Genomic DNA, 71,917 nt, shown 5'->3' with positions numbered 1-71,917 from the left:
GCCCCAGCTTCAGCCACACGTTCCTCGAGAACCTTTTGGATGCCGTAGAGACCTGCCAGGATGTCCTCTACGCCCGCTGTGGCCGCAGGATGGACAGCAACAGCAACAGGTGCTGAAGGTGGATAAAGGATCAGATACTTTAACAGTTTTATGGCTGCATCTCTATGATATGACCCTGATCACAAAGAACAAGTGAGCTGCCCTCGGCCAGACAGGAGTCAGACATTCTTAGAGGCTGTGTGAAGATTTATGGAGTGTGCGCAGTGCATGGTCATCATCATCTTCCTGCAATTGAGTGACTATTAGGGCCTCCCCTGCGTCTCCATGACAGGAGCATTCTCACATTCTGCCATAAGCCAGACGGGAGTCAAACGTTCACAAGTGTGATGTGAGGGTCTATGGTGTCTCCTCACTGCATGTCGTCATCATCCTCCACAAATCTAGCAACTATGAGGGCCTCCCGAGCGTGCCTGCCTCGTCTAGCCTGTGCGAGGTCTTCATCCCCGTCATCATCGCCTCCGAGGACCTCCTCAGCCTCATCCCCTTCAGCGTCCTCCTCATCGGAGGAGATCTGCAGCTCCTCCAGCTCCTCCTCAGTCAGCTCGTCTCCCTGTTGGAGCGCCAGGTTGTAAAGGGCACAGCAAACGATGACGATGTGTGACATCCTCTGTGGACTGTATTGCAGCGCTCCACCAGACCACTCCAGGCTCCGGAGCCTCACCTTCAGCATCCCGATGGTTACCTCCAGCAAGTTGCGAGCTGCAGCATGAGCCTCATTATACTGTCGCTCTGCTGCAGTCTGAGGCTGCCGCTCGGCATCATCAGCCATGGACTCTGCGGGGAGCCCTTGTCCCCGAGGAGCATCCCTGCAGCCTCAGTGGATCCTGGAAGTCTCCAGGGATCTGTGACCGACTGAGGATGTAGGCATCGTGCACACTCCCTGGAAACCGAGCACACACCTGCAGGATGTGTTTCTGGTGGTCGCACACCAGCTGCACATTCAGCGAATGGAACCCCTTGCGGTTGATGTAGTCCACCATGTGTTGTGACGGATATCTGAGCACCACGAGTGCAGTCGATCGCATCCTGCACCAGTGGGAAACCCGAGGTCTGGGCAAATCCAATCACTCTTGCATCCTGGCTTTCCTGGTCCCGGGCAAAATGCACAAAGTTGTGTGCCCTCGAAAAGATGGCATCCGTGACCTCATGGATGCATTTATGGGTGGAGGCTTGTGATGTCCCACAGAGGTCACCTGTGCAGCTCTTAAAGGAGCCACTGGCGTCGAAATTGAGCGCTGTGGTCACTTTCATGGCCACTGGCAGTGGGTGCCCTCCATGTCCCCGTGGTGCCAAATCCTGCAGTAGCTGGCAGATGTGACCAACCAGTTCCCTAGAAATGCACAGTCTGCGGAGACATTGGTTCTTGGTCATCTGCAGGAATGAAAGGCGGCGTCTATAGACCCTGGGTGTCACTAGGCGCCAACCAGCCAGGGCTCGCTCTGGCTCTTGGGCTGCGTGTGCGGGAGCCACAGCCCCACTTCTTCCTGAGGTTGCTGGTCCTGCCTCTGCGCAGCCAGGAGCCTCAGTCACTCTCTCCTCCGTCGTCTTCGCTCTCTGTAGGCCATCAGGCATACAGCTAGTTCACCAGGCTCCATGATCCTAATGTACTCCTCCTGCTGGGTTAAAGAGAGAGACACCTGGTTAGCATGGGTGTACTAAGAACCTGTCCTGCTTAAGTGTGACGGCCCCTTGACATTTCCCGGAGAGAGCTGATCCCCACTTGGATGGCCAGAGATTAGTGCGCTGCATGGCTGCCCTGTTAGCTTGAACCATGGGGGAGGCTGGTCCAAACCGGGATGTTTACATTGCAAGAGGCTGTGAACACCTCCAGCAGTGACTGCTCCATGGCCAGCTTTAGCGAGGAGATTGTACAACGTGTGCAGTCCAACTGCTCTGCAGTCCACTAAAGTGCTCCTGAATGTGCAGTCTGTGCTGGGGGGAGCTCTGGAGAACTTGGTGGCTCTTTGATGCCTCTGCGTTGCTTGAGTGGGCAGATAAGCTCGGAGCCCGACCCCAATCATATCAATGTGGCTGTGCCTGAACTGTCTGAATTTCAGAGGAATGGTCACTTCATACAGGTTTCCCTAATACGAGGTATTCAACTCCGAATTCCCCTCAAAGTGCAGCCGCCAAGTGCAGGTCGATTCTGTGCTGTTGTGAAACACGTCGGCGTGCTTTCCCACCGACCTGGACGCACAATCCAGCGGGAGAGGTGTTGGGGGGAGGGTGATTCCGGCGGCTTAGCCGGAAAATGATGGGCTGATGTATGACAATGAGGTTCCCGATGTCCGATGGCGGGAAACACGGCCGCTGTCGGCAGGCTGAGCGGACAATCGAGAACTGGTTTCCCGCCATCGTGGCCATATTGTCCGCTCATGCCACCGATCACGCCCAATGCCAGCGGGCATGGAAAATTCCACCCCATGGGCGGCTGACCATTGACTAGAAATTGAACAGGACCAGCCAAAAACATACTGTGGCTACAAGAACAGGTCAGGGGCTCGGAATTCTGCAGTGAGTAACTCACCACCTGATTCCCCAAAGCCTGTACCATCCACAAAGCACAAGTGCGGCGTGTGATGGAATACTCTGCACTTCCCGAGGTGAGTGCAGCTCCAACAACACTCAAGAAGCTGGACACCATCCAGGACAAAGCAGCCGGCTTGATTGGCACCCCATTCACCACCGTCAACATCCACTCCCCCCACCACCAACGCACAGTGCCCGCAGTGTGTACCATCTACAGGATGCACTGCACAAACTCACCAAGGCTCCTTCGACAGCACCTTCCAAACCCACAGTCACTAACACCTTGACGGACAAGGGCAGTAGATGCATAGAAACACCACCATCTTCAAGTTCCCCTCTAAGCTACACACAATTCTGATTTGGAACTATATTGCTGTTCCTTCACTATTGCTGGGTCAAAATCCTGGAACTCCCTTCCTTGTAGTACAGTGGGTGAAGCTACACCACATGGACTGCAGCGGTTCAAGAAGGCAGCTCAACACCACCTTCTCAAGGACAATTAGGGAAGGGCAATAAATGGTGGTCCAGCCAGTGATGCCCACATCCCATGAAAGAATAAATGACTAACACTGAAAGAAACTACAATTTTCTGTTACGCTTAAGTTAAACATAATATGCAAACTCAACTAGATTTTAGAAAGGAATCAATCCTTAAAATTCTTTCACTTCCCAAATTCCCGGAGCTAAACACTTAAACTCGCTGCACTCAGACAAAGCTTAATGCTGTGGACTCCTTGTGTGGCTCCAGTGTCACCTTTTGTTTTATAATGCTCCTGTTAAGAGTCTTGGAATGTTTTAATACACTGAAAGTGCTGTGTAAAGATGTTATTGTTGTTGAAATAGTCAGCATGGCTGGAAGAATCTATGGAGCGAGAAACAGAGCTAATGTTTCCGGTCCATGGATCTACATCATTACTGGGGGCACTTGGGGAATTTTAATTATTTTAGCCAGACATTGAAAGGCTGGAGAGGAGCATTTGGATCAACACTGACATCATCAACAATTTCAGTATCATCCTTTTAGCATTTAATCTGTCCTGCCTTCCATCATATCATAGACCTTCCCTTTGAAAGAACATTTGTTCTTTCAGGTACAATCATTTCAATGAAATGACAGCAAAATGCTGCAGATGCTGGAAATCTGAAATAAAAACAAAAACTGCTGGAAAAGCTCCGCAGACCCAGCAGCGCCTGTGGAGCAAGGAGCAGAGTTAACGTTTCGAGTCCGTGTGACTCTTCTTCAGAGCTGCTTTTTTTGTGAGGACTAAAGGAGGTGCTGATAGCGGCAGAATGTGTTAATAGCAGAACAAGGGTCAGCGCTCTGTGAAAGCACAACATAGAAACAAGTGACAGAAAGCCCTGTGGGAGCAGGGGTGGGGGGAAAAATCAATGAATAAATAAAAATAAATAAATAAAAATAAATAAATAAAAATAAAGAAGAAGAAAAATTGAAATTAAAATTGAAATAAAACAAGTGGGATTAATAAAGGATTAGAGATGGTTGAGAGAGTTTATGGTCTGAAGTTGTTGAACTCAATGTTCAGTCCGGAAGGCTGTAAAGTGCCTAATCAGAAGATGAGGTGATTTTCCTCCAGTTTGCGTTGAGCTTTACTGGAACATTGCAGCAGGCTAAGGAGAGACATGTGGGCATGAGAGCTGGATGGTGTGTTGAAATGGCAAGCGACAGGAAGGTCTGGGTCATAGAAACATTGAAAATAGGAGCAGGAGTAGGCCATTCGGCCCTTCGAGCCTGCCCCACCATTCATTATGATCATGGCTGATCATCCAACCCTGCTCCCGCTTTCTCCCCATATGCTTTGATCCCTTTCTCCCCAAGAGATAGATCTAACTCCTTCTTGAAAACATACAATATTTTGGCCTGAACTACTTTCTGTAGTAGCAAATTTCACAGGCTCACCAGTCTCTGGGTGAAGAAATTTCTCCTCGCCTCAGTCCTAAATGGTCCACCCCGTATCTTCAGACTGTGACCCCTGGTTCTGGACTCCCCCACCATCGGGAACATCCTTCCTGCATCCACCCTATCTAGCCCTGTTAGAATTTTATAGGTTTCTATGAGATCCTCCCTCATTCTTCTGAACCCCAGCGAATATAATCTTAATCAACTCAATCTCTCCTCATATGTCAGTCCCGCCATCCCAGGAATCAATCTGGTAAACCTTCACTGCACTCCCTCTATAGCAAGAACATCCTTCCACAGATAAGGAGACCAAAACTGCACACAATATTCCGGGTATGGTCTCACAGAGGCCCAGTATAATTGCAGCAAGACATCCCTGCTCCTGTATTCGAATCCTCTCACTATGAAGGCCAACATACCATTTGCCTTCTTTACCGCCTGCTGCACCTGCATGCTTACCTTCAGCGACTGGTGTACAAGAACACCCAGGTCTCGTTGCACATTCCCCTCTCAGAATAAATAAAATTTATTAACTCATTCAACAGATTTATCTTTAAATCTGTCGCTAGGTTAAAATCCGGGTAGGGGGAGGGAAAGAGGATCTGATTCTCCCACTCGAACAACCTCCTATCCACCAGTCCTCCAATAGCCCAGCGTCCATCATGCTCCTCATCCTCCAGTCAATTTATCACCATTCAGGTAATAATCTTCCTTCCTGTTTTTGCTACCAAAGTGGATAACCTCTCATTCATCCGCATGATACTGCATCTGCCATGTATCTGCCCACTCACTCAGCTTGTCCAAATCACACTGAAGCATCTCTGCATCCTCCTCACAGCTCACCCTCCCACCCAGCTTTGTGTCACCTGCAAATTTGGAGATATTACATTTAATTCCCTCATCTAAATCATTAATATATATAGTGAATAGCTGGGGTCCCAGCACCGATCCCTGCGATATCCCACTAGTCACTGCCTGCCATTCGGAAAAAGACCCGTTTATTCTTACTCTTTGTTTCTGCCAACCAGTTTTCGATCCATCTCAATACACTACCCCCAATCCCACGCGCTTTCATTTTTCACGCTAATCTCTTATGTGGGACTTTGTCGAAAGCCTTCTGAAAGCCCAAATAAACCACATCCACTGGCTTCCCCTCATCAGCTCTGCTAGTTACATCCTCGAAAAATTCCAGTAGATTTGTCAAGCATGATTTCCCTTTCGTAAATCCATGCTGACTCTGTCCGATGCTTGCGGACAGGCCGAAGGTGTTCCGCAAAGCGGTCACCCAGTCTGCGTTTGGTGTCCCCAATGTAGAGGAGACCGCGTTAGCAGCAGCGAATGCAGTCGACCAAATTGAAGGAGGTGCAAGTGAAGCACTGTTTCACCTGAAAGGAGTGTTTAGGCCCTTGGACGGTGAGGAGGGAGGAGGTAAAAGGGCAGGTGTTGCACCTTCTGTGATTGCATGGGAAGGTGCCGTGGGAAGGGGATGGAGGAGTGGATCAGGGTGTAGGGAGGGAATGGTCCCTACGGAATGCTGATAGGGGGGGTGGGTGAGGGGAAGATATGTTTTGTGTTGGCATCATGTTGGAGTTGGCGGTAATGGTGGAGGATGATCCTTTGAATGCGGAGGCTTGTGGAGTGAAAAGTGAGGACAAAGGGGACACGATCATGGTTCTGGGAGGGAGAGGAAGCGGTGAGGGCAGAGGTGTGGGAGAGGGGTCGGACATGGTTGAGGGCCGTGTCAAGGAAGGGAAGGGAAGTGTCAGAATGGACCATGTGAAGGTGAGAGAGGGGTGGAAATTGGATGCAAAATCGATAAATTTTCCAGGTACCGATGAGAGTACAAACCGACACCGATACAGTCATCAATGCATCGAAAATAGTGATGTGGGAGGGGGCCTGAGTAGGACTGGAACAAGGAACGTTCCACATATCCCACAAAAAGACAGGCATAACTGGGGCCCATGCGGGTACCCACAGTATCACAGTATCTTTACAGTGTAGAAGGAGGACATTCGGCCCATCAAGTCTGCACTGGCTCTCTGAAAGAACATTCTACCTCTTCCCTCTCCCCTGCATTATCCCCATAACCTTGTACATTCTCTCTTTTCCGTTAGCAATCCAATTGCCTTTTGAATACCTTGATCGAACCTGCCTCCACCACCCTCTGGGTGAAAAAAATTTTCCTCACATCACTTCTACTCCTCTTGCCCATTATTTTGAATCTGTGCCCTTTGGGTCTTGATGTTTTCTTGAGTGGGAAAGGTTTCTCACTATTTACCCTGTCCATATCCCTCAGGATCTTGAATACCTCTATCAAGTCTCCTCTCAGCCCTCTTTCTTCCAAGGAAAAGTGTCCCAACCACTCCAGTCTATCCTCATAGCTGCAGTTGTTCATCCCTGGAATCATTCTCATTAATCTCCTTTGTACTCTTTCCAATGCCTTTACATCCTTCCTCAAGTATGGTGTCCAGAATTGGACCCAGTACTCCAGATGAGGCCTAACTAGTGTCTTATGCAAGTTCAGCATGATCACCTGTACTCAATGTCCCTATTAATAAAGCCCAAGATACTATATGCTTTATTAACTGCTTTCTCAACATGCCCTGCCATCTTCAATGACCTATGTACGCATACACCGAGGTCCCTCTGTTCCTGCAGCTCCTTTAGGTGCTCTCCATCTTTTTCCTGCCACTTCTCTCTTCTCTGCATTGAACTTCATCTGCCACTTGTCTGCCCAATCCACCAACATGTCTATGTCCTTTTGAAGTTCAAGACTATCCCCATCACAGTTGACAACATTTCCAATCTTCGTATCATCTGCAAATTTGGAAATCATGCCCTGCACACCACAGTCTAGGTCCTTAATATATATCATGAAGGACAAGTGTCCCAACTCTGATCCTGGGAGACTTCACTACAAACCTTTCACAATCAGAAAAACCACCATTTAACACTACTCTCTGTTTCCCGTCACTCAGCCAATTTCTTATCCAAGTGCCTACTTTCCCTTTTATTCCATGACCTAGAATTTTTCTCACAAGTCTGTTGTGTGGCACTGTATCAAAAGCCTTTTTTAAAAATCCATATACACCACATCAACAGTGTTTCCCTTATCAACCTTCTCTGTTACTTCCTCAAAAAATTCTAGCAAGTTAGTTAAACATGATTTTCCCTTAATGAATCCATGCTGGCTTTCCCTCATTATCATGTACTTGTCTAAGTGACTATTGATTTTACCCCATACTGTAGTTTCCAGAAGTTTCCCTACCACTGAGGTCATTCTGACTGCTCTGTAGTTGCCGGCTTTATCCTTGCACCCCTTTTTGAACAAGGGTGTAACATTTGCAATTCTCCAGTTGTGTGGCACATCCCCTGTGTCTAAGGAAGACTGGAAGATTATCATTATTTCCTCTGCAATTTCCACTCACTTCTCTCTGTACTCTTGGATGCATCTCATCCGGTTCTGGTACCTTATCTATTTTAAGTAAAGGTAGTCTTTCCAACACCTCCTTCCTCTTGATTGTAAGTTTTTCTAGTGTACCAGTTACCTCCTCTCTCACCTTGGCCTGGGTAGGATCCTCTTCCTTTGTAGAGACAGATGCAGAGTACTCGGACAACACCTGCACTCTTTCTCCAGCCTCCATATGCAAGTCCCTTTTTTGACCCTAATCAACCCTACTCTTTCTTTTACCACCCTTTTATTATTTACATGCTTGTAGAAGACCTTGGGATTTCCTTTTCTGTTCGCTGCCGGCCTCTTTTCATGCTCTCTCTTTGCTTTTCTTATTGGTTTTTAAATTTCCCCCCGGTCCTGCTATATTGAGGCTGATTTTACATTGTATTTTCGACCTGACATCTGTTGTGTGCGCACTTTCTCCTTTTCATCTTCTATCTCTCTCATCATCCATGGTTCTCTGGATTTATTTGTCCTAACTTTCCCCTTCAGGGAATATCCCTTGACATTTGCTGCAATACTTTTTCTTTAAAGGTGGCCCATTGTCGGCCACCGTCTTTTCTGCCAACATTTGATTCCCACTCACTCATCTCTGATGCCTTCTCATCCCACCGAACTTGGCTTTCCCACAATTAATTATCCCCGCTCTGGATTGTTCCCTGTCCTTTTCCATGATTAACCTAAACCTTATGATACAATGGTCACTGTCCCCTAGAGGCTCTCCCACTGATATTTGATCCACTTGGGCCAACTCATTCCCCAGAACCAGGTCCAAAAGTACATGTCCTCTAGTTGGACTGGAAACATACAGATGCAGAAAATTATCTTGAACACATTCCAGGAACTCTTGCCTACTTTTCCCTTTGTACTATTCCTATCCCAGTCCATATTCGGATAATTGAAGTCTCCCATTCTGATTACTCTATAACTCTTGCACCTCTCCATAATTCCTTTGCAAATTTGTTTCCCCATATCCCTTCCACTAGTTTGTGGTCTGTGTCGTATATAATCAATGTTACTGCACCTGTTTCATTCCTTACCTCCAGCCAGAGAGATTCTGTCCTTGACCCCTCTGGAACATCTTCTCTCTCCAATCCTGTAATGCCATCTTTAACCAGAATTGCCACTTCCCACTGCCACCCTAACCCCCACCACCACATTTTCTTCCTTTCCTGTCTCTCCTGAACACCTTGTACCAGGAATATTTAACCCAGTCCTGCCTTTCTTTGAGCCAGGTCTCTGTTATAACAATAGTATCATAATTCCATTTGTTAACCTGTGCCTGCAGTTCACCAATCTTATTAACCACACTCCGTGCTTTCACACACATGCACAATAGTCCTGATTTAGGCTTTTTATCCTCTCCCCCTCATTCTGGCCCCATCTAATGACTTGCTGTTGCCTACTCTAGTTCTAACAAACTCTCCAAGGTTCTATTAACCTTGATACAACTGGCTGATATATCCTTGGTATCAGTTGATGCTTCCCTACTCCCCACTGCCAGTTTTTCTCCTCTCCACTCTGAATTTACCCTCAGGGTCCCATCCCCATACCAATCTAGTTTAAACCCTCCCCAATAGCACTAGCAAAGCTCCCCGCGAGGACATTCGTCTCAGTCCTATTCAGGTGTAGATCGTCCAGCTTGTACAGGTCCCACCTCCCCCAGAACCTGACCCAATGCCTCAGAAATCTAAAGCCCTCCCTTCTCCTCCATTTCTCCAGCCACGTGTTGAACTGCTCGATCTTCCTATTCTTGTGCTCGTTGGCACGTGGCACTGGGAATAATCCTGTCATTACTGTTCTTGAGGTCCTGCTTTTTAATTATTTTCTTAACTCCCTAAAATCTGGTTTCAGGACCTCATCCCTTTTCCTACCTATATCATTGGTACCAATGGGGACCACAACCTCTGGCTGTTCACCCTCCCCCAAAAGCATGTTCTGCAGCTGCCCTGTGACATCCTTGACCCTGGCACCAGAGAGGCAACGTACCATCCTGGAGTCATGTCTATGGCCACAGAAATGCCTGTTTGCTCCTCTAACTATGGAATCCCCTACTACTTTAGCTCTCCCGCCCTTCCTCCTCCCCTCCTGTGCAGCTGAGCCACCTGTGGTGCCATGAACTTGGCTCTTGATATCGTCCTCCGAGGAACCATCTCGCTCACCAGTATCCAAAATGGAAAAGCAGTTAGAGAGTGAGGTAGCCTCAGCAGATTCCTGCACTACCTGCCTGCTTCTCCTAGATACTCTGCCGGTCACCCATTCCCTCTCTGTGTTCTTCGAACCTGCTGTGTGACTACCTCTCTAAAAGTGCTATCCACGTAATCCTCGGCCTTGTGGATGTACTGCAGTGACTCCAGCAGCCACTCAAGCTCCGCAAATCAGAGCTCAACTTTCTGCCACTAGTGACGCTTCCTGCAGATATGATCATTGAGTCCACTCTGTGCCTGCACGACTTCCCACATCCCACAGGATGTACATTCCACATGGCCGAGCTGCGCTGACATACCTTAAACTTTGTATGAAGCATTTACTACGGTATTTATTTCATAATTTATTCTAAATTACTCATTTAAAACAATTATTTTCTTAATTAATTTGGAATATTTCCCACGTATAGTACAGTACTGTGTTTATTAAAGGCTAGCATCACCCACAATTACAACTAAAAGTTACACATTCCTTAATTACACGGGAATGTGTTTTAAGTATTTATTTTAATTATTTTATTTTAGCTATTTTATTTTACTTATTTTGCTGTATATATATTTTTTATTTTAAAGTTTTACTTCTTGTTATTTACAAGACCTACTTTAACTCCTGCATTCTAAGCTGGCTTTTAACACACTAACCCTTACACCAAGCTCTTACCAGCCAATCAGCTTACTGGTTTCATGTGATGTCACAGTTGCTTTTACCACTCAGCTTCTACAGAAGCTGAAATTCTCCTGGTTCCAGACTTGCCTCTGCTCCGCTCTCAGGCAGGAAAGGCTGTGCTCTGAGCAGAAGTATCTATTTATGCTGATCCTGGTTCCTGACCGGCCTCTGTTCCGCTCCTATAGCCACACCTTTTAGTTGGAGGAAGTGAGACAAGTTAAAGGAAAAGTTATTCAGTGGGAGAACAAGTTCAGCCAGACAGAGGAGAGTGGTGGTGGATGAGGATTGTTTGGCCCTTGTTTCAATATATGACTGAATTCAATAACAAATGTTAAAACCTTAATAAGTTCTCAATCAAGCTAGCAACATTGCTCTCAACCTGATGTATTTTACCCCACTTTATTTTCCTTCTTCACAGTTAACTTAATGGCGATTCGAATACTGTCTCAGCAAAAGTGTGGTCTCTCCAAATGTGTTACTTGCTACCTGGTGGCCATGGCAGTGGCAGATCTACTGGTCATTATCCTGGACCTGATATTAAGACACATACCAATTGTTTATGGGGAGCAGTTCCGGTTCCTGTTTTCCATTCCCGTGTGTAACATACACGCTGTTTTCCTTTATGCAGCCACTGACTGTTCTGTCTGGTTCACTGTCACTTTCACCATTGACCGATTTGTGGCCATTTGTGGCCAGAAGCTGAAAAGTAAATATTGCACTGAAAAAACAGCGACTGTGGTTCTGGGAACAGTGACTGTGCTGAGCTGTTTAAAGAACATTTTCTGGTATTTTATGTTCATAGGTGAATATTTGCTGTTGAACGTCCCCTGGTTTTGTGATGTAACAGGGGGTATTCAGTATTCTCAAGTCTGGGGATCAATCGAGTTCCTCCATAATATTCTAAACCCAGCGGTCCCATTTGTTGTGATTTTGCTGCTCAATGTTTTCACTGTCAGACACATTTTAGTGAGCAGCAGAGCCCGCAGGAGACTCCGGGCTGACAGCAGTGGGGAGAGTCCCAGAGACCCAGAGATGGAGAGTCGAAGGAAATCCATCATTTTACTGTTTGTTATCTCGGCAAATTTCATCCTGTTATGGACGACGTTAATGGTTTATTCCGTGTGGTACCGGATGTGGGATTTGGGATATGGTTCTGTTTGGATTGATGAAGTTGTGCTGGAACTGGGCTTCATGCTGCAGCTCCTGAGTTGCTGCACAAACACTTGTATTTATGCCGTGACCCAGACTAAGTTTAGAGAACATCTGAAGGATATGCTGAAATATCCCTTCACCCAAATTGTTCGACTCATTCATTGATCAGAAAAACGGAATCACTGAGAGCTTCAAGCACCTTCTCATTTTATTTCACATTTCCAGCAGGGGCCATGTCCTGTTCCCCATGGTGATAGGGAATGGGGGTGGGTCCTGTTTCCCACAGTGACAGTGAAGTGAGGGTACAGCCTGCGGCCAATAGTGATGGGAGACTGAGGGTGGGGCCTGTTCCCATGGTGAAAAAGCATTAGGGGAGAGGCCTGTTGCCAAGGTGACAGGGGACTGGGAATTGGGGGATTTCCACATGGTGACAGGACGTAGGGGAGGGTATTGGGTGATCTCTGGCACGGGATCAGCTCACTCAACGCAGGCCCGGGATGGAGCCAGGGCCCATCCTGCTCCGTGTGGCTCGCTATCACACCAGGAGACTTCAGCTAACACAGCATAATCTGGAGCCTGGGCCTGTCCTGCTCTGGGGGCTCAGTAACAAACCCCATGAGATGAACTTTTAATAAACACTGCGGTGTATTTAACTCCTTGTCCAACACTGTGAGGCATCTTTCAGTTTTTAGGTTGATTTCACAGGCGATCTCCAGCTCTGAATTCCTCAGCAGAGAGCTTCTGATCTTCGGATAGTCGGAGTCCGGATGGATGTACCCCGGAAGATGCGCCATGGGACATTATCGGAAGTCCCAACGCACTGACTCTGCGGGAACTGCCAGGGAAGTTTGAACATCTGATGGGCAATTCACCTGCTCACTGGGACCCTCCGCAAAAGTCTCCAACTTCAGACAGTTCCCACGTACTTACCTGAATAGATACCCAGGAAATGTTAGACCGATGAAAACCTAGTCTAACTCCTGGGTAACTGCACAGCTGACCGACCAATCACTCACAATGTCCCCCCAACTTGACTGCCTCGTGACCCCCAACTACCCCCGACCCCTGACTCCCCATTGACCTCCCAAAACCCCCAACTCGACCTGACTAGCTGCTCCACCCGACTCCGCCGACGCACCCTATTCCCCCGACTCAACCTGACCACCCTTTGCCCCAGCTACCCGCTTACCCACCTGCCAAACTACCCACCTCACCCACCTGCCAACCTTCCCAGCTTCCACCTTACCTACCTGACACCCTATCCCCTTACCCATTTACCTCACACAACCTACCCCCTTGCCCGCCCACCCCTATTATTCACTTACCTTCTCTCCGTAGCTTTCCAAAGAAGCTTTGGGACATTTAAACTCTTTACTTACTGGTCAAAGTCCTGGAGCTCCCTTCCTAACAGCGCTGTGCGTGTACCTACACCACGTGAACTGCAGTGGTTCAAGAAGGCAGCTCACCACCTCCCTCTCGAGGGCAACTAGGGATGGGCAATAAATGCTGCCCCGGCCAGTGAAGCCCACATCAAGTGAATGAATAAAAGAAAATCCGGCAGCTGGTGTTGTAAAAAGGGGGCGTGGCCTGTCCTCTCCCAACGATCCGACGCTAGGAAGAAGCAGTTCCATTTCAGACTCGCTCCGCATTTCTGGAGAAGCCGGGATGGGAAGACCTGGTCAGGAACGCCGCGCTCCTGTGTGCTGGAGGAAAGTAGGAGTGGGGTGGCAATCCGACAGTGATTGACATTCCTCGGAAGACTCCGGCCTCATCTTTCAATTCGATACTTTACAGCCTTCCAGAATCAACACTGAGTTCAACCATTACAGACTGGAATCTCTGTCTCCATTTCTTTGCATGTTTCACTCTTACTCTTGTTCTCACATTCGGAATGCAGCACAACTGCTCGAGGCACATCTTTTGTTTCTTTACTTGTCCCATTTCCACTCCCTTTGACTCCGCACGACTAGCTCTTCTGTCATTTAATCTCTCCCTGTCTTACACCCAATCACAGAGCTTCCCTATTGTCCTTTTTCTCACCCTCCTGTTGCTTAAAGTCGATGACATTTCAAACTTGTCCAGTTCTGATGCCTGAAACGTTAACTCGATTTCTCTCTGTACAGATGCTGTCAGACCTGATGAGTATATCCAAGGATTTCTGAATGTATTCAGAGGAATTCTCTGTTACTCCAGCCCGGGATCACGGATGCAATGGATGTTATTGAAAACAAGTTCCCTGGGCCATTTTGTTAGAACTTGTTTGCTTCTAAAATTGTATTTTTACTCTTCTGACATTGTCTCAAATTAACCATTAACCTTCTGACATGGATCCATGTATCCATTTAGCATGGGTGGATGATTGGACAATGGAGAAGTAGCAGAGAGTAGGGATAAACGGGACATTTTCGCTTTCTCAGCCGCTAACTAGGGGATTTCTGCAAGGATCAGAGCTGGGGCCTCAACTATTTACAATCCCTGTTAATGATTTAGACAAAGAGATCAAGCTGAGAGAAGTAGGGAAAGCGGAGGGGTGAAATCAAAAAGGAAATTAGGACAGTAAAGAGAGGGCATGAAAGAATATTGGCAAGCAAAATCAACACAAAGATGATTGATCAATTTAGAGTAAGAGGATCACGAAGGAAAGAATGGAGCTCATAAAACACCGAAAAGGTAACCTGTGGGTGGAGGCGGAGGATGTGGGTTTGGGTCTGAATGAATACTTTGCGTCTGTCTTAACAAAAGAGGGGGAGAATGCTGACATTGTAGTTCAGGAGGAGGAGTGTGAAGTATTGGATGTGATAAACGTAGGGAGAGAGGAAGTATCAAGGGGATTAGCATCGCCAGAAGTGGATAAATCACCAGGGCTGGATGAAATGTACCCCGGGCTGTGTCCGCTCCAGTCAACAAGGATCTGACTACTCTAATCCCATTTTCCAATGCTTGGCACATAGCCCTGGAGGCTATGTCAACGCAAGTGAATATCTAAATACTTCTTAAATGTTACGAGAGTTTCTGACTCAATCACCCTTTCAGGCAGTGAGTTCTAGACTCCCACCACTGTCTGGGTGAAAAAAATATTCCTCAACACCCCTCTTAGCCTTCTACCTCTTACCTTAAATCTATGCCCCCTGGTTATTGACCCCACTACTAATGGAAAAAGTGCCTTCATATCCACCCTATCTATGCTCCTCATAATCTCATACACCTCTATCAGGTCCCCTCTCAACCTTCATTGCTCCTAGGAAAACAACCCCAGCCTATCCAATCTTTCCTCATGGCTCAGACACACCAACACAGGCAGCATCCTGGTAAATCTCCTCTGCGCCCTCTCCAGTGCAATCACATCCTTCCTATAATGTGGTGACCAGAACCGCACACAGTACTCCAGTTGTGGCCTAACCAGCGTTTTATACAGTTCCAGCATAACCTCCCTGCTCTTGTATTCTATGCTTCAGCTAATAAAGGCAAGTATCCCTCATGCCTTCTTAACCACTTGATCTACATGCCCTGCTACCTTCAGGGATCTATAGATATGCTCACCAAGGTCCCTCTGATATTCAGTGCTTTTCAGGGTCCTACCATTCATAGTGTATTCCCTTGCCTTGTTAGCCATCCCCAAGTGCATTACCTCACATTTTTCTAGGTTGAATTCCATTCGCCACTGCTCTGCCCACCTGACCAGTCCATTGATATCCTCCTGCAGTTTACGGCTATCCTCCTCGCTATTTACCACTCTACCAATTTTCCTCTTATCTGCAAACTTCTTGATCATACCCCCTACATTTAAATCTAAATCATTTATGTACACCACAAACAGCAAGGGCCCCAGTACCGAGCTCTGTGGAACCCCACTAGAAATAGACTTCCAGTCACAGAAACATCCCTCTACCATCACACTCTGCTTCCTGCCTCTCAGCCAATTTTGGATCCAACATGCCACTTTGCCATGGACCCCATGGGCTCTTACTTTCATGCCCAGTCTGCCATGAGGGACTTTATCAAAAGCCTTGCTAAAGTAAAATGCATTATCCTCATCAACACTCCTGGTTACCTCCTCAAAAAATTCGGACAAATTTTTCAAACACGACCTTCCCTTAACAAACCCATGCTGACTGTCCCCGATTAATCCTTGTCTCTCCAAGGCCAGATATATTCTGCCCCTCAGAATTCTTTCTAGTAACTTCCCCACCACTGAGGTTAGACTGACTGGCCTGTAATTTCCTGGTCTATCCCTTCCTCCCTTTCTTAATATTGGAACAATTTTAGCGGTCCTCCAGTCCTCTGGCATCACACCTGTGGCCAGAGAGGATTTGAAAATTATTGCCAGGGCCCCTGAAATCTCTTCCCTAGGCTCCCTCAACAGCCTGGGATATATCTCATCCGGGCCTGTGGATTTATCCATTTCTAAGGCCGCTAGACCTGCAAGTGCCCCCTCGCTCTCTATGTTAATTTCCTCTAATATTTCACAGTCCTCCACCCTGATATCTGTATCTGCGTTGTCCTTTTCCATTGTGAAGACCGACGTAAAGGATTCATTGAGGACTGCACCCATGTCTTCCGGGTCCACACACAGATTACCTCTGTTATCCCAAATTGGCCCTACTCTTTCCCTAGTTATTCTCTTACTCTATATATATTTAAATAACCCCTTTGAGTTTTCCTTTATTCTATCCACCAATGCTTTCTCATGCACTCTCTTAGCTTTCCTAATTTCCTTTCTAAGTTCCCTCTACACTTTTTACATTCCAGGAAGGACTCAGCTGTATTGAGCCCTCGGTATCTGCCATAAGCTTCTCTTGTTTTCTTCATCCTAACCTTTATGCCCCTTGACATCCAGGGTTCTTCAGGATTGGTTCCCCCCACCCGTTGCCTTTATGGGAACATAATTGCCCTGTGCTTTTGCTATTACCTCCTTGAAGAACCCCCACTGCTCTGACACAGTTTTATCTGCAAGTAGCTGCTCCCAGTCCACTTGTGCCAAATCGCATCTCATCTTAGTAAAATTAGCCTTTCCCCAGTTTAGAACTTTTATTCCTGGCCCAACCTTATTCTTTTCCATAACTATCCGAAATCTAACTGAGTTATGGTCACTATCTCCAAAATGTTCCCCTACTGATATGCCTTCCACCTGCCCGGGCTCAGTTCAGAATATTAGGTCCAGAACTGCCCCTTCCCTTGCTGGGCTTTCTACGCACTGTCTAAGAAAGTTCTCCTGGATGCAACTTCAGAATTTTACTCCCTCCCTACCTTGCACACTGAAACTATCCCAGTTAATATTTGGGTAGTTAAAATCCCCTACCATTACTGCCCTATTATTCTTACACTTCTCTGAAATTTGTCTACATATTTGATCCTCTATCTCTCCCTGACTGTTTGGGGGCCTATAGTACACAGGTCATATCTGACTAATTAGATTGAAGTTTTTGAGGAAGTAACAAGTAGGATTGATGAGGGTGGTGTAGTTGATGTGATACACATTGATTATAACAAGGCTTTCGACAAGGTTCCACATGGCAGACTGCTTAAAAAAATAACAGCCCATAGGATCCAGGGGAACGTAGCGAGCTGGATACAAAATTGGCTCAGTGGCAGGAAACAAAGGATGGATGTTTTTGTGACTGGAAGGCTGTTTCCAGTGGGGTTCTGCCGGGCTCAGTACTGGGCCCCCTGCTTTTTGTGGTCTATATTAATGATTTGGGCATAAAAGTAGAATGATCAAGAAGTTTGCAGACAGCAGAAAAATTGGTTGATAGCGAGGAGAGTTGCTGTGGACTGGAGGAAGATATCAATACACTGGTCAAGTGGACAGAAAAGTGGCAAATGGAATTCAACCCAGAGAAGTGTGAGGTGATGCAATTGGGGAGGTCAAACAAGGCAAAGGATTACACAATAAATGGGAGGAAACTGAGAGGTGTAGAGGAAGTGAGGGGTCATAGAGTGAATGTCCACAGATCCCAGAAGGTAGCAGGACAGGTTGAGAAGGTGGTTAAGAAGGCAGATGGAATCCTTTCATTTCTTAGCCGAGGTGTAGAATATAAGAACAGGGAGGTTATGCTGGAACTATAGAAAACATTAGTTAGGCCACGACTTGAGTACTGTGTGCTGTTCTGGTCACCTTGTTACAGAAAGGATGTAATTGCATTCGAGAGGGAACAGAGGAGATTTACCAGGATGTAGCCTGGGCTGGAAAATTGCAAATATGAGGAAAGATTGGAGAGGCTGGGGTTGTTCTCCTTAGAACAGAGGAGGCTGAGGGGAGATTTGATTGAGATGTACAAAATTGTGAAGGGCCTGGATAGACTGGATGGGAAGGGCCTATTTACTTTAGCAGAGAGCACATTGACGAGGGGATATAGATTTTAAGAGATTGATAGAAAGATTAGAGGGGAGATGAGGAAAACCTTTTCTCACCCAGAGGATTGTGTGGGTCTGGAACTCACTGCCTGAAAGGGGAGTAGAGGCCGGAACCCTCAACTCATTGAAAAGGTGTCTGGATATGCACCTCAACTGCCGGAACCTGCAGGGCTACGGACCAAGTGCTGAAAAGTGGGATTAGGCTGGGGGGGGTTCGTTCTTCAGCCGGGGCAGACACGATGGGCCGAGTGGCCTCTTTCTGTGCTGTAAACATTCTACGATTCTACGGTACATTCAGACGGTTGCTATGCAGCCATTCACACCTCATCTGGACACATCTTTTGTTTCTTTACTTTACCCATTACCACTGCCTCTGGCTTTTGTACCATGAAACCTTTTATCCTTTAATGTCTCCTGCCCTCCACCCTATCACACACCTTCCCTTTTGTTCATCGACATCATTCCCTCCCCAGACCAACTCCTATTGGTCCAAATAAAATCGGCCTTCCTGGTAATAAATCCATGAGTTCTGTCATTGGTGGAGATTGTGGCTGGTTAATTGGTTCAATGTTGCTGCTTCTGGTCTCACTGGTGTCAGGTGAGTGCGGCTTGTGTGTATAAAAGGTGCTGCTCGGTGGCTGAAGGGATGGTTGAGTTGTTTGGTATCATGGGGGATTTTGTAGTGAGGGCTTTGTTCCCAGGGCTGGTGTTAGTTGGAGCTGTTTGTGGCTCTGATACTTGGCAACTGTTTCTCGGCCAGAGGTTTCCATGGAGCAGAGTCAAAGCCACCCCTGTGCCTCAGACATTCTCTCCGCCTGGGCCTCCCTTTGGTTCCCATTTCCGTGTGTCTGAGGGTGGAAGTGTGTCTCCACTGCAGACTGTGATGGTGCAGTGTGGAGAGGACAAGCTGCTGCTCAGGGTCCAGCTGGATTTATTTGGAACCTGGCACCTGATCAAAGCTGCTGACCTGACCCTGGGGACAGCAGGTTGTTGGCCAACCAGGATCTACTCTCAGAACCACACTGTCCTCTTTGACTATGGACTCCATGAGTGTGGCAGCAGGTTGCAGGTAATGGGAATCCTCAGCTCTTGCTCTAAGCTTGGGCTGTAGGTTGTTCCCCACTCTTCATTCCAACACTGGGTGAGATGTCAATGATATTGAGGAGATAGCTGTCTCCTGCTTTATAAAACTACAAATTAGCTTTCTATCTTGTATTGTACTTTACTTTAACTGATCCCTGAGTCTCTCCAACCTATGACATCAGCCCCATTGGTCTTGAACCTTCTCTTTGGATCCTCCAAGCTTTTCCTTTTGTTGTTTTGAGGATTTTCAGCTCTATTCCCCTCATTCAGATCAATCCAACTGGAGGTTTCAGTCCAGTTTAATCGAACCAGGTTTAGAATGAGATGTGATGAAAATTTGCTTTTTCATATAAATTTGGATAGCTTGAATTTCCAAGCAATGGTGGGATGTGACACCCAGCTTTCAGAAACTAAGCTGAAGTGTTAATTTTTTTCAAAAGGTTATTGATAAATTAGTACTAAAGTTTTATATTATGAAAAGTGAAGTTGCAACAAGATATGGGAACAATGGAATTTACCTGTAGAGAGGATGAGGCTGAGTCAGTATTGAAGACATCCTAAGATCTTTCATAAATGTGAGAAGCCTCCAGCCTCTGCATCAAGTTCCTGTCTAAAGGAACCAAGGATGTGTCAACTCGTATTGAATTCTCCTGTCCAGGTGGTGTTGCTTTGCCTGGGTCTGTACAAATCTGTTTTTTAACTGTTGCCTTAATGAAGGTGTCACTGGGAGCCAGATTAATCAGAATTTTGGGAGTTCTTATAGTAATTTGTAGACATAATGGATGTGCTTAATCTTTTCTTTAAATGTTTACATTTTTATCTAAACCTCCTGAATTTGTGGCAGTCTTTGCTGTTCCTGAATTCCGGGCACTGATCTCAAAATAAAATACTAATTGCAAAACAGTTGAGTGCCTAATCAAGTTTCCCTCGTGGATTTGATCCACCTGACTAGCATCATCTGCCACATCATAACATTCCCTTCATTCCCCAAAATAAATCCATCTGTCTCCAATGTACTCGGTGACTGAGCATTCACAGCTCTCTGGGATAGAATCCCAAACATTCACCACCTGCTGTATGAAGTAATTCCCTGTCACATTAATCTTAAGTGACCCCCTGACCTGAGATGCCTACCCCTAATAATCAACTCTCCTCCGGCTGGGGGGAAGCAGCCTCTTCACACTGATCCTGTCCATCCCCCTCAGAATTGTTTTCAGGGGATGGGATGACTTCATTGTTAGCCCCTGTGGAGAACATTCTCATTTCAGATCAGTTCTTCATTCCTTCACCTGATTCTTTCAGATGATTGGAGATTTCCTCATCTACACCACCCACCTGAACCACACCCCAGAGTATCATGGATCTGTCATTGTGAGAACAAATGGAGCTGTCGTTCCCATTGAGTGTCGTTATTTGAGGTGAGAATCTTTATTCGCTTTGTCAATAAGATCTACAGCTGCTGGTGGTCTCTGAAGATGTCCTAAAATGACTCCCCTGCCTTTCCAGGAAGGGCAATGTGAGCAGTGACCCCATCAAGCCCACCTGGATCCCATTCAGCTCCACCAAGTCTGGAGAAGGGCATCTGTCATTCTCTCTGCGCCTAATGCATGGTATGTGATGGGTGGATGGGGAGTGATTTCCTGTAGTCACTCACTGGGAGTTACAGCCACTGTCTCTAACCCTTGTCCTCTTGTACTTCAGGTGACTGGCTTACAGAGCGCACTTCGACTGTCTACTACCTGGGTGAGCTCATTCACATTGAGGCCTCTGTTTCAATGATCAACCACATGCCCCTGAAGCTCTACATTGACCGCTGTGTAGCTACACTGAGCCCAGACAAGGACTCCACCCGGAGATACAGCTTCATTGACCACAATGGGCAAGGATCTCTCTGCTTTCTCCAGCTGGTCCCATCTCAATGGCTTCACTTGATTCACTTCCTGTCCCTTTTTAATCTTTCTTCAGTTGCCTCCTGGACAGCAAAGCTGAGGACTCCTTTTCAACTTTTGTGTTGCCAAGAGACGAGCGGGAGCTGGACAAGCTCCGCTTTGACCTGGATGTGTTCCGTTTCCTTGGAGATGACCGTTCCTTGGTAAGAGGAAGCTGATCATTGGGGTCTCCATGTTGGGAGGGAGTCACTGAATCATGACTTGTGTTGAATGTGTCCCTCAGATTTTCATCACCTGTCACCTGAAAGTTGCTCCATTGGATCAGAGGGATTCCAGGAACAAAGCTTGTACTTTCCAGAAGGTGCAGAATGTGTCAGTTCCCCCTCTCTCTCCCTCAGGGATGTTGTGTGGGGATGTGATGCACAACCTGGTTGATGGGCTCTTTCTCTTGTTTAGCTGGACCCCATTGGAGGAATCGAGCATTGACATTTGTGCCTGTTGCCATGTGGGTAACTGTGGTGCCACAAGGGAGTTGTGGTTAGGTCCCAGAGGAAGGAGAGATCTTGTACCTGAAGCTGGTGGGACATTGATCCTCTAGATGTTGGACGTCCCCCTTTCCCCTCTCTAACTGGAATGTTTGATGTTGCAGAGAGTGAAGCTGGATTGAAGTGGGAGGGTGAGGCCTCACTTGGACCCCTGCAGGAGATGAGAAGTGGTATCGCACACTCCTGCAGAAACAACAGGTCAGCTTTGACCTTGGCAAGGTAGTCCAAGGTCGCAACACATCGAGTAGTAGATTTAATGCTACGCACATTTCTGGATACAATCTTTACACCCATTTTAAAGCATTTAGTGTCTTACCAAACCTGTTGTCTCTGAGAGTCCGAGACCTTTGGTCTGCTCCTGCATACCCATAGTGTTCACAAATTGCCTCACTTTGGATGGGCTGAGGAAACTGTCCTGAGCCTCCCCATTGGAGATGTTCTGCTCAGGTGGCATCTGGGGATTCGTGTAGAGGACGGGATTTGAAATGTCCTCTGTTGGAGAAGCTTCCCCAATCCTCTCCCCCTCTGGGGCGTCGCTGCTCCCGGCTTCCCGGAGCTGGGGTGCGCTGAGCGCTTCACTGCTCCCAGATTGCTGGGGTTGGGGTGCACTGGCCTCTTCAGGTTGTGGGCAAAGTCGGGGTGCGCTGGTCTCCTCATTGTCGCCAATGTTCTGGAGCTCGGCTGTCTCGTCCTCCAACTCCCTAGAGCTTTTCCGCTTCTTCTGTAGGTGCCGCCCTTACCTTTCTTCGTCTGAAGAGCAGCTGTCCTTGTCATCCGTGTCGGATAGGAGACGCCTCTTGCCACTTGTCTGGGAAGTGGCTTGGTCCCTTCTTAGCCCCTTCTTCCTTTTGGCTCTCTTCACCAGCTGCCACTCCCCCTGCTGATTTTCCGCTGCTTCCTCCTCCATTGATTCGCTCTCCTGAGGAGTGGGAGGTTCAGGGGGCAGTGCTGTTGATTGGCTGTCTGCTGCCTCAATCTTATCCTCCACCTTGTCTCTCTCTGTGTCCTCCTTTGTCCCGTTGTTCTCACTGGGGGCCATGGTGTTTGGAGTGTTACAAGAGTCCTTGGTAGTAGTGACACGAAGCATTTCTTCTGCTTCCCCCTCATTGGCGTTGGCTGCCCGTGCATAAGTGAGGCAGCGTTTGGGGCAGGTCCTGTAGAGGTGACCTGCCTCGCCACACAGGTTGCAGCACTTAGTCTGTTTTCAGTCCTTTGTCTGGTGCCCTTCCTGTTTGCAGTTCTTGCAGAGGGCGGCGCTGCAGTTGGCCGCCACATGACCAGACTTGCCGCATGAGTGACAAAGTTTGGGTTGTCCAGCGTAGACCAGGTAGCCACGGCTTCCCCCGATAGCAAATCTGGAAGGAGGGTGGAAGACGGCTCCCTTACCGTCGGTCTTGAGCGTGACCTTAACCTGGCGTTTGCTGGTCCAAATCCCGAAGGCGTCTCTAACCTTGGTGCAGCTCCCAACCTTGTCGAAGTACCTGGTGAGGAAGGTGAACACGTCAGCGACAGCGACGTGGGGGTTGTAGAGATGCACCGTCACCACACGGTCCCGTTGCAACGGCAGAGCAAAGAGCGGCTCCACCGTCAGGATCTTCATCTCCGGCTGGTGTCTCTTCTTCTCGAACACCTTCAGGAACTTGACGCAGGCAGCAACATTCCTGAAGGTCACGTCGAAATATCCAGCGCTGGGGAAGTCTCGCAGGGAGTAGATCTCCTCCGCTTCAAATCCACACGCCTTCAACAGGATCCGCTTGATGAAGAAGGCCCGATCCATGGGTGCTCCTCCTTCACTGTCCTTCACTGTCACCCGAACGGTGTTACGTACCCCCTGGTTTGGGGCTCCTTTGGTTTTAGCCGTCGCTTCACTACAACTGATCTTAGCCAAAAGGCCGAGAAGCGATAACCCAGAAACCCATGCACCCGTCCCGTCTTCCTCGGCCTCCGGCTTCACCGTCCGTTTTGCTGCGTGTGGCCGAACACGGGCTGAAGACCCGACAGCCAGCATTGAGCATCAGGACCTTTCTTGCTTGATGCTGCCTCCCTGAAGCAGCGCCTGCAACAGCTTCAAAACCCAACAGGGGGCATCGTCCAGTCCCGGGCTCCGCCCTGACAAGCAGCACAAGTGCACACCAGCAGCAGCCCTGCAGTTGTACCAATATCCAACAGGGGGCATTTTCCAGTCCAGGATTCCACCCTGACAAGCAGCACAAGTGCACACCAGCAGCAGCCCTGCAGTTGCACCAAAATCCAACAGGGGGCATTGTCCAGTCCGGGGCTCCACCCTGACAAGCAGCACAAGTGCACACCAGCAGCAGCCCTGCAGTTGCACCAATATCCAACAGGGGGCATCGTCTAGTCCCGGGCTCCACCCTGACAAGCAGCACAAGTGCAAACCAGCAGCAGCCCTGCAGTTGCACCAAAATGCAACGGGGGGCATCATTCAGATATAAAAACAAAGAACTGCGGATGCTGGAAATCCAAAACAAAAACAGAATTACCTGGAAAAACTCAGCAGGTCTGGCAGCATCGGTGGAGAAGAATAAAGTTGACGTTTCGAGTCCTCATAACCCTTCAACAGAACTGAGTAAAACTAGGAGAGGGGTGAAATATAAGCTGGTTTAAGGTGGGGGGGTGGGGGGAGAGAAGTCGGGCGGGGGGTGGTGTGGTTGTAGGGACAAGCAAGCAGTGATAGGATCAGATAACCAAAAGATGTCAGAGACAAAAGAACAAAGAGGTGTTGAAGGTGGTGGTATTATCTAAACGAATGTGCTAATTAAGAATGGATGGGAGGACACACAAGGTACAGCTCTAGTGGGGGTGGGGTGGGGTGATATAAGACTAACAGGGCATAAAAGGTATAAATTTAAAAATAATGGAAATAGGTGGGAAAAGAAAAATCTATATAAATTATTGGAAAAAATAAAAGGGAGGGGGAAGAAACGGAAATGGGGGTGGGGATGGGGGAGGGAGTTCAAGATCTAAAGTTGTTGAATTCAATATTCAGTCCGGAAGGCTGTAAAGTGCCTAGTCGGAAGATGAGGTGCTGTTCCTCCAGTTTGAGTTGGGCTTCACTGGAACAATGCAGCAAGCCAAGGACAGACATGTGGGCAAGAGAGCAGGGTGGAGTGTTAAAATGGCAAGCGACAGGGAGGTTTGGGTCATTCTTGCGGACAGACCGCAGGTGTTCTGCAAAGCGGTCGCCCAGTTTACGTTTGGTCTCTCCAATGTAGAGGAGACCGCATTGGGAGCAACGAATGCAGTAGACTAAGTCAGAGGAAATGCAAGTGAAATGCTGCTTCACTTGAAACGGGTGTTTGGGCCTTTGGACGGTGAGGAGAGAGGAAGTGAAGGGGCAGGTGTTGCATCTTCTGCGTGGGCATGGGGAGGTGCCATAGGTGGGGGTTGAGGAGTAGGGGTGATGGAGTGGACCAGGGTGTCCCGGAGGGAACGATCCCTACGGAATGCCGCCGGGGGGGTGAAGGGAAGGTGTGTTTGGTGGTGGCAGAACTGTTTTTGAAGGTAGCAGCATCAGAACAGATGCGACGGACGCAAAAGAACTGAGAGAATGGGATGGAGTCCTTACAGGAAGCAGGGTGTGAGGAGCTGTAGTCAAGGTAGCTGTGGGAGTCGGTAGGCTTGTAATGGATATTGGTGGACAGTCTATCACCAGAAATTGAGACAGAGAGGTCAAGGAAGGGAAGGGAAGTGTCAGAGATGGACCATGTGAGAATGATGGAGGGGTGGAGATTGGAAGCAAAATTAATAAATTTTTCCAGTTCCCGACGAGAGCATGAAGCAGCACCGAAGTAATCATCGATGTACCGGAGAAAGAGTTGTGGGAGGGGGCCGGAGTAGGACTGGAACAAGGAATGTTCCACATACCCCATAAAGAGACAGGCATAGCGGGGGCCCATGCGGGTACCCATGGCCACACCTTTTATTTGGAGGAATTGAGAGGAGTTAAAGGAGAAATTAAAGGTAAAGGGGGCATCACTCAGTCTGGCACCAATGAGCCTGTCCTGCCACTCAGCACAAGTTCAGTTCAACCAGATCAATGATGGAAAGCAGGACAATGCTCTGAATGACTTTTTCTTCTTTTCAGTTTCCCTTTCACCCTGTAGAGGGCAAAACTGCACCATTCCTGAAGACGCTGCAATACCAGGTCGATGTGTGGAATGGATGGAGAAAGATCCTGTTCCATCTCCCTGCTCCAAAAATAAATTTAATATTTGGTCCCCAGATAAAGGACGTATCGGATATTAAACTGATAAGAACAGATTTTTTTTTGAAAAATATACTTTATTCATAAAATATCTGGAGGAACATTCCAAAACATTTCAAAATCACCATCACAAAAGTACAATCAGATTCAACTTTTACACATTGATCACAAGGTGCATCGATACAATCAATGAATATTACAATCATTTCAATATGGTCAATGCAGACAATCAGACAAAAGTATTGGAGTTATCAACATACATCATGTTGCTCTCTGAGGTGCTTCAATATAATTAGTATTCACTGCAGACATTCATTTGGAGCTGTACAGCCCGAGGGGCTCTCAACATTTCCCAGTCCCTGGGTGCACTGTGGCAGAAAGGTCTTAGACAGCGACCCTTCCCCATTGCGCCTTTGCGGTGGCTGCCCCAAGCTTTAGTGCGTCCCTCAGCACGTAGTCCTGGACCTTGGAACGTGCCAGTCCGCAACACTCGGTCGGGGACAACTCTTTGCGCTGGAAGTCCAACAAGTTTCAGGCAGACCAAAGAGCGTCTATCACCGACGTCCAGACCTTCTTTGCAAAGGCACAACCACAAGGAGGTGAACAACGGTCTTGTCCCCACCACAGCCACCTCAAGGGGAACGTGCAGAGGGGGTGAGACTCCTGCCGTGTTGCGGAATCCCTCCCCAAATCTCATTTTGAGAGCACATCCGCCATGTTTGTCCAGACTCTCCCATGTACTGTCATCAAAGCCCTTTGTAAGGGAGGACAGGAAGGACTGGGACTCCGTACTGTCTGTGGGCTTCACGTCATACAATCCGACATAAAAGGATTTGCTGATCCTCAAAATGTCGGACTGCGATGACTTTACTGAGCCGTCTTCTTCCTTCAGGCTGCTGATCACAGAGCTCTCTCTGTGTACCTTTTGGAAGAAGAAACGTGAGCACGTCTCATCCTGCTCCACGGAGCGGACTCTGGAACGGAAGATGATCTTGGAGGCCTCCGAGGCAAAGAGCGAGGCTTGCTGGCTCTTCACCTATTGGAGTTCCTCCTTGACATCGACCCCCATCGACTGCAGCCGGAGCAGATTTTTCTGGAGACAGGAAACGTTCCCCCAGCCTCTCCCTCTCTCTCTTGCCTTCTGAATACCTTTGAGGGTGAAAACCTCTTCATGTTACTAACAAAAACACATGAACATATGAATTAGCAACAGGAGTCGGCCTCTCAGCCTTTCAAGCCCACTTCGCCACTCAATAAGCTCCCGGCTGATCTGATTGTAACCTCATTTCCACATTACCCCCTACCCTCGATAACCTTTCACCCACTTACTTCCCAATAATTAAAAATATTCAACGATTCTGCTTCCATCGCCTGTTGAGGAAGAGAATTCCAAAGTCTCACGACCCTCTGAGAGAAAAGAATTTCCCCTCACCTCTGTCTTAAACAGTGGCCCCAAATACAAGATTCTCCCACAAGAGGAAACATCCTCTCCACATCCACCCTCTCAAGGCCCCTCAGCTTCTTGTATGTTTTAATCAGGTCGCCTCTTACTCTTCTGAACTACAGCAGATACAGGCCTAGCCTGTCCAATCCTTCCTCATAAGGCAATCCGCCCAATCCAGGTACTAGTTGGGTAAACCGTATCTGAATGGCTTCCAACGCATTGACATTCTTCCTCAAATAAGGAGACCAATAGTGTACACAGTGCTCCAGATGGGGTCACACCAATGCCCTGAATAACTGAAGCATCAGCTCTCTACTTTTCTATTCAACAGTGAGGCCCGAGTGCGCAGGCGCAACTGTTGCTGACGCCTTTCCAGTCAGCGGAAGGAGTTACAGTATTTTCAGTGGTAGCAATAGAATCAACATCAGTGCTGCCTCTATTAAATAGCTCAAGGAACGCTGCTTATGGAAAACAAAGAAAAGATTGCTTTCTATTATTCTGCCTGATTGCGTTGGTTGATCTTAGATTTTTCCTTTCTGATTGTGCAATTTAATTAACGGTAACTCGAAGCATAACCATACCAGTGCACTTTCAAACGCTATTTGGGCCCAATTTCCAGATGACAGTCGAACCGGAATTGTCCCGGCCTGTTTCTGTGCTGTAAACTTGTGTGCAGACGACTGAGATGATATTTACACCAGGGAATGGAAAGAAACATTAAAGAATTTCAAGACATCAGCAAAAAAAATGTCAATGTGAAAAGCTAAGACACTGATGTGAGGGGGGCAGTGAGACAACTGAAAACAAAGAGGACATGTCGCTAAAGTCTGAATTTAAAATAGAAAATTCTGGTCAAACAGGTTAGGGACAGTTGTAAAAAACAACACAGCTTCCCCCCCTCCCCCACCCACCCAGCCAAAAGCTGTTTACAGAATGTCTGTGAAAAGAGCTACGCAGAGATTTAAAGAGACACTCCATTCAGCTGACTAAAAGTATCTTCACTTACATCAGTATAGCTCCAAACTCACGATCCAGCTCCATTTTCTCCTGTGCTTCACTTGCTGACTCTGTAGCCTCTCAAGCAGAAGGTTGTGGGTTCAAATCTCACTCCAGAGATTTGTGCACTTAATCCAAGCTGACAGTCCTGTTGGAGGAGATCGGAAATCAAGGCTTTAACAAGTAGCTGAAAAAGATCCCAGGTACGATTCAAGCTGGGGAATTCTCCCTGGTTTCCTGCTGAACATTTATTCTTCAACCAACATCAGTTAAAAGAGGTTATTTGTCATTATCCCGTTGTTGTATATGGGTCCTTGCTGGGTACAAAATAACTGCCACACTTACAACAGCAAAACACGTTTCAACACTTCAAAAGTGCTTCATGGAGTAAAGTGTTTGGAATATTCAGTAATGAGCAGAAACAGAATATCTCTGTGATAATACACACAGAAAATGATGGAAATACACAGCAGGTTTTCAGCCTCTGTGTGGAGTAACAGAGTTAACGTTTCAGGTTGTGATGAAAGGTCATTCACCTGAAAAGTTCACTCAGTTTCTCTCTCCAAAGTGATCAAGGTAAGCATCAAGAGGTTTTTCATCCTCAAAGGCACCCAGAAAGCTAGAAAGGAACAGAGGGAAATGTCCCGACTCCAGAAAAAGATGCAGAATCTGCTCTGGCTGCAGTCGATGGGGGTCGATGTCAAGGAGGAACTCCAAGAGGTGAAGAGCCAGCAAGCCTCGCTCTTTGCCTCGGAGGCCTCCAAGATCATCTTCTGTTCCAGGGACTAAGGCCCTTGAGTCCTTCGAGAAGAGTAAAACTCCTGGAAGCGACGGCTTGCTGGCGGAGTTGTATTCGGCTCTGTGGGACTTGATCGGCCCAGACCTGCTAGGAGTGTACGAGAGTATGCTCCTGGCCGGTAGTATGTCAGAATCCATGAGGAAAGGCATCATCACCCTCATCTACAAGCACAAGGGGGGAAGGGAGGAAATTAGAAATTGGTGACCCATTTCACTGTTGAATGTGGACTATAAGCTTCTGTCCAAGGTCATCGTCAATCGGGTCAAATCCGCTCTGGAATTGGTGATCCACCCTGACCAGACCTGCACTGTGCCAGGCAGGAAGATCTCTGACAGCCTGGCGCTGCTCAGGGATACGATTGCCTATGTACAGGACAGGGGTGTGGATACCTGCCTCATCAGCTTGGATCAGGAGAAGGCCTTTGACAGAATATCGCACACCTACATGGTGGATGTGCTCTCCAAAATGGGGTTTGGGGACGAAATTCGCAACTGGATCCAACTGCTCTACACTAACATCAGTAGCGCAGTCTCAATCAATGGGTGGGAAACAGATAGCTTTCCCATTAAATCTGGAGTCAGGCAGGGCTGTCCTCTCTCGCCTGTCCTGTTTGTGTGTTGCATAGAACCCTTTGCTGAGTCCATCAGGAAGGATCCGGGCATAAGAGGAGTGACGATCCCAGGCAGTGGAGGCACTCAGGTCAAAGCCTCCCTGTACATGGACGACGTCGCCGTCTTCTGCTCGGATCCACTGTCGGTGCGCAGACTGATGCACATCTGCGACCAGTTCGAACTGGCCTCGGGAGCCAAGGTAAATCGTGGGAAGAGCGAGGCCATGTTCTTTGGGAACTGGGCTGACCGATCCTTTGTCCCCTTCACCGTCAGGGCTGACGGCCTGAAGGTGCTGGGGATATGGTTCGGAGGGTCCAGGGCATGTGTTAGAAACTGGAAGGAATGAGTGGCAATGGTAATAAGAGCACTGGGCATGCACCCAAACCCATTCTTAGGAAGGATGAGTGCCCATGAGTAGCATGTTGGCATGGGTCAGTGTGGAGAACAGTTAGGGGCTGGCCATCCCCCATGGACCTCAGGGGTGTTACAGTCAGTGGCAGCTGCCAATGATGCCGAAGTTCGCCAAGGGGGTGAGCCCTGGCTGCATGGACTGAGTGCCTTGCGGGTCGAGTGCCACGAATCGGATGTGCCCTGCGAGATGGTCCTCAGCTGGGGTTGGACTGGCTGCAATGGCGCTGCAGGTAGAGAGTGGACTCACTGCTCCTCTATACTTTCAGGAGAAGACATCCCATAACAATATTGAGAGGTCACAGACTGGCGGGGAACCCCACACCTCCTCATCCTCACTCACTATAAGCAGAAGGCCTTGGAACTCGAGGGGCAGCAAGTACCTCGGTCAACCAGCCATGGTGAGGTTGGGGTATCAGACGAAGGTCAGAGTGCAGCGCACTGAGGTGAGAACTTCAGCTTGTGCAACCATTCTAGTGTAGCCTCTTCATTGATGTGCGCCTCGAACCTGGAGTCCCCATTGACAATCAAAAGACGAGGGCACCATGAAGCAGATCTCCGTTGTCTCACCAGGGTGCCTGGCATGTACAGTGAGAGTCTGATGACTTTCACTAACGACATGTTCATCTTCTCCCTTTTGGGTTCAGCAGCAGGCGCTCGCACTCAGGACCCTGAAGGGCCACCCCTGACCCCGGAAGATCACCATGTTCCCCACGCACCTGCCTCACACCCGCTCTGTCAAGCAGGCACCAGCGCAGATACCAGCATTAGATGGCCGTCCAGTATCTCAGTGCACATTGGTGAGGGCACTTCACACTCGTTTGAGGTGCAGGCGGAGGCAGAGAGTGCCCAGGGTGCTGGCAGTCGGAGGACTGCTGGAGACCAGGACGATGCTCAGTCGAAGGCTGATGATGAGCCTCTGGAGTCGTCCATTAGGAAGCAGATGCTGGACGTCCAGCGGGGTGTGCGGGAGGATCTAGCGGAGATCCATGAGGGTATGTGCGCCATGGTCTCCATTATGGAGGAGTCCATGCGGAGCATGACCACTGAGCGCACTGCCTCAGCCAAGGAGAGAGTGGTGACTGTCAGGGAGAGGCTGCCCCAGGGACAGGATCAGGGGTCCCTGGGGATACACTCGGACCTGCAAGCGCTCACACCGGCAATGACCTCAGGTGGTCAGTGTCCGTGTGTGAGATGGATGGGGTACCCAGTATACCAGCTAGGTGCCCGTCCATCAATGGTGAGCAGGGAGGTCCTGAGTGACCTCACGTTGGCGCACGAGCTGCCTGTTGTCTCTGCGGGCTCCTCTCAGGGCTCTACGGATGATGGCAGCAGCCCCTCTGCCCCTCTGCCAGTGACCGTGGCATCTGATGAGGCTGCGGCGACTGGGGAGATGGCAGCCATGGCACTGGCCGCTCCCTCCCAGGTGGGGACAGCACAGGCTCCACTGGCCAGAGGACGACCGCCAAGGTCACCCAGGCCAACAAGACAGCAGAGTCAGCAGGCTGCCTCCAATGCCAGTGCCAGCGAGGGGGCAGCACCTAGACATAGCACCCACAAATGTAAATTTAAAGCACCTTAAGCACAAGATGGTCTTGTCACGGGTGATGTTTTGTTCCCCCATTTTGCTTTGAGTTTTTTAATGGTGTGACAAACAACACCGGTTAATGTTCAGTTCAGGAATCTGTCACCTGCAACATTAAATGACATTTGATTTTGTGTTATTGGCCTGAGTTTGCTTCATTTGTTCTGCAGGTGCAGCGTAGGCCAATATTTAATGATGCACCGAAATATCGCGAGAGTGCGCGTTGACGTTGGGACGCTCGGCTGATGTCAACATGTTTCATTTCAGGCTCGAGCGAATCGGACACGCGCCCGCCCACCAAGCCAAAAATTCTGCCCATTGAGTTCAGTCTTTAGCCTATTTTGGGCAGTGAAAGAAGTTGTTTTGGACAATGGAGCCCCAAATCCTGGAAAACCGTTCATACAAAAGCACCATTCACTTGCAAATACACCTCTCCACCACTCTCTCTCTCTCTCTCTCACTCCACTGCAGCTTTTACCTCACAACATTTTAAACCAGTTCTCTGCTGCCGCTGCTGATACCGCTCTTAAAAGTACAGCAAGCTCCCAGCTCAAAGCTCATAGACTTTACACAGCTGCTGACAAGCGTCTAAATTCACGATCACACAATGGTTACGGTGCGTAAGCAGGCCAATCGGCCCATCGTGTCTGTACTGGCTCTCTGAATGAGCATCTCAATACCCAGTGCCATTCTCCTGCCCTCACCCAATAACCCTACAGATTGTTTCTTTTCAACTAATTATCTAATTCCCTCTTGAATGCTTTGATTGAACCACACTCTCAGTCAGTGCATTCCGGACCCTAGCCACTCACGGTGTGAAATCGGTTTCTCTTATGTCACTTCTGCTTCTTTGACCCGTTGCTTTAAATCTGTATCCCCTCATTTTCGATCATTTCACAAGTGGGGACAATTTCTCCCTATCTACTCTCTCCAGACCTCTCATGACTTTCAATACCTCTATCAACTCTCTTCTCAGCCTTCTTTTCTCTCAGGAAAACAGTCTCAACGTCTCCAATCTTACTCCGTAACTGATCTTCCACATCCCTCTTCGGCACTCTCTCCAATGCCTTCACATCCTCCCTAAAATGTGGCGCCCAGAACTGTACGCAGTACTCCAGCTGTGGTCTAACTCGTGTCTTATACAAGCCCCTATTAATAAAGCCTAGGATACTGAATGCTGTGTTAACTGCTCTCTCAACTTGTCCTGCCACCTTTAATGACTTATGCAAATACACACCCAGGTCCATCTGTGTCGACGCCCCCTTTATTTTGTGCTGTCTCTCTATGTTCTTCCTACCAAAATGCATCAGCTCATATTTCTCCACACTGAACTTCATCTGCCACATATCCGCCCATTCGACCAACTAGTCTGTGTCCTTTTCAAGTTCTCCACTGCCCTCTTCACGGTTCACAGTTGCTTCCAAGTTTTGTATCGTCTGCAAATTTTGAAAAATTTTCCTCTACTCTAAGGTCTAAACCATTCATATATATCAGGAAAAGCAAGGGTCCAATACTGACCCCTGGGGAACTCCACTACAAACCCGCCTCCAGCCCTAAAATCATCCATTAACTATTACTCTCTGTTTCTTGTCACTCAGTCAATTTTCTATCCACATTGCTACTGTCTGTTTTATTCCATGAGATATAACTTTTCTCACAAGTCTGTGTGGCACTGTATCAAATGCCTTTTGGAAGTCCATGTACACCACATCAACAGCATCACCTTCACCAACCCTCTCTGTTACCTCTTCAGAAAATTTCAGCAAGTTAGGGAAACGCCATTTTCCCTTAAGAAATCCATGCTGGCTCTTCTTAATTAACCCGCATTTGTCCCTGAATTTTCCGTGCCCGCTGGTGGTGGGCATGATAGGTGGCGCGATCGGTTTCACGATGGTGGGAAGGCAGGTTGTGATTGTCCGCTCAGCCCGCCAACGACAGGCCGCGTTTCCCACCATCGGTCATCGGGAACCTCATTGTAATACACCAGCATATCATTATCAGGCCATCCCGCCAGGCTCTTGCACCCCCGCTGGATCATCCGTCCACGTCAGCGGGAAAGCACGCTGACGTGTTTCACAACAGCACAGAGGTGACGTGCACTTGGCGGCTGCACTTTGGGTAAACTGGAGGTGAGTGAACAGCTCACTGGGGTTGCCTGTTGCTTTCCAGGCTTCAGGGGCACAGGGGGGGTCGGGGGTATGTGCTGCCCTGCCTCGGAGGCGACTTTTGTGGGTGAGGGGGAGTGGGGGGCAAGTGCAGCCTTGCCGTTGAGGTGACTGGTGGCTGAGGGTCATCGTTTGCTGTGCCCTTTACAACCTGGCGCTCCAACAGGGAGACGAGCTGGCTGAGGAGGAGCTGGAGGAGCTGCAGACCTCCTCCGATGAGGAGGACGCCGAAGGGGATGAGGCTGAGGAGGTCCTCGGAGGCGGCGATGACGGGGATGAGGACCTCGCACAGGCTAGACGAGGCAGGCACGCTCGGGAGGCCCTCATAGTTGCTAGATTTGTGGAGGATGATGATGACATGCAGTGAGGAGACACCATAGTCCCTCACATCACATTTGTGAACGTTTGGCTCCCGTCTGGCTTATGGCAGAATGTGAGAATGCTTCTGTCATGGAGACGCAGGGGAGGCCCTAATAGTCACTCAATTGCAGGAAGATGATGATGACCATGCACTGCGCACACTCCATAAATCTTCACACAGCTTCTGAGAATGTTGCTCCAGCAACTGTGACATGAACGAGTCCTTTGCAGCCCCTGCCCTGAGCTTTAGTGCGTCCCTCAGCACATATTCCTAGACCTTGGAATGTGCCAGTCTGCAACAATCCGTCGGGGACAACTCTTTGCACTGGAAGACCAATAGGTTTCAGGCCAAAGAGCATCCTTCACCGAGTTGATGATCCTCCAGCTGCAGTTGATGTTTGTCTCAGTGTGTGTCCCTGGGAACAGCCCGTAGAGCACAGAGTCCTGTGTCACAGAACTGCTCGGCATGAACCTCGACAGAAACCACTGCATCTCTCTCCAGACCTTCTTTGCAAAGGCACAATCCACAAGGAGGTGAACAACGGTCTCTTCCCCACCACAGCCACCTCGAGGGCAACGTGCAGAGGGGGTGAGAATGCAGGCGTTTGGGAAGGATGTGACTTGGGGGAGGTTGTGACAAAGCGGTATTGTCACTGGACTAGTTATCCAGCGACTCAGCAAAGTGCTCTGGGGAGCCGGGATCAAATCCCATCACGGTAAATGGTGGAATTTGAATTCAATAAAAATCTGGAATTATAATTCTAATGATGACCATGAAACCATTGTTGATTGTTGTAAAAACCCACCTGGTTCACTAATGTCCTTCAGGGAATGAAACCCGCTCTCCTTAGTGCTCTGGCCTACATGTCACGCCAGATCCACAGCAATGTGACTCTTAAATACCCTCTGAAATGGCCCAGCAAGACACTCATTGTATCAAACCGCTAAAATGTCAAAACTGAATGAAACCGGACTGACCACCCGGCATGGACCTAGACACCGGAAATGACAATGGCAATCTCAGCGCTGTCGACCTGGCAAAGTTCCCCTTAGTAACCTGCGGGGGCTGGTGCCAAGATTGGGATAGCTGCCTCACAGACGAGTCAAGCAACAATCTGACATGGTCATACTCTGAATCATAGCTTACAGGTAATGTCCCAGACACCAGCATCACCATCCCTGGTTATGTCCTGTCCCACTGGCAGGATTATACCCAGTAGAGGCAGTAGCACAGTGGTATACAGTCAGGATGGAGTTGGTCTGGGAGTTCTCAACATTGACTCTGGACTCTGAAGTCTTATGGCATCAGGTCAAACATGGACAAGGAAACCTCCTGCTGATTAGCACCTACCACCCCTCTCAGCTGAAGAATCAGTGTTCACCAATGTTCAGCACCACTTGGAAGAAGCACTGAGGGTGGCAAGGGTGCAGAATGTACTCTGGGTAGGAGACGGCAATGTCCATTTCGCCAAGAGTGGCTCGGTAGCACCACTACTGACCGAGCTGGCCGAGTCCTAAAGGACATAGCTGCTAGACTGGGTCTGTGGCAGGTGGTGAGGGAACCAACAAGAGGGGAAAGCATACTTGACCTCATCCTCACCAACCTACCTGCTGCAGAAGCATCTGTCCATGACAGTATCAGTAGGAGTGAGCACCACACGGTCCTTGTTGAGACAAAGTCCCATCTTCACATTGAGGATACCCTCTATTGTGTTGTGTAGCACTACCACTGTGCTAAATGGGATGGATTTCAAACAGACCTAGCAACTCAAGACTGCATCCATGAGGCTCTGTGGGCCATCAGCAGCAGTAGAATTGTACTCGAAACAATCTCTAACCTCATAAACCGGCAAGTTCCCTGCTCTGCCATTACCATCAAGCCAGGGGTTCAACCCAGGTTCATTGAAGAGTGCAGGGGGGCATGTCAGGAGCAGCTCCAGGCATACCTAAAAATGAGGTGTCAACCTGGTGAAGCTACATCACAGGACGACTTGCGAGCCAAACAGCATAAGCAGCAAATGACAGACAGAGTCAAGTGACTGACCTTGATATCAAGACAGCATTTGACCAAGTGTGGAGCGGAGCACATCAGTGTAAAAGATAAGGCTGAAGCACTTGCAATAATCTTCAGCCAGAAATGCCGAGTGGATGATCCATCTCGACCTCCTTCTGAGGTCCTCAGCATCACAGATGCCAGTTTTCAGCCAAAGCGATTCACTCCACTTGATATCAAGAAATGGCTGAAGACACTGGATACTGCAAAGGCTATGGGCCCTGACAATATTGCGGTAATGGTACTGAAACTTGTGCTCCGGAACATGCCGTGCCCCTAGCCAAGCTGTTCTAGTACAGCTACCACACTGGCATCTACCCGTCAATGTGGAAAATTGCCCAGGTATGTCTTGTACAGACAAATCAGGGCAAACGCAACCCAGCCAGTTACCGCCCCATCACTCTACTCTCGTTCATCAGTAAAGTCATGGAAGGGGGTCATCAACTGCGCAATCAAGCGGCCATTGCTTAGCAATAACCTGCTCACTGACAGGTTTGGGTTTGGCCAGGGTCACTCAGCTCCTGGCCTCATTACAGCCTTGGTTCGAGCATGGACAAAAAAGCTGAACTCCTGAGGTGACGTGAGAGTGACTGACCTTGATATCAAGACAGCATTTGACCGAGTGTGGAATCAAGGAGCCCGATCAAATCTGGAGACGATGGGAAATGGGGGGAAGCTCTCCGCTGGTTGGAGTCATACCCAGCACTAGGGAAGATGGTTGTGGTTGTTGGAGGTCAATCATCTCAGTTCCAGGACAACAGTGCAGGAGTTCCTCAGGGTAGTATCCTCAGCTCAACCATCTTCAGCTGCTTCATCAATGACCTTCCGTCCATCAAAAGGTCAGAAGCGGGGACGTTCGCTGATGATTTCACAATGTTCAGGACCGTTCGTGTCTCCTCAGTTACTGAAGCAGCCCATGTCCAAATGCAGCAAGACCTGGACAATATCCAGGCTTGGGCTGACAAGTGGCTAGTAACATTTACGCCACATAAGTGCCAAGAAATTACCACCTCCAACAAGAGAGAATCTAACCATCACCCCTTGACATTCAATGGCATTGCCATCGCTGAATCACCCACTATCAATGTGCTGGGGGTTACCATTGACCAGAAAATGAACTGGACTACCATCTCAATACTGTGGCTGCAAGAGCAGGTCAGAGGCCAGAAATCCTGCGCCGAGTAACTCACCTTCTGACTCCCCAAAGTCTGTCCACTACCTACAAGGCATAAGTCAGGAGTGTGATGGAATACGCTCCAATTGCCTGGGTGAGTGCCGCTCCAACAACACTCCAGAAGTTTGACACCATCCAGGACAAAGCAGACCGCTTAATTGGCACCCCATCCACAAACATTCACTCCCAACACCACCAACGCACAGCGGCACCAGTCTGTACCTTCTGCTAGATGCACAGCAGGAACTCCCCAAAGTTTCTTAGGCAGCACCTTGCAAACCCACGACCACTACCATCTGAAGGACAAGGACAACGGACACATGGGAACACCCCCACCTACAGATTCCCCTCCAATCCACTCACCATCCTGGCTTGGAAATATGTCACCGTTCCTTCACTGTCGCTGGATCCAAATCCTGGAAGCGCTCCCTAACACAATGTGGGTGTATCCACAGCACATGGACTGCAGCGGTTCAAGAAGGCAGCTCAGCACCACCTTCTCAAGGGCAATTAGGGATGGGCAATAAATGCTGGTCTAGCCAGTGATACCCACGTCCTGTGTAAATGAATGAAAAAAGACTGGAAGAGCCTTTCTCACCACCGGCCAAGCCAAGTCTTGCTGGAAGCTGTGTAAAACCCCTCGGGCTGTATGTTTAACATGAAATGAATGCTGTAATGTAACCTTTAACTCTAAGTGTAGTGAGGCACCCTGTATGGAATGAAACTGATGTGTTAAATTTGAACTGTTCTGGAATGTAGCTTTACACATTTTATGAAACAAAATGTACTTTTTCACAAGCTTAGAGATCAACAGCAAATCAAGTACAGTGACTGTTGTTTACTGGGCTGAGGGGAGGAGTCAAGGTGTTGGGCTTCTCTCTGTCCCTGATATCTGATCGATTCAGCAGCCTGGAATGTTTATTCAAATTCAGTGTGAGGAAAAGACCAGACTAGGAGCAGTGAGCGAAGAGAGTAGCGGCATTTTAATTTCCGCATGGATGTTACTGATACAAGCCTTGATTGAAACAATCAAAGGTTAGCAGCCACTGCTGAGGACAGAAATACCGAGTGTTGATCTATCACGGAGCACTCACAAGAATTGACCAGCCCAGTGCATTGCCAGGAGGAACCTGAAAACTGTGCTAAGCACAAGAGACCAAGACAAATTCAATTGAAAAGAGGAAAGCTGAGATCTGGGAGAATTGAGCAGCAAAGACACTCAGGTAAGCATGCTAGTTTGAAGATCAAGTTCAAAATGTTGTGCAAGATGTATTTACAGCGCAGATAATTTTCACTTTCCTAGAACAAGCCTTTTCCTTTCTGCAAGTTGCTCAATCTGCACGGTTGTTCTTTTCTGCTGCCCCTTCCCACTCACCTTGCCTGTCGCACAGGGGCTTCATGAAATGATGGGGAGATGATTAAAAGTAAAGTGAGAGGAAATTGGTGCAACCTGGCAGATATTGTTCTGTGCTCACAAGTGATTTTGTTCCCAAGTTTGCCTTGCATTCAAATGCAGGTTGAGGTTGAAAAATTCCTAAAATGTTGTAGAAAATAACCTTGGAGAAGGACGGATAAACATTGTAAAAATGGAATCTCAAGTGATTGTGAAGGAAATAATGGTGTGACGGCAAAAGTTGATAATTTGTCTCATTGTATTGCACGGCCTCAATTGGGCTGAGCTGTGTCATGTTGCAGCTTCTGTAATTTTGAGATTGTTTTCCGAATGTCCGGCAGTAAAGCTTTTTTTAATAGTTTACTGTCGGCCCCACATGAAGCGTCTGGGTCCTGATTTGCACATGTAAGGGAGCCATCCACTCCAACAGGTCTTGTCTCGCTTTAGCTGTTGCCCCCATCCCCCACCAGGTTCCACCTCATGGCTAGGGGAGGGGTGCTGCTGAGGTGGGATTCTTTTGAAGAACTGAAACGTTTTTTGTGAAAAATATGCTTTATTCATAAAATATCTGGAAGAACATTCCAAAATATTTCAAATTCACCATCACAAAAAGTACAGTCAGATTCAACTTTTACACATGGATCACCAGGTGCATCAATACGATCAATGAATATTACAATCATTTCAATCTGGTCATTACAGACAGTCAGACAATGGGGTTGGAGTTATCAACATCCATCAAGTTGCTCTCTGAGGTGCTTCAATACAATTATAATACAATTAGCATTCAATGCATTCAATGCATTGTGAGCTGGACAGCCCGAGGGGCTCTGATTTAAAGCAACTGGCAGAAGAAGCAAAAACGATTTGAGAGAAAGCTTTTTCACACAGAGTGGCTAGGGTCCAGAACGCACTGACTGAGAGTGTGGTTCAATCAAAGCATTCAAGAGGGAATTAGATAATTAGTTGAAAAGAAACAATCTGTAGGGTTACTGGGAGAAGGTAGGAGAATGACACTCGGTATTGAGATGCTCATTCAGAGAGCCAGTACAGACACGATGGGCCGATTGGCCTGCTTATGCACCGTAACAATTGTGTGATCGTGAATTTAGACGCTTGTCAGCAGCTGTGTAAAGTCTATGAGCTTTGAGCTGGGAGCTTGCTGTACTTTTAAGAGCGGTATCAGCAGCGGCAGCAGAGAACTGGTTTAAAATGTTGTGAGGTAAAAGCTGCAGTGGAGTGAGGGAGAGAGAGAGAGAGAGAGAGAGTGTGGTGGAGAGGTGTATTTGCAAGTGAATGGTGCTTTTGTTTGAACGGTTTTCCAGTATTTGGGGCTCCATTGTCCAAAACAACTTCTTTCACTGCCCAAATCAGGCTAAAGACTGAACTCAATGGGCAGAATTTTTCGCTTGGCGGGCGGGCGCGTGTCCCATTCACTCGAGCCTGAAATGACACATGTTGACATCAGCCGAGCGTCCCAACGTCAACGCGCACTCTCGCGATATTTCGGTGCATCATTAAACATTGGCCTACGCTGCACCTGCAGAACAAATGAAGCAAACTCAGGCCAATAACACAAAATCAAATGTCATTTAATGTTGCAGGTGACAGATCCCTGAACTGAACATTAATTACCGTTAATTAAATTGCACAATCAGAAAAGTAAAATCTAAAATAAACCAACGCACCAGGCAGAATAATAGAAAGCAATCTTTTCTTTGTTTTCCATAAGCAGCGTTCCTTGAGCTATTTAATAGAGGCAGCACTGATGTTGATTCTATTGCTACCACTGAAAATACTGTAACTCCTTCCGCTGACTGGAAAGGCGTCAGCAACAGTTGCGCCTGCGCACTCGGGCCTCACTGTTGAATAGAAAAGTAGAGAGCTGATGCTTCAGTTATTCAGGGCATTGGTGTGACCCCATCTGGAGCACTGTGTACACTATTGGTCTCCTTATTTGAGGAAGAATGTCAATGCGTTGGAAGCCATTCAGATACGGTTTACCCAGCTAGTACCTGGATTGGGCGGATTGCCTTATGAGGAAGGATTGGACAGGCTAGGCCTGTATCTGCTGTAGTTCAGAAGAGTAAGGGGCGACCTGATTAAAACATACAAGAAGCTGAGGGGCCTTGAGAGGGTGGATGTGGAGAGGATGTTTCCTCTTGTGGGAGAATCTTGTATTTGGGGCCACTGTTTAAGACAGAGGTGAGGGGAAATTCTTTTCTCTCAGAGAGTCGTGAAACTTTGGAATTCTCTTCCTCAACAGGCGATGGAAGCAGAATCGTTGCATATTTTTAATTATTGAGAAGTAAGTGGATGAAAGGTTATCGAGGGTAGGGGGTAATGTGGAAATGAGGTTACGATCAGATCAGCCGGGAGCTTATTGAGTGGCGAAGTGGGCTTGAAAGGCTGAGAGGCCGACTCCTGTTGCTAATTCATATGTTCATGTGTTTTTGTTAGTAACATGAAGAGGTTTTCACCCTCAAAGGTATTCAGAAGGCAAGAGAGAGAGGGAGAGGCTGGGGGAACGTTTCCCGTCTCCAGAAAAACCTGAACAAAAACAAAAATACCTGGAAAAACACAGCAGGTCTGACAGCATCTGCGGAGAGGGACACAGTTAATGTTTCGAGTCCGAATGACCCGTCAACAGAACTTCTCTGTTGAAGGGTCATTCGGACTTGAAACGTTAACTGTGTCCCTCTCCGCAGATGCTGCCAGAACTGCTGAGTTTTTCCGGTCTTTTTGTTTTAGTTTTGGATATCCAGCGTCCGCAGTTTTTTGCTTTTATCCAGAAAAACCTGCTCCGGCTGCAGTCGATGGGGGTCGATATCAAGGAGGAACTCCAAGAGGTGAAGAGCCAGCAAGCCTCGCTCTTTGCCTCGGAGGCCTCTCTAGATGATCTTCCGGTCCAGAGTCCGCTCCGTGGAGCAGGATGAGACGTGCTCACGTTTCTTCTTCCAAAAGGTACACAGAGAGAGCTCTGTGATCAGCAGCCTGAAGGGAGAAGACAGCTCAGTAAAGTCATCGCAGTCCGACATTTTGAGGATCAGCAAATCCTTTTATGTCGGATTGTATGATGTGATGCCCACAGACAGTACGGAGTCCCAGTCCTTCCTGTCCACCATTACAAAGGGCTTTGATAACAGTACATGGGAGAGTCTGGACAAACATGGTGGATGTGCTCTCCAAAATGGGATTTGGGGAGGGAATCCGCAACACGCCTGGAGTCTCACCCCCTCTGCATGTTGCCCTCGAGGTGGCTGTGGTGGGGACAAGATCGTTGTTCACATCCTTGTGGATTGTGCCTTTGCAAAGAAGGTCTGGAGAGAGATTTTTTTTGCAAAAATATACTTTATTCATAAAATATCTTCAATCACATTCCAAACCATTTCAAAAACACCATTACAAGGGTACAATCCAGGTTAAACTTTTACAAAATGTATCACCAGGTGCATCAGTACAAACAATATTACAATCATTTACAGCCTTTCATTTTGAGCTGTACAGCCCGAGGGGCTCTAAACAGTTCCCAGTCTCTCGGTGCGCTGTAGCACAAAAGGTCTTAGACAGCGACCCTTCCCCATTGTGCCTTTGCGGCGGCTGCCCCAAGCTTTAGTGCGTCCCTCAGCACATAGTCCTGGACTTTGGAATGTGCCAGTCTGCAACACTCAGTCGGGGACAACTCTTTGCGCTGGAAGACCAACAAGTTTCGGGCAGACCAAAGCGCCTCTTTCACCGAGTTGATGATCCTCCAGCTGCAGTTGATGTTCCTCTCGGTGTGTGTCCCTGGGAACAGCCAGCAGAGCACAGAGTCCTGTGTCACAGAACTGATCGGGATGAACCTCGACAGAAACCACTGCATCTCTCTCCAGACCTTCTTTGCAAAGGCACAATCCATAAGGAGGTGAACAACGGTCTCGTGCCCAACACAGCCACCTCGAGGGCAACATGCAGAGGGGGTGAGACTCCTGGCGTGTAGGAAGGATCTGACCGGGAGGGCGTTTCTCACCACCAGCCAAGCTACGTCTTGGTGCTTGTTGGAAAGTTCTGGCGATGAGGCATTTTGCCAAATGACTTTCACAGTCTGCTGGGGAACCATCCGACAGGATTCTCCCTTTCTTTTTCCCGCAGGGCCTCTAAGACGATATGTGCCGACCACTGCCTGATGGACTTGTGGTCAAAGGTGTTTCTCTGCATACATTTTTCCACCAGGGACGGGTGGTACGGCACGGTCCAACTACTTGGAGCGTTCCGCGGCAGCGTGGCCAGACCCATCCTTCGCAACACTGAGGACAAGTAGAACCTCAACACATAGTTACACTTGGTGTTTGCGTACCAAGGGTCTACGCACAGCGTGATGCAGCCGCACACAGTTTGAGGGCATGTTGGGAACGTATTCTCCCCCTTTATCCAGAGGCTTGTACATCACGTTCCTGCGGACACGATCCATTTTCGACCTCCAGATAAAGCTAAAGATGGCTCGGGTGATCGCCATCGCGCAAGAGTCTGGAATGGGCCAGACGTGCGCCACGTACAGGAACAGCGAGAGTGCCTCACACCTGATGACCAGGTTCTTACCCGCAAATGAGAGGGAGCGTCGCTCCCACATGCCCACTTTTCTTTCCACTATTGATACTCGCTCTTTCAAGTTTCTAACACATGCCTCGGTCCCTCTGAACCATATCCCCAGCACCTTCAGGCCGACAGCCCTGACGGTGAAGGGGACAAAGGATCGGTCAGCCCAGTTCCCAAAGAACATGGCCTCGCTCTTCCCACGATTTACTTTGGCTCCCGAGGCCAGATCGAACTGGTCGCAGACCTGGATCAGTCTGCGCACCGACAGCGGATCCGAGCAGAAGACAGCGACATCGTCCATGTACAGGGAGGCGTTGACCTGAGTGCCTCCACTGCCTGGGATTGTCACTCCTCATATGCCCGGATCCTTCCTGATGGACACAGCAAAGGGTTCTATGCAACTCACAAACAGGACAGGGGAGAGAGGGAAGCCCTGCCTGACTCCTGATTTAATCGGAAAGCTATCTGATTCCCAGCCATTGATTGAGACTGCGCTGTTAGTGTACAGCAGTTGGATCCAATTGGGTTTTGAAACATGTACATGTTGGAAAGTAAAGAAAGCTTCGCTGTCCTTCACCGTCACCCGAACGGTGTTACGTACCCCATGATATGGGGCTCGACTGGTTATAGCCATTGCTTCACGACTACACTTGATCTTTGCCAAAAGGCCGAGAAGCGATTCCATTTGCCTTCCTTGTTACCTGCTGTACCTGCATACTAGCTTACAGCGATTCATGCGCGAGGACACCCAGATCCCTCTGTGCTGAAGCATTTCTGAAGTTTCTCTCCATTTAAATAATAAGTCACCTTTTTATTCTTCTGACCAAAATGGATAACCTCACACTTATCCACGTTAAACTCCATCTGCCAAATTTTGCCCCATTCACCTAACCTGTCCAAATCCATTTGTAAATTTCTTATTTCTTCATTGCAACTTACTTTCCCACCTATTTTGGTGTCATCTGCAAAGTTAGCTATAGTACCTTCTACCCCTGAATCCAAGTAAATAGTTGGGGCCAAAGGACCGAACCCTGTGGCACCCCACTAGTTACAGCTTGCCATCCACAAAAGACCCATTAATCCTGACTCTCTGCTTTCTGTTGGTTAGCCAATCCTCTAGCCAAGCTAATATATTACCCTTAGCTGCGTGTGATCTTATCTTGTGTATTAATCTTTTGTGCGGCACCTTATCAAATGCCTTCTGGAAGTCCAGACATGCTACATCTACAGGATCCCCATTATCCACTTTGCTTGTCACATCTTCAAAGAACTCCAGCAAATTAGTCAAACACGATTCACTCTTCGTAAAGCCATGCCGACTCTGACGGATTGCAATTTGACTTGCATTTTAGGAAGGTAGTGAAGGCATTGGAGAGAGTGCAGAAGAGGTTTACGAGTTTGGTTCCAGGGGCGAGGAAGTTGAGTTATGAAGTAAGATTGGGGAAGCTGGGAATGTATTCCTTGGGGAAAAGAAGTCCGAGAGGAGACTTGATAGAGGTATTGAAAATCATGAGGGGTCGGGAGAGAGTAGATAGGGAGAAACTGTTTGCACCGGGGAAAGGATCGAGAAGGAGAGGGCACAGGTTTAAAGTAACTGGCAAAAGAAGCAAAAGTGACAGGAGCAGCGAGTGGCCAGGGTCTGGAATGCACCACCTGATAGCGCGGCGGAGGCAGGTTCAATTGAAGAGGGAATGAGATGATTATTTGAAAAGAAAGCATGTGCCGGGTTACGTGGAGAAGGCAGGAGAAAGGCACGAGGTGGAATGTTCATTGGGAGAACTGGTGCAGGCACGACGGGGGGAATGGGCTCCTTGTGCAATGTAAGGATTGTGTGAATGTGGATGTAGAGGTTTCGGAGTAGCTGTGTAAAGTGTGTGAGGTTTGAGGTGTGAGTTTTGATTGTTGCTGTATCAGCAGCAGCGGCAGCGGCAGCAGAGAGCTGGTTTAAAATGTTGTGAGGCGAAAGGTGCAGCTGAGAGAGTGTTTGAGAGGTGTATTTGCAAGTGAAAGATGTTTTTATATGAGTGAGGTAGAGTGTTTGTGAGATGAGAGTGCTGTCTGTGAGTGTTGGGTGAGCGTGCATGTTTTTTGTGTGTAGCTGCTGCGGGTGAGTGAGTGAGTGAGAGAGAGAGAGAGAGAAAGAAAGAAAGTTGGGTTTTGGAACATGTACATGTTGAAAAGTAAAGAAAGCAGATGTTTGTAAGAAAGCTATTTTTAGCATTGAAAATCCCCTGGAAAGGGGAGGGTGCACCGTTCCCAGAGATACTGCAATACCGGGTCGATGCGTGGAGTGGACGGAGCAAGCCCCTATTCCATCTCTCTGCTCCAAAAATCAATTTAATATATGGTCCCCAGATAAAGGACGTATCAGATATTAAACTGATAAGAACAGATTATTTTTTTTTTGTAAAAATATACTTTATTCATAAAATATCTTCAATCACATTCCAAACCATTTCAAAAACAACATTACAAGGGTACAATCCAGGTTAAACTTTTACAAAATGTATCACCAGGTGCATCAGTACAAACAATATTACAGTCATTTACAGCCTTTCATTTTGATCTGTACAGCCCGAGGGGCTCTAAACAGTTCCCAGTCTCTCGGTGCGCTGTGGTAGAAAGGTCTTACACAGCCACCCTTCCCCATTGCGCCTTTGCGGCAGCTGCCCCAAGCTTTAGTGCGTCCCTCAGCACGTAGTCCTGGACTTTGGATTGTGCCAGTCCGCAACAATCGGTCGGGGACAACTCTTTGTGCTGGAAGACCAACAAGTTTCGGGCAGACCAAAGCGCCTCTTTCACCGAGTTGATGATCCTCCAGCTGCAGTCGATGTTTGTCTCGGTGTGTGTCCCTGGGAACAGCCCGTAGAGCACAGAGTCCTGTGTCACAGAACTGCTCGGGATGAACCTCGACAGCAACCACTGCATCTCTCTCCAGACTTTCTTTGCAAAGGCACAATCCACAAGGAGGTGGACAACGGTCTCTTCCCCACCACAGCCACCTCGAGGGCAACGTGCAGAGGGGGTGAGCTTCCTGGCGTGTAGGAAGGATCTGACGGGGAGGGCCTTTCTCACCACCAGCCAAGCTACGTCTTGGTGCTTGTTGGAAAGTTCTGGCGATGAGGCATTCTGCCAAATGACTTTGACAGTCTGCTCGGGGAACCATCCCACAGGGTCCACCCTCTCCTTATCCCTCAGGGCCTCTAGGACGTTACGTGCTGACCACTGCCTGATGGACTTGTGGTCAAAGGTGTTTTTCTGCATCAATTTTTCCACCAGGGACAGGTGGTACGGCACGGTCCAACTACTTGGAGCGTTCCGCGGCAGCGTGGCCAGACCCATCCTTCGCAACACCGGGGACAGGTAGAACCTCAGCACGTAGTGACACTTGGTGTTTGAGTACTGAGGGTCTACGCACCGCTTGATGCAGCCGCACACAAAGGTGGCCATCAGTATGAGGGCGATGTTGGGCACGTTTTTTCCCCCTTTATCTAGAGGCTTGTAGATCGCGTCCCTGCGGACACGATCCATTTTCGACCTCCAGATAAAGCGGAAGATGGCTCGAGTGATCGCCGTCGCGCAGGAGTCTGGAATGGGCCAGACCTGCGCCACGTACAGCAACAGCGAGAGTACCTCACACCTGATGACCAGGTTCTTACCCGCAATGGAGAGGGAGCGTCGATCCCACATGCCCAGTTTCCTCTTCACCATAGCCACTCGCTCCTTCCAGTTTCTAACGCATGCCCCGGTCCCTCCGAACCATATCCCCAGCACCTTCAGGCCGTCAGCCCTGACAGTGAAGGGGACAAAGGATCGGTCAGCCCAGTTCCCAAAGAACATGGCCTCGCTCTTCCCACGATTTACCTTGGCTCCCGAGGCCAGTTCGAACTGGTCGCAGATGTGCATCAGTCTGCGCACCGACAGCGGATCCGAGCAGAAGACGGCGACGTCGTCCATGTACAGGGAGGCTTTTACCTGAGTGCCTCCACTGCCTGGGATCGTCACTCCTCTTATGCCCGGATCCTTCCTGATGGACTCGGCAAAGGGTTCTATGCAACACACGAAAAGGACAGGCGAGAGAGGACAGCCCTGCCTGACTCCAGATTTAATCGGAAAGCTATCTGTTTCCCACCCGTTGATTGAGACTGCGCTACTGATGTTAGTGTAGAGCAGTTGGATCCAATTTCGAATTCCCTCCCCAAAGCCCATTTTGGAGAGCACATCCCCCATGTAGGTGTGCGATATTCTGTCAAAGGCCTTCTCCTGATCCAAGCTGATGAGGCAGGTATCCACACCCCTGTCCTGTACATAGGCAATCGTATCCCTGAGCAGCGCCAGGCTGTCAGAGATCTTCCTGCCTGGCACAGAGCAGGTCTGGTCAGGGTGAATCACCAATTCCAGAGCGGATTTGACCCGGTTGGCGATGACCTTGGACAGAATCTTATAGTCCACATTCAACAGTGAAATGGGTCGCCAATTTCTAATTTCCTCCCTTTCCCCCTTGTGCTTGTAGATGAGGGTGATGATGCCTTTCCTCATGGATTCTGACATACTACCGGCCAGGAGCATACTCTCGTACACTCCTAGCAGGGCTGGGCCGATCAAGTCCCACAGAGCCGAATACAACTCCGCCGGCAAGCCGTCGCTTCCGGGGGTTTTACTCTTCTCGAAGGACTCGAGGGCCTTAGTCAGTTCGTCAGGAGTTAGCGGTTTGTCCAGGCTCTCCCGCGTACTGTGGTCTAAGACCTCCGTGATAGAGGACAGGAAGGACTGGGAGGCCGTGCTGTCTGTGGGCTTCACGTCATACAATCCGGCATAAAAGGATTTGCTGATCCTCAGAATGTCGGACCGTGATGACTTTACTGAGCCGTCTTCTTCCTTCAGGCTGCTGATCACAGAGCGCTCTCTGTGTACCTTTTGGAAGAAGAAACGTGAGCACGTCTCATCCTGCTCCACGGAGCGGACTCTGGAACGGAAGATGATCTTGGAGGCCTCCGAGGCAAAGTGCGAGGCTTGCTGGCCCTTCACCTCTTGGAGCTCCTCCTTGACATCGACCCCCATCGACTGCAGCCGGAGCAGATTCTGCATCTTTTTCTGGAGTCGGGACATTTCCCTCTGTTCCTTTCTAGCTTTCTGGGTGCCTTTGAGGATGAAAAACCTCTTGATGTTTCCCTTGATCACTTCCCACCAGTGTGTCAGGGACTCAAAGAGGGGTTTCACGGTTCTCCAACCTTTGTAATCCCTCTTGAGCTCCTCAATGTTCTCTGGGGTCAGCAGTTGCACATTTAGCTTCCATGCCCCCCTGCCCACCCTCAGGTCCTTCTCCAAGTGGCAGTCCGCCAGTAGGAGGCAGTGGTCAGAGAAGAACACCGGCTTGACCTCGGTGGATCTGACTGTGAATGCACGGGACACAAACAGGAAGTCTATCCTGGAACGAATGGACCCGTCTGGCCGCGACCAGGTGTATCTACGCTGCGCTCCGTCTGCAGGGTTGCTGAAGACGTCGTGCAGCTTGGCATCCTTAACTGTTTCCATCAGGGATCTGGACGTAGCGTCCAATCTGCTGCCGGCCCTGCCGGCGAGTGTTGGGTGAGAGTGCGTGTTTTTTGTGTGTAGCTGCTGCGGGTGAGTGAGTGAGAGAGAGAGAGAGAGAGAGAGAGAAAGAAAGAAAGTTGGATTTTGGAACATGTACATGTTGAGAAGTAAAGAAAGCAGATGTTTGTAAGAAAACTATTTTTAGCATTGAAAATCCCCTGGAAAGGGGAGGGTGCACCGTTCCCAGAGATACTGCAATACCGGGTCGATGCGTGGAGTGGACGGAGCAAGCCCCTATTCCATCTCCCTGCTCCAAAAATCAATTTAATATATGGTCCCCAGATAAGGGACGTATCAGATATTAAACTGATAAGAACAGATTTTTTTTTTTTTTGTAAAAATATTACTTTATTCATAAAATATCTTCAATCACATTCCAAACCATTTCAAAAACAACATTACAAGGGTACAATCCAGGTTAAACTTTTACAAAATGTATCACCAGGTGCATCAGTACAAACAATATTACAATCATTTACAGCCTTTCATTTTGATCTGTACAGCCCGAGGGGCTCTAAACAGTTCCCAGTCTCTCGGTGCGCTGTGGTAGAAAGGTCTTAGACAGCGACCCTTCCCCATTGCGCATTTGCGGCAGCTGCCCCAAGCTTTAGTGCGTCCCTCAGCACGTAGTCCTGGACTTTGGATTGTGCCAGTCCGCAACAATCGGTCGGGGACAACTCTTTGTGCTGGAAGACCAACAAGTTTCGGGCAGACCAAAGCGCCTCTTTCACCGAGTTGATGATCCTCCAGCTGCAGTTGATGTTTGTCTCGGTGTGTGTCCCTGGGAACAGCCCGTAGAGCACAGAGTCCTGTGTCACAGAACTGCTCGGGATGAACCTCGACAGCAACCACTGCATCTCTCTCCAGACTTTCTTTGCAAAGGCACAATCCACAAGGAGGTGGACAACGGTCTCTTCCCCACCACAGCCACCTCGAGGGCAACGTGCAGAGGGGGTGAGCTTCCTGGCGTGTAGGAAGGATCTGACGGGGAGGGCCTTTCTCACCACCAGCCAAGCTACGTCTTGGTGCTTGTTGGAAAGTTCTGGCGATGAGGCATTCTGCCAAATGACTTTGACAGTCTGCTCGGGGAACCATCCCACAGGGTCCACCCTCTCCTTATCCCTCAGGGCCTCTAGGACGTTATGTGCTGACCACTGCCTGATGGACTTGTGGTGAAAGGTGTTTTTCTGCATCAATTTTTCCACCAGGGACAGGTGGTACGGCACGGTCCAACTACTTGGAGCGTTCCGCGGCAGCGTGGCCAGACCCATCCTTCGCAACACCGGGGACAGGTAGAACCTCAGCACGTAGTGACACTTGGTGTTTGCGTACTGAGGGTCTACGCACCGCTTGATGCAGCCGCACACAAAGGTGGCCATCAGTATGAGGGCGATGTTGGGCACGTTTTTTCCCCCTTTATCTAGAGGCTTGTAGATCGCGTCCCTGCGGACACGATCCATTTTCGACCTCCAGATAAAGCGGAAGATGGCTCGAGTGATCGCCATCGCGCAGGAGTCTGGAATGGGCCAGACCTGCGCCACGTACAGCAACAGCGAGAGTACCTCACACCTGATGACCAGGTTCTTACCCGCAATGGAGAGGGAGCGTCGATCCCACATGCCCAGTTTCCTCTTCACCATAGCCACTCGCTCCTTCCAGTTTCTAACGCATGCCCCGGTCCCTCCGAACCATATCCCCAGCACCTTCAGGCCGTCAGCCCTGACAGTGAAGGGGACAAAGGATCGGTCAGCCCAGTTCCCAAAGAACATGGCCTCGCTCTTCCCACGATTTACCTTGGCTCCCGAGGCCAGTTCGAACTGGTCGCAGATGTGCATCAGTCTGCGCACCGACAGCGGATCCGAGCAGAAGACGGCGACGTCGTCCATGTACAGGGAGGCTTTTACCTGAGTGCCTCCACTGCCTGGGATCGTCACTCCTCTTATGCCCGGATCCTTCCTGATGGACTCGGCAAAGGGTTCTATGCAACACACGAAAAGGACAGGCGAGAGAGGACAGCCCTGCCTGACTCCAGATTTAATCGGAAAGCTATCTGTTTCCCACCCATTGATTGAGACTGCGCTACTGATGTTAGTGTAGAGCAGTTGGATCCAATTTCGAATTCCCTCCCCAAAGCCCATTTTGGAGAGCACATCCCCCATGTAGGTGTGCGATATTCTGTCAAAGGCCTTCTCCTGATCCAAGCTGATGAGGCAGGTATCCACACCCCTGTCCTGTACATAGGCAATCGTATCCCTGAGCAGCGCCAGGCTGTCAGAGATCTTCCTGCCTGGCACAGAGCAGGTCTGGTCAGGGTGAATCACCAATTCCAGAGCGGATTTGACCCGGTTGGCGATGACCTTGGACAGAATCTTATAGTCCACATTCAACAGTGAAATGGGTCGCCAATTTCTAATTTCCTCCCTTTCCCCCTTGTGCTTGTAGATGAGGGTGATGATGCCTTTCCTCATGGATTCTGACATACTACCGGCCAGGAGCATACTCTCGTACACCCCTAGCAGGTCTGGGCCGATCAAGTCCCACAGAGCCGAATACAACTCCGCCGGCAAGCCGTCGCTTCCGGGGGTTTTATTCTTCTCGAAGGACTCGAGGGCCTTAGTCAGTTCGTCAGGAGTTAGCGGTTTGTCCAGGCTCTCCCGCGTGCTGTGGTCTAAGACCTCCGTGATAGAGGACAGGAAGGACTGGGAGGCCGTGCTGTCCGTGGGCTTCACGTCATACAATCCGGCATAAAAGGATTTGCTGATCCTCAGAATGTCGGACCGTGATGACTTTACTGAGCCGTCTTCTTCCTTCAGGCTGCTGATCACAGAGCGCTCTCTGTGTACCTTTTGGAAGAAGAAACGTGAGCACGTCTCATCCTGCTCCACGGAGCGGACTCTGGAACGGAAGATGATCTTGGAGGCCTCCGAGGCAAAGTGCGAGGCTTGCTGGCCCTTCACCTCTTGGAGCTCCTCCTTGACATCGACCCCCATCGACTGCAGCCGGAGCAGATTCTGCATCTTTTTCTGGAGTCGGGACATTTCCCTCTGTTCCTTTCTAGCTTTCTGGGTGCCTTTGCGGATGAAAAACCTCTTGATGCTTCCCTTGATCACTTCCCACCAGTGTGTCAGGGACTCAAAGAGGGGTTTCACGGTTCTCCAACCTTTGTAATCCCTCTTGAGCTCCTCAATGTTCTCTGGGGTCAGCAGTTGCACATTTAGCTTCCATGCCCCCCTGCCCACCCTCAGGTCCTCCTCCAAGTGGCAGTCCGCCAGTAGGAGGCAGTGGTCAGAGAAGAACACCGGCTTGACCTCGGTGGATCTGACTGTGAATGCACGGGACACAAACAGGAAGTCTATCCTGGAACGAATGGACCCGTCTGGCCGCGACCAGGTGTATCTACGCTGCGCTCCGTCTGCAGGGTTGCTGAAGACGTCGTGCAGCTTGGCATCCTTAACTGTTTCCATCAGGGATCTGGACGTAGCGTCCAATCTGCTGCCGGCCCTGCCGGCGAGTGTTGGGTGAGAGTGCGTGTTTTTTGTGTGTAGCTGCTGCGGGTGAGTGAGTGAGAGAGAGAGAGAGAGAGAGAGAGAAAGAAAGAAAGTTGGATTTTGGAACATGTACATGTTGAGAAGTAAAGAAAGCAGATGTTTGTAAGAAAACTATTTTTAGCATTGAAAATCCCCTGGAAAGGGGAGGGTGCACCGTTCCCAGAGAGACTGCAATACCGGGTCGATGCGTGGAGTGGACGGAGCAAGCCCCTATTCCATCTCCCTGCTCCAAAAATCAATTTAATATATGGTCCCCAGATAAGGGACGTATCAGATATTAAACTGATAAGAACAGATTATTTTTTTTTTGTAAAAATATACTTTATTCATAAAATATCTTCAATCACATTCAAAACCATTTCAAAAACAACATTACAAGGGTACAATCCAGGTTAAACTTTTACAAAATGTAACACCAGGTGCATCAGTACAAACAATATTATAATCATTTACAGCCTTTCATTTTGATCTGTACAGCCCGAGGGGCTCTAAACAGTTCCCAGTCTCTCGGTGCGCTGTGGTAGAAAGGTCTTAGACAGCGACCCTTCCCCATTGCGCCTTTGCGGCAGCTGCCCCAAGCTTTAGTGCGTCCCTCAGCACGTAGTCCTGGACTTTGGATTGTGCCAGTCCGCAACAATCGGTCGGGGACAACTCTTTGTGCTGGAAGACCAACAAGTTTCGGGCAGACCAAAGCGCCTCTTTCACCGAGTTGATGATCCTCCAGCTGCAGTCGATGTTTGTCTCGGTGTGTGTCCCTGGGAACAGCCCGTAGAGCACAGAGTCCTGTGTCACAGAACTGCTCGGGATGAACCTCGACAGCAACCACTGCATCTCTCTCCAGACTTTCTTTGCAAAGGCACAATCCACAAGGAGGTGAACAACGGTCTCTTCCCCACCACAGCCACCTCGAGGGCAACGTGCAGAGGGGGTGAGCTTCCTGGCGTGTTGGAAGGATCTGACGGGGAGGGCCTTTCTCACCACCAGCCAAGCTACGTCTTGGTGCTTGTTGGAAAGTTCTGGCGATGAGGCATTCTGCCAAATGACTTTGACAGTCTGCTCGGGGAACCATCCCACAGGGTCCACCCTCTCCTTATCCCTCAGGGCCTCTAGGACGTTACGTGCTGACCACTACCTGATGGGCTTGTGGTCAAAGGTGTTTTTCTGCATAAATTTTTTCACCAGGGACAGGTGGTACGGCACGGTCCAACTGCTTGGAGCGTTCCGCGGCAGCGTGGCCAGACCCATCCTTCGCAACACCGGGGACAGGTAGAACCTCAGCACGTAGTGACACTTGGTGTTTGCGTACTGAGGGTCTACGCACCGCTTGATGCAGCCGCACACAAAGGTGGCCATCAGTATGAGGGCGATGTTGGGCACGTTTTTTCCCCCTTTATCTAGAGGCTTGTAGATCGCGTCCCTGCGGACACGATCCATTTTCGACCTCCAGATAAAGCGGAAGATGGCTCGAGTGATCGCCGTCGCGCAGGAGTCTGGAATGGGCCAGACCTGCGCCACGTACAGCAACAGCGAGAGTACCTCACACCTGATGACCAGGTTCTTACCCGCAATGGAGAGGGAGCGTCGATCCCACATGCCCAGTTTCCTCTTCACCATAGCCACTCGCTCCTTCCAGTTTCTAACGCATGCCCCGGTCCCTCCGAACCATATCCCCAGCACCTTCAGGCCGTCAGCCCTGACAGTGAAGCGGACAAAGGATCGGTCAGCCCAGTTCCCAAAGAACATGGCCTCGCTCTTCCCACGATTTACCTGGGCTCCCGAGGCCAGTTCGAACTGGTCGCAGATGTGCATCAGTCTGCGCACCGACAGCGGATCCGAGCAGAAGACGGCGACGTCGTCCATGTACAGGGAGGCTTTTACCTGAGTGCCTCCACTGCCTGGGATCGTCACTCCTCTTATGCCCGGATCCTTCCTGATGGACTCGGCAAAGGGTTCTATGCAACACACGAAAAGGACAGGCGAGAGAGGACAGCCCTGCCTGACTCCAGATTTAATCGGAAAGCTATCCGTTTCCCACCCATTGATTGAGACTGCGCTACTGATGTTAGTGTAGAGCAGTTGGATCCAATTTCGAATTCCCTCCCCAAAGCCCATTTTGGAGAGCACATCCCCCATGTAGGTGTGCGATATTCTGTCAAAGGCCTTCTCCTGATCCAAGCTGATGAGGCAGGTATCCACACCCCTGTCCTGTACATAGGCAATCGTATCCCTGAGCAGCGCCAGGCTGTCAGAGATCTTCCTGCCTGGCACAGAGCAGGTCTGGTCAGGGTGAATCACCAATTCCAGAGCGGATTTGACCCGATTGGCGATGACCTTGGACAGAATCTTATAGTCCACATTCAACAGTGAAATGGGTCGCCAATTTCTAATTTCCTCCCTTTCCCCCTTGTGCTTGTAGATGAGGGTGATGATGCCTTTCCTCATGGATTCTGACATACTACCGGCCAGGAGCATACTCTCGTACACTGCTAGCAGGTCTGGGCCGATCAAGTCCCACAGAGCCGAAAACAACTCCGCCGGCAAGCCGTCGCTTCCGGGGGTTTTACTCTTCTCGAAGGACTCGAGGGCCTTAGTCAGTTCGTCAGGAGTTAGCGGTTTGTCCAGGCTCTCCCGCGTACTGTGGTCTAAGACCTCCGTGATAGAGGACAGGAAGGACTGGGAGGCCGTGCTGTCCGTGGGCTTCACGTCATACAGTCCGGCATAAAAGGATTTGCTGATCCTCAGAATGTCGGACCGTGATGACTTTACTGAGCCGTCTTCTTCCTTCAGGCTGCTGATCACAGAGCGCTCTCTGTGTACCTTTTGGAAGAAGAAACGTGAGCACGTCTCATCCTGCTCCACGGAGCGGACTCTGGAACGGAAGATGATCTTGGAGGCCTCCGAGGCAAAGTGCGAGGCTTGCTGGCCCTTCACCTCTTGGAGCTCCTCCTTGACATCGACCCCCATCGACTGCAGCCGGAGCAGATTCTGCATCTTTTTCTGGAGTCGGGACATTTCCCTCTGTTCCTTTCTAGCTTTCTGGGTGCCTTTGCGGATGAAAAACCTCTTGATGCTTCCCTTGATCACTTCCCACCAGTGTGTCAGGGACTCAAAGAGGGGTTTCACGGTTCTCCAACCTTTGTATTCCCTCTTGAGCTCCTCAATGTTCTCTGGGGTCAGCAGTTGCACATTTAGCTTCCATGTCCCCCTGCCCACCCTCAGGTCCTTCTCCAAGTGGCAGTCCGCCAGTAGGAGGCAGTGGTCAGAGAAGAACACCGGCTTGACGTCGGTGGATCTGACTGTGAATGCACGGGACACAAACAGGAAGTCTATCCTGGAACGAATGGACCCGTCTGGCCGCGACCAGGTGTATCTACGCTGCGCTCGGTCTGCAGGGTTGCTGAAGACGTCGTGCAGCTTGGCATCCTTAACTGTTTCCATCAGGGATCTGGACGTAGCGTCCAATCTGCTGCCGGCCCTGCCGGATCGTCCAGCCGCATCGATGATGCAGTTGAAGTCCCCGCCCAGAATGACCGGCCTGGAGGTCGCCAGCAGCAGTGGGAGCTGCTGAAAAACCTCCAGCCGCTCAGCCCCTGGTCCCGGGCCATACACGTTAATTAACCGGAGTGGAGCGTTCTTGTACATTACGTCTGCTACGAGGAGGCGCCCGCCCACCACCTCCTTGACCTCGGAGACGGTGAATTTGCCTCCCCGCAGCAGAATACCCAGGCCGGAGGAACGAGAGTCGTTTCCGCCCGACCAGATCGATGGCCCGTGGGACCACCATCGTGACCATTGCCTGTAGGAGCTGAGGTGCGGTATCGCACACTCCTGCAGAAACAACAGGTCAGCTTTGACCTTGGCTAGGTAGTCCAAGGTCGCAACACATCGCGTAGTAGATTTAATGCTACGCACATTTATGGATACAATCTTTAAACCCATTTTAAAGCATTTATTCTCCTACCAAACCCACTGTCTCTGAGAGTCCCAGACCTTTAGTCTGCTCCTTCATACCCGTAGTGAGCTCAAATTCCTTCACTTTGGATGGGCTGAGGTAGATCTCCTTGGCCGTGTTCTGCTCCGGTGGCATCTGGAGGTTCACGTGGAGAGCGGGTTTTGAGATGACCTTTGCTGGAGAAGCTTCTCCAAAACTCACCCCCTCTGGGGTGTTGCTGTTCCCGGCTTCCTGGAGCTGGGGTGCGATGATTGCCTCACTGCTCCCAGATTCCAGGGGCTGTGGTGCACTGGCCTCCTCAGGTTGCAGGCAAAGTTGGGGTGCGCTGGTCTCCTTGTTGTCTCCAATTTTCTGGAGCTCGGGTGTCTCGTCCTCCAACGCCCTGGAGCTTTGCCGCCTCTTCTGTCGGTGCCGCTCTGGCACTTCATCATCCGAAGAGCTGCTGCCCTTGTCATCCGTGTCGGATGGGAGACGCCTCTTGCCGCTTCTCTGGGAAACGCCTTTGCTTCTTCTTCGCTCCCTCTTACTTTTCTTGTTCTTCACCGTCCGCCACTCCCCCTGCTGCTTTTCCACTGCTGCCTCCTCCTCCATTGATTCGCTGTCCTGAGTACTGGGAGGTTCAGGGGGTAGTGCTGTTGATTGGCTCTCTGTTGCCTCAATCTCTTTCTCCACCTTGTCTCTCTCTGTGTCCTCCTTTGTCCCGTTGAGCTCCCTGGGGGCCTTGGTGTTTGGAGTGACACGGAACCTTTCTTCTACTTCCCCCTGGTCGGCTTTGGCTGCCTGTGCGTAAGTACGGCAGCGTTTGGGGCAGGTCCTGTAGAGGTGACTTGCCTCGCCACACAGGTTGCAACACTTGGCCTGTTTGCAGTCTTTTGTCTGGTGCCCTTCCTGTTTGCAGATCTTGCAGAGGGAGGCGCTGCAGTTGGCCGCCACATGACCAGCCTTGCCGCATGAGCGACAATGCTTGGGTTGCCCAGCGTAGACCAGGTAGCCCCGGTTTCCCCCGATAGCGAAACTGGAGGGAGGGTGGAAAATGGCTCCCTTACCATCGGTCTTTAGCGTGACCTTAAACAGGCGTTTGCCTGTCCAGATCCCCAAGTCGTCTCGAATCTCGGTGCCGCTCCCCACCTTATCGAAGTACCTGGTGAGGAAGGTGACCACGTCGGCGACAGGGACGAAGGGGTTGTACACATGCACCATCACCTCACGTTCCCGTTGCAACGGCAGAGAGAAGTGCGGCTCCGCCGTCAGGATCTTCATCTCCGGCAGGTCTCTCTTCTCCTCGAACACCCTCAGGAGCCGGACGCAGTCTGCCACCCGCTTGAACGTCACGTCAAAATAACCGCCTTTGCGGGAGTCGTGCAGGGTGAAGATCTCCGTAGCTTGGAAGCCGCACGCCTTCAACAGGATCCTCCTGGTGAAGAAGCCCCGATCCATAGGTGATCCTCCTTCGCTGTGGTTCACCGTGACTCGGACGGTGATAGGTAACCCACGGTATGGATTTCGATTGCGATTGGTTATAGCCCTTCCATCCCGACCTTGCCTTGGTAGGACCATGGTGTCGCCCCTGCAACACTTGATCTTAGCCAAAAGGCCGAGAAGCGATTCCATTTGCCTTCCTTGTTACCTGCTGTACCTGCATACTAGCTTTCAGCGATTCGTGCGCGAGGACACCCAGATCCCTCTGTGCTGAAGCATTTCTGAAGTTTCTCTCCATTTGAATAATAAGTCGCCTTTTTATTCTTCTGACCAAAATGGATAACCGCACACTTATTAAACTTATTTAACTTAGTTAAACTCCATCTGCCAAATTTTGGCCCATTCACCTAACCTGTCCATATCCATTTGTAAATTTCTTATTTCTTCATTGCAACTTACTTTCCCACCTATTTTGGTGTCATCTGCAAATTTAGCTATAGTACCTTCTACTCCTGAATCCAAGTAAATAGTTGGGGCCCGAGGACCGAACCCTGTGGCACCCCACTAGTTACAGCTTGGCATCCACAAAAGACCCATTTATCTTGACTCTCTGCTTTCTGTTGGTTAGCCAATCCTCTATCCAAGCTAATATATTACCCTTAGCTGCGTGTGATCTTATCTTGTGTATTAATCTTTTGTGCGGCACCTTATCAAATGCCTTCTGGAAGTCCAGACATACTACATCTACAGGATCCCCGTTATCCACTTTGCTTGTCACATCTTCAAAGAACTCTAGCAAATTAGTCAAACACGATTTACTCTTCGTAAAGCCATGCCGACTCTGAGGGATTGCATTTTGACTTGCATTTTAGGAAGGTAGTGGAGGCATTGGAGAGAGTGCAGAAGAGGTTTACGAGTTTGGTTCCAGGGGCGAGGAAGTTGAGTTATGAAGTAAGATTGGAGAAGTTGGGACTGTATTCCTTGGGGAAAAGAAGTCTGAGAGGAGACTTGATAGAGGTATTGAAAATCATGAGGGGTCTGGAGAGAGTAGATAGGGAGAAACTTTTTGCACCGGGGCAAGGATCGAGAAGGAGAGGGCACAGGTTTAAAGTAACTGGCAAAAGAAGCAAAAGCGATAGGAGCAGCGAGCGGTCAGGGTCTGGAATGCACCACCTGATAGCGCGGCGGAGGCAGGTTCAATTGAAGAGGGAATGAGATGATTATTTGAAAAGAAAGCATGTGCCGGGTTACGTGGAGAAGGCAGGAGAAAGGCACGAGGTGAAATGTTCACCGGGAGAGCTGGTGCAGGCACGACGGGCGGAATGGGCTCCTTGTGCAATGTAAGGATTGTGTGAATGTGGATGTAGAGGTTTCGGAGTAGCTGTGTAAAGTGTGTGAGCTTTGAGGTGTGAGTTTTGATTGTTGCTGTGTCAGCAGCAGCAGCGGCAGCGGCAGCAGAGAGCTGGTTTAAAATGTTGTGAGGCGAAAGGTGCAGCTGAGAGAGTGTTTGAGAGGTGTATTTGCAAGTGAAAGCTGTTTTTGTATAAGTGAGGTAGAGTGTTTGTGAGATGAGAGTGCTGTCTGTGAGTGTTGGGTGAGCGTGCGTGTTTTTTGTGTGTAGCTGCTGCGGGTGAGTGAGTGAGAGAGAGAGAGAGAGAGAGAGAAAGAAAGAAAGTTGGATAAAAACAAAAAGCTAAAAGCTACTGCGGATGCTGGAAATCCAAAACAAAATAAAAACAGAATTACCTGGAAAAACTCAGCAAGTCTGGCAGCATCGGCGGAGAAGAAACCAGTCAACGTTTCGAGCCCTCATGGCCCTTCAGCAGAACTGAAGCATAGTTTCAACAAGGGAGAAATATAAATTGGTTTAAGGTGGGTGGGGGGGGAAGAGACACATTGAGGGTGTAGTGTGAGCAGATAATCAAAAGATGTCAGAGACAAAAGGGTCAAAGAGGTGTTGAAGGTGGTGGTCTTTGTCTGAGAAAAGTGCTAATTAAGAATGCAAGACAGGATATTCAAAGTACAGCTCTAGTGGGGGTGGGGTGGAAAGACTAAAGGTTTTAGTTTTAGATTTAAAAATAATGGAAATAGGTGGGGAAAGAAGAATCTATATAAATTATTGAAAAAAAACGGGTGGGGGGGGAAAAGAAACGGGGTGGGGATGGGGGGAGGGGGAGTTTAAGATCTAAAGTTGTTGAATTCAATATTCAGCCCAGAGGGCTGTAAAGTGCCTAGTCGGAAGATGAGGTGCTGCTCCTCCAGTTTGCGTTGGGCTTCACTGGAACAATGCAGCAAGCCAAGGACAGACATGTTGGCAAGAGAACAGGGTGGAGTGTTAAAATGGCAAGCGACAGGGAGGTTTGGGTCTTTCTTGCGGACAGACCGCAGGTGTTCCGCAGAACGGTCGCCCAGTTTGCGTTTGGTCTCTCCAATGTAGAGGAGACCGCATTGGGAGCAACGAATGCAGTAGACTAAGTTAGGGGAAATGCAAGTGAAATGCTGCTTCACTTGAAAGGAGTGTTTGGGCCCTTGGACGGTGAGGAGAGAGGAAGTGAAGGGGCAGGTGTTGCATCTTCTGCGTGGGCATGGGGAGGTGCCATAAGTGGGGGTTGAGGAGTAGGGGGTGATGGAGGAGTGGACCAGGGTGTCCCGGAGGGAACGATCCCTACGGAATGCCGTCAAGGGGGGTGAAGGGAAGATGTGTTTGGTGGTGGCATCATGCTGGAGTTGGCGGAAATGGCGGAGGATGATCCTTTGAATGCGGAGGCTGGTGGGGTGATAAGTGAGGACAAGGGGGACCCTATCATGTTTCTGGGAAGGAGGAGAAGGCGTGAGGGAGGATGCGCGGGATATGGGCCGGACACGGTTGAGGGCCCTGTCAACGACCGTGGATGGAAAACCTCGGTTAAGGAAGAAGGAGGACATGTCAGAGGAGCTGTTTTTGAAGGTAGCGTCATCAGAACAGATGCGACGGAGGCGAAGGAACTGAGAGAATGGGATGGAGTCTTTACAGGAAGCGGGGTGTGAGGAGTTGTAGTCGAGGTAGCTGTGGGAGTCGGTAGGCTTGTAATGGATATTGGTGGACAGTCTATCATCAGAAATTGAGACAGAGAGGTCAAGGAAGGGAAGAGAAGTGTCAGAGATGGACCATGTGAAGATGATGGAGGGGTGGAGATTGGAAGCAAAATTAATACATTTTTCCAGGTCCCGACGAGAGCATGAAGCAGCACCGAAGTAATCATCGATGTACCGGAGAAAGAGTTGTGGGAGGGGGCCGGAGTAGGACTGGAACAAGGAATGTTCCACATACCCCATAAAGAGACAGGCATAGCTGGGGCCCATGCGGGTACCCATAGCCACGCCTTTTATTTGGAGGAAGTGAGAGGAGTTAAAGGAGAAATTGTTCAGTGTGAGAACAAGTTCAGCCAGACGGAGGAGAGTAGTGGTGGATGGGGATTGTTGGGGCCTCTGTTCAAGGAAGAAGCTAAGGGCCCTCAGACCATCCTGGTGGGGGATGGAGGTGTAGAGGGATTGGACATCCATGGTGAAGAGGAAGCGGTTGGGGCCAGGGAACTGGAAATTGTTGATGTGACGTAAGGTGTCAGAGGAATCACGGATGTAGGTGGGAAGGGACTGGACAAGGGGAGAGAGAAGGGAGTCAAGATAACGAGAAATGAGTTCCGTGGGGCAGGAACAGGCTGACACGATCGGTCTGCCAGGACAGTTCTGTTTGTGGATTTTGGGTAGGAGGTAGAAGCGGGCCGTCCGAGGTTGGGCGACTATCAAGTTGGAAGCTGTGGGAGGAAGATCTCCTGAGGAGATGAGGTCAGTGACAGTCCTGGAAACAATGGCTTGATGTTCTGTGGTGGGGTCATGGTCCAGGGAGAGGTAGGAGGAAACGTCTGCGAGTTGACGCTCAGCCTCCGCGAGGTAGAGGTCAATGCGCCAGACAACAACAGTACCACCCTTGTCAGCGGGTTTGATGACAATGTTGGGGTTGGACCTGAGAGAACGGAGTGCAGTGAGTTCAGAGAGAGACAGATTAGAATGGGTGAGAGGAGCAGAGAAATTGAGACGGCTAATGTCACGCCAACAGTTCTCAATGAAAAGATCAAGAGAAGGCAAAAATCCAGAGGGAGGGGTCCAAGTGGAGGGAGAACATCGAATCCTAGATTGGTTAGAGCACAAAAGGAGGCCATTCGGCCTGTCGTGTCTGTGCTAGCTCTCTGCAAGAGCAACTCCCCTAGTGCCACTCACCTGCCTTTTCCCCATAGCCCTGCAAATATTTTCTCTTCAGATAATTATCCGATTCTCTTTTGAAAGCCACTCTTGAAAGTGCCCCCAGCACACTCTCAGGCAGTGCATTGCAGATTCTAACCACTCGCTGCGCAAGAAGGTTTCTCCTCATGTCGCCTTGGTTCTTTTGCCATTCACCTTAAATGGGGGTCCTCCATGTTGTGTTTTCCACCTGACACAAACACACCGACGACACAAAGAGGATTGCGAACTCAATTCTTTGATTTGAAGAGATGAAATATATACAACAATATCTGGGTCTCTAGGACAGCTCCTATCATCGGCCCGAGAATTATACATGAGCATATACGTCACACCCTGCCTGGTGCTGCACAGCAATTTTAGATACGCTCCTTAAAGGTATACCACAACAACTCCAGGCTGTACCATTAAATAATAAGAACTATTTACATTACCACAAATTGCTCTTCTGTCTTTGAACCTACAATTGTACAAAGTGATCACCTTATGAGTCTCTGGAACGGAATGGTGCTTCGTTGATACTGTGAAGTTGGTTTGAGATTGCTGTACGTTCTCACAATTCTGGTTGTCTGTAGGAGTGTTGCGCTGGGATCGTGTCTTAGATCGCGTTCTGCTTGCGATGGGGTTACTTGGTGTTTCTTGTTCTGGTACTTCCCTGATTCGCCATCGGTTTCTTCACAATGGGTGCTCGTATTTGATATGATCATGGTTCTGGACATGCTGCTGATTTCGGCCGGATTTCATGTTCCATCGGTTGGGTGTTGTAGTCATACCTTTTGTCCAATGTTTAAGTTGGGTGATTCTTTGCTCATGTGCGTCCTTCACCTTCACCTTCAGCGAATGCATCACTTACTCCTGGATGCATCGACAAATGATGACTGGGAAGGGTTGTTCGCACTGTAATTCTGCTGGTGAAGGAGTGGTTGCACTGAGCGCTGTCGCTCTAAGGTGTAGCATTGTGACAGGCCGTCACAAGCCTTGTTTACTTTGCTGACATTTCATAAGTAAGGACTTTACAGTATATACATTCCGCCATGCTATTGGACCTGGGACAGTGTGGTGATGCGGTAGTACGGTCAACTCCCCACTTTTCACACATCGGTGCGCAGACTGATCGACACCTGCGACCACTTCGAACTGGCCTCAGGTGCCAAGGGTAAATCGTGGCAAGAGCGAGGCCGTGTCCTCTGGGAACTGAACTAAGCTTTGTCCCTTTCACCAGCAGGTCAGACTGCCTGAAGCTACTGGGGATATGGTTCGGAGGGACCAGGGCATGCGTTAGAAACCGGAAGGAGCGAGTAGCTATGGTGAGAAAAGAACTGGGCATGTGGGAGCAAAGCTCCCTCTCCGTTGCGGGTAAGAACCTGCTCATCAGGTGTGAGGCACTCTCGGTGTTGCTGTACGTGGCGCGGGTCTGGCCCATTCCTCACTCCTGCGCTGTGGCGATCACGCCAGCCATCTTCCGCTTTATCTGGAGGTCAAAAGTGGATCCTGTTTGCAGGGACATGATGTAAAAAAACTCTGGATGAAGGGGGAAAAAACATGCCCAACATCACCCTCATCCTGATGGCCACCTTTGTGTATGGCAGTATCAAGCTGTGTGTAGACCCAAACACCAAGCGTCACTACGTGCTGAGGTTCTACCTGTCCCTGGTGTTGCGAAGGATGGGTCTGGCCACCCTGCCGAGGAACGCTCCAAGTGCCGTATCACCTGCCCCGTGTGGAAAAACTTATGCAGAGAAACACCTTTGTCCGCAAGTCCATCAGGCAGTGGTTAGCACGTATCACCCTAGAGGCCCTGCGGGAAAAGGAGATGGTGGATTCCGGCGGACGGTTCGCCGAACAGACCGTCAGGGTCATTTGGCAGAATGCCTCATCACCAGAACTCTGAAGAGAGTGGCCGTGGTTCTTGTCGAGGTGCATCCCGAGCAGTTCCGTGACACAGGTATGGACTCTGTGCTCCAGGGGCTGTTCCCAGGGACACACGCCGAGACAAACATCAACTACCGCCGGAGGATCCACTCGGTGAAAGACACTCTTTGGCTGTCCGAAACTTGTTGGTCTTCCATTGCAAAGAGTTGGCACATTCCAAGGTCCAGGACTACGTGCTGAGGGACGCACTAAAGTTTGGGGCAAAGGCGTAATGGAGAAAGGTCGCTGTCTACGGTTGCGCTAGATGTGTCGTGTAACTGGCAGGTAATGGAAAATTTCGAGAAACACTCAGTCACAAGGGAGAACACGTGACAGGCATGAGAGACAATCCATGAGTCTTTGTAGCTGAGTTTCCGTGTGAGCAACTAGCTCACAGCGCAGAGGAGTTCTTCGATCGAGGCCTGCTGTATTTTTGTCTTTGCTTTCAGCTTGAGCAGTCAAAGAACAAAGAAGAAAAAAAAGTACAGCACAGGAACAGGCACTTCGGTCCTCCAAGCCTGCGCCGATCGGTCTGTGGAGCTTGCCAGCTGACCAGGTATGCAGCTAAAGTCCTTCCACATCTACAGGGAAGGCAAAGTCAGCAGCGTTTCTCCCAGAGTGTAGAGAGTCCTTGGAACTCTCTTCCTCGAAAGGTGGTGGAAACAGAGTCTTTGAATATTTTCAAGACAGAGCTGGATAGATTAACAAGGCGGGGTTGGAAGGTTATCGCTGGTAGGCAGGAATTTGGGGTTGAGGTTACAATCGGATCAGCCATGATCTTCTGAGTAGTGGAGCAGGCTCTTGGGGCCCAGTGGCCTACTCCTGCTCCTAAGTTGTATGTTCAGACATGTAGGGGCATTACTTTTTACTGATTCCAGTGCTTCTCCTGCACTGAACCTGGAGAGTACTACGTCAGTTGCTGTTGAGTTGTTTCCTGATGCCCTGCTTTCTTTTGTACGAGCTGTCTAGCATCCTCGTTTATGGGCTTCCTTTGCTTGGCATTGGGCCTTCTTTTGGGCTGACTGTTGGTCTATTTCCTTTACGGGATGTCAGCATGACATCACCAGAAGGGAAATGTGTCATGTTATGAAGTCACAGTAAATAAGTCCAATGCATTATATCATTATAATAACACAAGATGATGATCAGCAGTGAGAAGGCAGGTGGCAGCAAGGATAAGTACAGGTACGACACAGCGAACAGCCTTAGATCCTGTTAAAATGTTGAAAATGTTTCTCCCCTTCTCGAAGATTATTTCCTTCAAAATTTTAGAAATCTTTCAGCTTCAACCAGAAGTCACACACAAGCCAAACAACAAAACCACCTGCGTGCACAGCACAGCACACCATCTGCCAGCCTGCAATGATGTCGGCTCTCTTTTAATCACCTTTTCCCCTCCCATCAGTCCTATTCAGCAGGCAAGCAAAGGAGCGCAGAAAATACATCTGCACGGCTGTTTCTAACTTCTAGAAAGGGAACAGCCTTATCCTAGGAAAGTGAAAAATACCTATACTGTCACAAAGTGATGAACTTGAACTGCAAAACACCACGCTTACCTGAGCTTGTGTCACAGTTTTTGCTGTCTATCTCAGCCAGTATTCTCAGTCGTCCATCCTGGCTTCTTGCTCTCTCTGCAGCTTTCAGATGCCTCCCCTTGGCCGGCCTCAGTGCTCGGTGATAGATCAGCGCTCGGTATTATTTCTGTCCTCAGTGGTAACTGCTAGGGGAGAAAGGCTTGACTTTTTCAATCACCTTTTACCTCAGTAAAATCCAAGTAGAACCTAAAGTGGCAATGCTTCTCCCTCTCAGCACCCAACATGTCTTGCCTTTTCTTCAGGTTGGATTTGAGGAAGCACTACAGTTGCTGCCTGGCTGCCATTTCAAGTACAGAGACAAGGGGCAGCCCCATGACCCCTCCCCCGACTCCTGCACAATATGCAAATGTAGCACATTGTCTGAGTGCAATTTGGGAGCTGAAGACGGTTTCACAGTGGGATACAAGATATGAGGAGAGGTTTCCTCACAGACACACCGCCACATAAGCCCCTTTAAATTTGCGCGGCTGTGCAAAAAGTTTAATGGGCCCGCACACTTAAACAAATCGGTCACGCACTGTAATGACTCGCCTCATTCAGTTCAACAGAAATTAGGATCATGTTTTTAACCTGTGCCCTAGTTTTAAAATATTTTGTGTTCCATATTTACTTTCTCAATTTGTTATTAATTTACTTTACATTGCTTTATATTCTATTTTGTCTTGGACATGCATCACGGTTCGTTCAATCTCACTGGTTAAGAAAATTAAAATATTTAGTTTGATCAGGGTCTTACACTTGTCAAGAGGAGCCCTTTCAAATACTGGCCTGCTTTTGGAGGCCTGAAGTCACTGGAGCTGCACAAGTCAAGACGACTGAAGGCCTGATTCGCTGTGTAATATACTTTGCAGCATCTTGTTGCACTAGCAGGCAGGAAGGAGTTTTCAGCAATGCAGTTTAAAGGCTTGATACACTAAGTACACTTTCATTTCAGGTTTGTCATTTCAGGATGCTGCGTGTTTTTTTGCTCTGTTTTCTGACTCTGAAATTCTAATTCAGACTGTGGAGAAGAGCTGTTGTTGCTGCTGTTGGTTTTCTTTGTAACTGTTGTCGTTTTTTTGTGGAAAAATATACCTTATCCATAAAATATCTGAAAGAACATTACAAAACATTTCAAAATGGCCATCGCAAAAAGTGCAATCATATTCCAGTTTTTCAAATAGATCATGTCGCACCCTGCGACGCTTCAATACGATCAATGAACATTACAGACATTTCAACATGCTCATTACAGGCAGTCAGACAGTGCAATAGTATTCAAGTTATCTACATAGATCATGTTGCACTCTGAGGTGCTTCAATACAATTGTGATAAATGTAATATTCACTGCATACATTCAATGTGAGTCTTTCAGGCCGAGGGGTCTATACCTTTCCCAGTCCCTCGGTGCACTATGGCTGAAAGGTCTTAGACAGCGACCGTTCCCCACTGCGCATTTGTGGCGGCTGCCCCAAGCTTTAGTGCGTCCCTCAGCACGTAGTCCTCGGCCTTGGAATGTGCCAGCCAGTCTGCAACACTCTGCTGGGGACAACTCATTGCACTGGAAGACCAACAAGTTTCGGGCAGACCAAAGAGCGTCTTTCACCGAGTAGATGATCCTCCACCTGCTTGTCTCGATGTGCGTCCCTGTCCCTGGGATCAACACGTAGAGCACAGAGACCTGTGTCACAGAACTGCTTGGGATGAACCGCGACAAAAACCACGGCAACTCTCTGCAGACCTTCTTTGCAAACGCACATTCCACAAAGAGGTGAACAACGGTCTCGTCCCCACGACAGCCACCTCGAGGTCAACATGCAGAGAGGGTGAGACTTCAGGAAGGATCTGACGGGGAGGGCATTTCTCACCACCAGCCAAGCTACGTCTTGGTGCTTGTTGGAAAGTTCTGGAGACGAGGCATTCTGCCAAACGACTTTGACAGTCTGCTCGGGGAAACATCGCACAGGATCCACCATCTCCTTTCCCCGCAGGGCCTATAGGACGTTACGTGCCGGCCACTGCCTGATGGACTTGGGGTCAAAGGTGTTTTTCTGCATAAAGTTTTCCACCAGGGACAGGTGGTACGGCACGGTCCAACTACTTGGAGCGTTCCGCGGCAGCGTGGCCACACCCATCCTTCGCTAAACCGGGGACAGGTAGAACCTCAGCACGTAGTGACACCTGGTGTTTGCGTACCGAGGGTCTACGCACAGCTTGATACAGCCGCACACAAAGGTGGCCATCAGTGTGAGGGCGATGTTGGGCACGTTTATTCCCCCTTTATCTAGAGGCTTATACAGCGCGTCCCTGCGGACACGATCCATTTTCGACCTCCAGATAAAGCGGAAGATGGCTCGGGTGATTGCCGTCGCGCAGCAGTCTGGAATGGGCCAGACCTGCGCCATGTACAGCAACAGCGAGAGTGCCTCACACCTGATGACCAGGTTCTTACCCGCAACGGAGAGGAAGCGTCGCTCCCAGATTCCCAGTTTCCTTTTCACCATAGACACTGGATCCTTCCAGTTTCTAACGCATACCCCAGTCCCTCTGAACCATATCCCCAGCACCTTCAGGCCGTCAGCACTGACGGTGAAGGGGACAAAGGATCGGTCAGCCCAGTTCCCAAAGAACACGGCCTCGCTCTTCCCACGATTTACCTTGGCTCCCGAGTCCAGTTCGAACTGGTCGCAGATGTGGATCAGTCTGCACACCGACAGCGGATCAGAACAGAAGACGGCGACATCGTCCATGTACAGGGAGGCTTTGATCTGAGTGCCTCCACTGCCTGGGATCGTAACTCCTCTAATGCCCGGATCCTTCCTGATGGACTCGGCAAAGAACAGGCGAGAGAGGACAGCCCTGCCTGACTCCAGATTTAATTGGAAAGCTATCTGATTCCCACCCATTGATTGAGACTGCGCTACTGATGTTAGTGTAGAGTAGGATCCAACTGGATCCAATTGCGAATTCCCTCCCCAAACCCCATTTTGAGAGCACATCCACCATGTAGGTGTGCGATATTCTGTCAAAGGCTTTCTCCTAATCCAGGCTGATGAGGCAGGTGTCCACACCCCTGTCCTGCGCATAGGCAATCGTATCCCTGAGCAGCGCCAGGCTGTCAGAGATCTTCCTGCCCGGCACAGTGCAGGTCTGGTCAGGGTGTATCACCAATTCCAGAGCGGATTTGACCCGATTGGCGATGACCTTGGACAGAATCTTATAGTCCACATTCAACAGTGAAATGGGTCGCCAATTTCTAATTTCCTCCCTTTCTTCCTTGTGCTTGTACATGAGGGTGATGATGCCTTTCCTCATGGATTCTGACATACTGCCGGCCAGGAGCATACTCTCGTACACCCCTAGCAGGTCTGGGCCCATCCAGTCCCACAGAGCCCAATACAACTCCGCCGGCAAGCCGTCGCTTCTGGGGAGATTTACTCTTCTCGAAGGACTCAAGGGCCTAAGTCAGTTCGTCAGGAGTTCGCGGTTTGTCCAGCCTCTCCCGTGTACTGTCGCCTAAGACCTCCGTGATAGAGGACAAGGAGGACTGGGAGGCCGTGCTGTCCGTCGGCTTCACGTCATAAAATCCGGCATAAAAGGATTTGCTGATCCTCAAAATGTCGGACTGCGCTGACTTTACTGATCTGTCTTCTTCATTCAGGCTGCTGAACACAGAGCTCTCTCTCTGTTCCTTTTGGAAGAAGAAACGTGAGCACGTCTCATCCTGCTCCACGGAGCGGACTCTGGAACGGAAGATGTTCTTGGAGGCAAAGTGCGAGGCTTGCTGGCTCTTCACCTCTTGGAGCTCTTCCTTGACATCGACCCCCACCGACTGCAGCCGGAGCAGATTCTGCATGTTTTTCTGGAGTCGGGACATTTCCCTCTCTTCCTTTCTAGCTTTCTGGATGCTTTTGAGGATGAAAAACCTCTTGGTGTTTCCCTTGATCGCTTCCCACCAGTGTGTCAGGGACTCAAAGAGGGGTTTCATGGTTCTCCAACCTTCATAAGCCCTCTTGAGCTCCTCAATGTTCTCTGGGGTCAGCAGTTGCACGAATAGCTTCCATGCCCCCCTGCCCACCCTCAGGTCCTTCTCCAAGTGGCAGTCCGCCAGTAGGATGCAGTGGTCAGAGAAGAACACCGGCTTGACCTCGGTGGATCTGACTGTGAATGCACGGGACACAAAGAGGAAGTCTATCCTGGAACGAATGGACCCGTCTGGCCGCGACCAGGTGTATCTACGCTGCGCTCCGTCTGCAGGGTTGCTGAAGACGTCGTGCAGCTTGGCATCCTTAACTGTTTCCATCAGGGATCTGGACGTAGCGTCCAATCTGCTTCCGGCCCTGCCGGATCGTCCAGCCGCATCGATGATGCAGTTGAAGTCCCCGCCCAGAATGACCGGCCTGGAGGTCGCCAGCAGCAGTGGGAGCTGCTGAAAAACCTCCAGCCGCTCAGCTCCTTGTGACGGGCCATACACGTTAATTAACCGGAGTGGAGCGTTCTTGTACATTACGTCTGCTATGAGGAGTCGCCCGCCCACCACCTCCTTGACCTCGGAGACGGTGAAGTTGCCTCCCCGCAGCAGAATACCCAGGCCGGAGGAACGAGAGTCGTTTCCGCCCGACCAGATCGATGGCCCGTGGGACCACCACCGTGACCATTGCCTGTAGGAGCTGAACTGGATAACCTCACTTATCCACGTTAAACTCCATCTGCCAAATTTTGGCCCATTCACCTAACCTGTCCATATCCATTTGTAAATTTCTCATTTCTTCACTGCAACTTACTTTCCCACCTATTTTGGTGTCATCTGCAAATTTAGCTATGGTACCTTCTACTCCTGAATCCAAGTAAATAGTTGGGGCCCAAGGACCGAACCCTGTGGCACCCCACTAGTTACAGCTTGCCATCCACAAAAGACCCATTTATCCTGACTCTCTGCTTTCTGTTGGTTAGCCAAAGCTCTATCCAAGCAAATATATTACCCTTAGCTGCGTGTGATCTTATCTTGTGTATTAATCTTTTGTGCGGCACCTTATCAAATGCCTTCTGGAAGTCCAGACATACTACATCTACAGGATCGCCATTATCCACTTTGCTTGTCACATCTTCAAAGAACTCTAGCGATTTAGTCAAACACGATTTAGTCTTCATAAAGCCATGCTGACTCTGATGGATTGCATTTTGACTTGCATTTTAGGAGGGTAGTGAAGGCATTGGAGAGAGTGCAGAAGAGGTTTACGAGTTTGGTTCCAGGAGCGAGGAAGTTGAGTTATGAAGTAAGATTGGAGAAGTTGGGACTGTATTCCTTGGGGAAAAGAAGTCTGAGAGGAGACTTGATAGAGGTATTGAAAATCATGAGGTATCTGGAGAGAGTAGATAGGGAGAAACTGCTTGCACCGATGAAAGGATCGAGAAGGAGCGGGCACAGGTTTAAAGTAACTAGCAGAAGAAGCAAAAGTGATAGGAGCAGCGAGTGGTCAGGGTCTGGAATGCACCGCCTGATAGCGTGGCGGAGGCAGGTTCAATTGAAGAGGGAATGAGATGATTATTTGAAAAGAAAGCATGTGCTGGGTTACGTGGAGAAGGCAGGAGAATGGCACGAAGTGAAATGTTCATTGGGAGAGCTGGTGCAGTCACGACGGGCGGAATGGGCTCCTTGTGCAGTGTAAGGATTGTGTGAACGTGGATGTAGACGTTTCCGAGTAGCTGTGTAAAGTGTGTGAGCTTTGAGGTGTGAGTTTTGACTGTTGCTGTATCAGCAGCAGCAGCAGCAGCGGGCGGGAGCGGCAGCAGAGAGCTGGTTGAAAGTGTTGTGAGGCGAAAGGTGCAGCTGAGAGAGTGTTTGAGAGGTGTATTTGCAAGTGAAAGATGTTTTTGTATGAGTGAGGTAGAGTGTTTGTGAGATGAGAGTGGTGTCTGTGAGCGTTGGGTGAGCGTGCGTGTTTTTTGTGTGTAGATGGTGCGGGTGAGTGAGAAAGAAAGAAAGTTGT

The 71,917-nt window shown here is 49.4% G+C and overlaps 4 pseudogenes; all 4 read right to left on the bottom strand.

Annotated features, from left to right (window-relative positions):
- Nucleotides 1–25,989: 25,989 nt before the first annotated feature.
- On the bottom strand, nucleotides 25,990–26,160 carry LOC144669195 (U2 spliceosomal RNA; annotated as a pseudogene).
- A 19,729-nt stretch (nucleotides 26,161–45,889) lies between these two features.
- On the bottom strand, nucleotides 45,890–46,065 carry LOC144669145 (U2 spliceosomal RNA; annotated as a pseudogene).
- A 3,346-nt stretch (nucleotides 46,066–49,411) lies between these two features.
- Nucleotides 49,412–49,588, bottom strand: LOC144669030 (U2 spliceosomal RNA; annotated as a pseudogene).
- Nucleotides 49,589–52,935: 3,347 nt separating this feature from the next.
- Nucleotides 52,936–53,111, bottom strand: LOC144669052 (U2 spliceosomal RNA; annotated as a pseudogene).
- Between the last annotated feature and the right edge of the window lie 18,806 nt (nucleotides 53,112–71,917).

This window comes from Cetorhinus maximus, chromosome 28, assembly GCF_964194155.1.
Source record: "Cetorhinus maximus chromosome 28, sCetMax3.hap1.1, whole genome shotgun sequence".
Taxonomy (NCBI): Eukaryota; Metazoa; Chordata; class Chondrichthyes; order Lamniformes; family Cetorhinidae; genus Cetorhinus; species Cetorhinus maximus.
The sequence above is the reverse complement of the archived record's forward strand: the minus strand, read 5'-3'. Positions and strand labels throughout refer to the sequence as shown.